Source organism: Suncus etruscus, chromosome 6, assembly GCF_024139225.1.
Source record: "Suncus etruscus isolate mSunEtr1 chromosome 6, mSunEtr1.pri.cur, whole genome shotgun sequence".
Classification (NCBI taxonomy): Eukaryota; Metazoa; Chordata; class Mammalia; order Eulipotyphla; family Soricidae; genus Suncus; species Suncus etruscus.
Genome location: NC_064853.1, coordinates 34775786 through 34847874, shown reverse-complemented (window position 1 = coordinate 34847874; position 72089 = coordinate 34775786). Strand labels below are relative to the sequence as shown.

Genomic DNA, 72089 nt, shown 5'->3' with positions numbered 1-72089 from the left:
AAAAGAAAAGAAAAAATATATAAACTGTGGTACATATACACAATAGAATACTATGCAGTTCTCAGATAAAATGAAGTCATGAAATTTTCTTATACATGGATGAATATGGAAACTTATGCTGAGTGAAATGAGTCAGAGAGAGAGATAGAGACAGAATAGTATCACTCACCTGTGGGGTTTAAGAAAAATTAAAGACAGTTTGGTAATAACACCAATAGACAATAGAAATGAAGTTTGAAAGAACTAGTCCAAGATATGAAGCTTGCCACAAGATTGATGAGTGCAGTTAGAGAAATAACTACACTAACAACTATCATGATAATGGAAGTGAGGGAGATAAATATAATGCTTGTCTCAAAGATAGGCAGTAGGTGAGGGAGGAGGAAGATGGGTGGGCATTGGTGGTGGGAAGGTTGCACTGGTGAAGGGGGCTGTACTTTTTGTTTGTTTATTTTATTTTATTTTTTTTTTTTGGTTTTTGGGTCACACCCGGCAGCGCTCAGAGGCTACTCCTGGCTCTATGCTCAGAAATCGCTCCTGGCAGGCTCAGGGGACCATATGGGATGCCAGGATTTGAACGACTGACCTTCTGCATGTAAGGCAAGCACCTTACCTTCATGCTATCTCTCTGGCCCCAGGTTGTACTTTTTTAAAAGACTGAAATCCAACTACAAGCATATTTGTAACCATGGTGCTTAAATAAATATATTAATGTTATTTTTTAATTTTTAATTTTTGGGGATTTGGGCCTCACCTGGTGGTGCTCAGGGGTTACTCCTGACTTTGCATTCAAAAATCACTCCTGACAGGCTTGAGGAATCATATGGGATGCTGGGAATCAAATCACGGTTCATGGGTTGGCAGTGTGTAAGGCAAATGCCCAACCGCTGTGCTACCACTCCAGCCCAAATATATTAATTAAAAAAACAAACAAACAAGTGCCTGGTTGCTCACTAAAAGAGTACCTGAGTTAGTTTTGAGAACTGTACTTCTATAGGAAGATGTATGTTGTGAAAAAGATGAGTAGGAATCATCAAGAAAAAGGTGTAAGGTGGAGATTTGCAAATAAATGGGATTGCAGGTGCAAAAAAATGGTCATGACCAAGGAAAAGTCATACAACTAAGGAACTCAAGTCATAAAGTTTGAGGCTATGTGCAGAGGAAGAAATAGGCATATATAGTAGGAAAAAATGATTACAAAAGACCTTGTAAACTTGGATAAGAAAGTCTCAATCAGTGCTTCTCAACTTTTTCTGCATGTGGCCTCCTTCTGACCTTGTTTCCTTTTTGTTACTTCTCTTTCTCTGCTTGTAGTTCTGATCTTGTGTTGTATTACCCTACCATTCATGTGATTTTTCTCTTGTGACCCCTTGGGATATCCTGGAAAACAGGGAAAGGGGAAATATATGGTCCCTGCTGAGAAACATTGGTTCAGACCATGCAAATTGTAGGTGAGCCTTTTTTTTTTTTTTTTTTTTTGCCACACCCGGTGACGCTCAGGGGTTACTCCTAACTCTGTACTCAGAAATTGCTCCTGGCAGGCTTGGGGGACCATATGGGATGCCGGGAATCGAACTGAGATCTGTCCTGGGCCAGCTGAATGCAAGGCAAACGCTCTACTGTTGTGCTATCTCTCTGGCCTCAGAGGTGAGCTTTTGGTTGTTATTTTGGTGCCACACTAGGTCATGCTCAGATCTTACTCATGGTTTACTCATGGCTTACTCATTACTCTATGCTTAGAATCACTCCTGGTGGATGTAGGGAATCATATGGGTGCCTGGAATTGAACCCAGGTCTACCTAGTGCAAGGCAAGTACCTTGCTTGCTGTACTACCTCTTGGCCCCCAACAGATGAGATTTAAGCAGAAAAGCAATTTGTTTAGTATTAGATTAAGAAACATTATTATGGTACTTGGTAGTTGGGAGATGGGTGGGAGGAAGAAGTGGACCGAAGGACATAAAAATGGAGGTGGAAGTTCTTGGGTACTTGGTGGTGGTGAACACGCTCTAACTATTCATCAAAACCATGAATGTTCACACTCTGCCTGGACCACTGCATTCTACTTCCATTTCATTCCCTGATACACACATAGGGACCAGAAATTGGTATAAAGGGAAGAAAGAGGAGAGAGCAAATTGGTATAAAGGGAATAAAGAGGAGAGAGCAGAGGAAAGGGTGATAGAGGGACCAGAAAAAGATAAATGTGTCTTCCAAGGTTGCTGTGAAACAAGAAGCCCAGGGCCTGGCCTAAGGTACGGGCACTGGGAACTCCTGGTCTTTTTTGTTCTGTGTGAAAAAAGACCTTTGCCAGTGAGAGCACTGCTGTTGTGTCCAGCCCCAACATGTTCCCCTAACTCTTTGCTTTCCCTGAACCTTATCCCCATTTATAACTTGTCATCCCCATGCTTTCTCTCCTACCAATGACTGTATTCTCCCTGATCAAAGAAAAACCAACTGGTTCACGCTCCAGCTTGCTCCTTTCCACTCAACCAAGAGGCTGCCCAAAGGTCAAAGGGAGAGGGAAGGGCAGAATGGGTTGAGGAGAATGGAGGCGTGGAAGTTAGAGAAGATGCCCAGTCTTGGAGAGTAGGTGTGGGTGGAAAGAGAAGGCAGACAAACACCCAGACAGACAGATAGATGGGGAGAGGTGGGAGTGTCAGACAGATATACTCAGGAGGGTTCGCAGGAGCCCCACCCCTTGTATTCCCTTTCTTACCTGATTCTGGGCTCAGTGATATGTGAACCAGGAGATGGCAGGGTCCTGGTTTAATATCCTGCTCCTAATCTTTAGGGAAAAGAAACCAGGCAACTTGTTATGAAACATTTGTGCCATGGGATTCTCCAGGCCCCACAGCAGTACTCCTACCCCTCCCAAACCCTGAGTACATCTCACCACCCCAGCCTGGCACTCAAGGTCTGCACACTCGGACCCTTGAGCCTCCCAGCTCACACCACTGTGCTTTCCACGGATCTTTCCCAACTGTTCAAGAGGACAGAGCTTCAGTGTATGCTCTAATGTGGCAGAGTAAGGGAAGGAAGGAAAGAGGCTTGAGAAGAGGGGGACAGACGGGTAGCTCTCCTCTATTCTCAGAACCCTGTATTGTTGCTCTATACTCTATCATACTTGCCCGCATGGCTTCTGACATACCATGGTTCACAAGAAACAGAGACTTCGTGCAGCAAAGGGAACTTCATCAGGCAACAGTGATGCCTGTTATTTGATCCTGTTTCTAGTGAGGTTGCAGCTAAATGTGGCTGTTAAATGAAATTGTTCAGGGTCTGCAACTAAATAGGTGAAATAGAAGTACAATCAGGACTTCACAGAAAGTGAACGTGGGAAGGCTGGAGCAAATATTCTACCAATCTCACCACATTTTTGTTAAAAATGAATTAAACCTAAAGTCCAGTGTTTATTTCATCCATAATTGAATGTTTCTGAATTTAGGCATCTCCTCATCTTTCCATTTGATGAGATGCTCCATTCTTTTTCCTTGCTTTGCTTTTAGATAGACAGTTATGTTACCTGAGAATATAAATGGATTTGTTTCTTCCTTTTCTCTTTCTTTAATGCACTGGCTATGACCTGTACTAATATATTACTTTAGATTTTCCTTTTTATTGAATTTTAAACTTGGAAAAAAGTTCCCAGTTTGTTTTGGTAGGTTTCCAGTTTTTTATTTTATTTTATTGAAACCATGTGATTTACAAAGTCCTTCTCAGTTGGATTTTAGATATACAGTGAATCAGAGCCAATCTCACCACCAGTGTTGATCTCCACAATGTTTCCATGAGTGCATCATATACTGCCACCCTTTGGCCCCTAGCCTGAAAATATAACTGTCCCATTTTAAGTTTAGATTGTTATAGATTGGGTCTCTTGATTCTATTGTTGTTGACTTTAGCTTGAATATTTGGTTCTGTCCTTTCTTACTCCCACCAGTGCACCTGAGACCACTTAGCCCCCTGTCCCTTTCTTTTTTTTCTTTCTTAATTTTATAGAAAAATGCATAAATAGTAAAATAAAGTAATCCATGTCCCAATGTTTTATGAAAAAGGCGGGAGCCCTTATCCAAAAGATAAGAAAAGGTGGGTGGCAGAATATTTGCATAGGCACAGCAAAAGTTGAGGAAAAATAGAAAGGAAAAACTTTTGATCTAAAAATAGGTGTCCCCATCCATGAAGCATCCTGCCACAAGACCAACTATAGGATCTGGGCATACTAAGATGTCTAACTTGAGCATCTTTCTTCAGGATCCCAGAAAAAGTTCTCCTCAATCATGGTTGTCACAGCCAGGCTACTGTAATAAGAGATTTGGGTTTTTGCACAGATTCTCTATTGAAGTCAGGATGTCACAGAGTGCCTTATGGTTTTATCTCACCATGAGGTTGTGAAGCATGGAAACTATCCCTGAAAGCAAGTTGTTGCTGTTTCCAAGTCATCAGGGGGTCATATGAACTCATTCTGGAGCAAATTGGTGCCAAGGCAGCACTATGGCCTTTCTCAGTAGAAGTTCAATTTCTGATGCTGGTGCAGAAAATCGTGCTAGTTTTAAAGATGAGTGAGATTCAAGGCTCAGGGGTGAATGACTGATGTCTGATCAACTGAAGCCTAAGTCAAATCACTATGACAAATGTTCAGGGTGAAAGGCCCCCCTGCAATATAAAATTTATGAGTTCACATTTGGATTAGATAAGAACTTTTTTCTATATATCAATATTTACTCATATAAATGTGCCTATGCAAAAAGAAACAATGCCACATGATACTACTGGTGAAAATGGGGGTAAAAATAACAAGCTAAACAATCCCTATAACCTGGTTCTAACGTGAATTCAGATCCCAAGAGAAACTTATCTACTAGAATTTCCTACTAAACAAATCCTTAAAAGGATGGGAAAAACTACATCTACTAAAGAAATACACAACAATAATTATACCTATAAGGAAATACATCTAAGAAAATATATATATATATTCCCTTTAAGTCTTTTGAAATAGTTGGGGGGGGTTTGAATCTGAAGCCTAGCTTCAGCCTGTGACATGGTCTTGTAGAGTTTGAAAAAATGGCTCATAGTAGTCATGGATCAGGAAATGTCCTCAAGCTAAGGGTCTCTCAAAAGCTGAATCTGGTAGGGAGCAACAGTCCACATCGGAGGGAGGTAGGAGAAAAGGGACTAACAAGAGCAAATCTGCAGCAGTGGCAGTGGCAGCTTCTTCCTGGGCCAAGACAAGGTGGATGGGGAGGCTGTCTTTCACTTTGGTAGTGACTGGCAGCTGGTTGGGGTGGGGGAAATGTTCCAGTTCCTGGGGAGTTAAAAACTGAGGGTAAAGAAAAGGTTTAAATAGATCAGGGATAGAGAGAGTGAGAACATAGAAAAGAATTTGTCAAGTGATAATTGGGTGAGTGGAAGGAAAGGTTATATATGATGAGGCAAGGACTATATACAACATAGACAGACATTATGTACAATACAGACATTAAACAGACATAGAAGTGTCCACCAACTCACAAACACACACACAGACAATAAAATCAATCCTTAGTTTGCAATTGAAAAAAACTGACCCAGGTGGAACAGGTTAGAGCACTTAAAAAAGTATATAGCCAGCAAGTCAGATGGAAAGGGTTTCCAATACTTAGGCAAATCATTACTGGTGAGGGTAAACTTCGTTTAAGAAAGCTTTCTGGGTTAGATTGTGCATAGAGCATTCTTAAAACAATCATGATATTCAAGTCCTATAATACTAAGCACAATGATAATGAGCACTGTAAAATGAGTCTGCACCGTGAAGTATTGCCAAATGGGTCTTGAGCATATAGGTTCTTCTCCTGAAAGCAGACCAAAACCATGGGCATTATGATATAATAGTAGCCTAGGTTGAATTGAAAATAAATTGCAAAAACATCACAATGAGCATTGTATTTGGAGCCTAATATAATATAGCACCATGATGCAAAACTAGAGTGACCAACCTAGATCTCCAAGAACCATTGAAATGGCCATGAGAGGTAAGCGATCAGGACTAGTGCAGAAACCTGAAAGACATTTGTAGCAATATTTTAAACAGGACTGTTAAAAGTAAGAATTTTTGTTTTTATACTTACTTTTAAGGGGAAACAGTCTGACTATTGGATGTGATTTTTACATGGATATTTTCTGTGTTGTTTGGCTGGGTAGGGGGATGTCAGAGAAAGAAAATTTTCTTTTATTTTCAATTTGCTGAGATTTTCAAAAATCATAATTGTGAGAAATATCATATGCATTTAAGACTTATGCAAATAGATTTGAAATAACATGTTAGTAGTTCTTTTGAACATAGGAATTCCAAGTCACCAAAAGGATTGTACTTAGATCTCTACCTCCTGCTCCTGACACCAGAGTCGAGTGCTTGGATGTTAGAGTAGAGTTCAGGGGATAGAAAATACTTTTATATGGACCGAAAACAGGAAACTTCCTAAAGGAGAGTGTATGGCAGTTGAACTTGGACGTGCCCAAGATACCCCACTGTAATGACTGTTGAACCTGGACACACACCCTAAATATACGCCTTGGAGATGTTCCCCTGTCATGCCAGGTATAAAAGGACTTTTGTGTGTGTGTGTGTGTGTGTGTGTGTATGGACTAGAATAGTGACCAGAACAGGCCTGCTGGTCTGCAGGAGAGCCAGAGATAAAGCATGGGAGAGATGCTGCCTATTTTGTATCAATTCCCTTTTCTTTCTTCCTTGAACTCAGGCCTCCCCTGGCCACCTTTTACTGGTGAATCTAACTCTCTCTCCCTCTCTCTGAAACCCCCAGGTGGCTGAAGCAGACCTGAGATGCCAGGAGGAATAAAAGTATACAGCAGGGGCCGGAGAGATAGCATGGAGGTAAGGCATTTGCCTTTCATGCAGAAGAACAGTGGTTCGAATCTCAGAATCCCATATGGTCCCCTGTGCTGCCAGGGGCAATTTCTGAGCATAGAGTCAGGAGTAACCCCTAAACGCTGCTGGGTGTGACCCAAAATCCAAAAAAAAAAAAAAAAGTATACAGCAGTAGGTCGTTTGCCTTGCACGCGGCCAATCCAGGACGGAACTGGGTTTGATTTGTAGTCCCGTATGGTCCCCTAGTCAGGAGAGATTTCTGAGCGCATAGCCAGGAGTAACTCCTGAGCATTACCGGTGTGGCCCCAAAACAAAACAAAATAAAAAGTCTACTTAGTTTCTTCTCCCTCTCTCAGTCCCAGGTGGGCAATAGCTACTTGTTGCCCATCTCTGAGTGGGCATGAGGCCCCACCTAGAAGTGGGCCCCATGGGCCCCTGCAAGCCTTGAAGCATCGGGCCCTGGCAGACTTGGGCCTGCAGACTTGTAGCCCTGGTGACCTTGGGCTGCTGCAGGAGAGTCGCCTGTCTGAGATCTTTATAGATGAAAAAGAGAGGGCAAGTGAGTGGCTGAAGTGAACACTATAGGTGGAGGGGCCTTGTGTAAGACCTGGCTAGGGAAGAATGGAGTCAGAAGTGGAAACATTTGGTGGAGTGAGTTTCCATGTTCTGAGGAGAGCACCTAGAAGGAAGTACATTACTCCCAAAGATGAATCTCACAGGTTCTTTCTTAGGATACCAGAGCAATTTTCTTAACAACCCCCCAAGAAACACAACTCATGGATATTGCTGATTTTTTTTTTCCAATCAAGATGCATCTCTTTCCCCAGAGCTTCCCTCCTCTGAGGCTCTGGCACTTGAACTTTTTTTAATCACAGTTGTACCCTATACTCAGGGGAAGTGGAAAAAACTCTATGGTAGGCTACTCCACTCCATTACTATTTTGTTTATTTTTTGGTTTTGGGGTTATGTCTGTCTGTGCATAGGGAATACTGCTAGCTCTATGCTCAGTGATCATTCCTGGTGGGCTCAGGGGATTATATGGGATGCCAATGATTGAACCCAGGTCAGCCGTGTACAAAGCAAGCACCCTACCTGTTGTACTATCACTCTGGCCCCACCTTTTGCCTTTTTAAAGAAATGTTGATTTATGAAGGAAACCTTTTTTCGAAATCACTCTGAACAATTATAACACTAGTAAATTGTATCATATTAGACATAGAAAGTATTTGACTTGAAAGCTTTGTCTTATGTCATATACAATTACAAAGCAATTAAAATTTGAACTCAGAATTATAAAAAATTTTTGTTTTAATAATGCTAGAAATAGATACTAGTTTAGGTATTGGTTAATGTGGGAACTGATATTGTTATTGTATTTCACGAATTAGGTGTGTGTTTTTAATAGAAGGACTCTGCCTGAGTCATACCTTTAACATTCATAGTTGAAGAATTCAAGTTTCCATTAATCACTTAATATTTTTAAAAAGTATCTAATTTTAAATTTAATAAACATAATGATAATTTATAAAAGTAATTTAAGTTTTAGGGACTAGAGTGATAGTGCAGCAGGTAGGGCACTAGCTTGGCTTGTGGTTGATAAAGTTTCAATTCCTCACACCACATTTAGCTCCCCAAGCCTGTCAGGAATGATCCATGAGAACAGCCAGAAAAAGTCTCTAAGTCAGAAGTTAAGCTTGAAGCCTGTTTTCATCTGAACTTTAAGATGACTTTACAGAATTTCCAGGGTCAGATAGGATCATTTTAACTACTTTTACAGATGGGATTGGGAGAGCTGAATTCCAAAGAGATAGGAAGTTTTTTTAAGATCTCAACAAATTAAGACTAAAGTTCAGGACCTCTCTCACTGTCCCTTGACCCCTCTAGAAGAAAAGAAGATTAAAAGAATAACTCAGTAAGACCTCAGATGTTTTTCTTGTTTAAAAGAAAAAAAAAGTCTGGATTGCTGGAAGCCACAGCTGCAATTGTAAATAGGAAAGAGACCGTGAAAGAAAAGAATATCTGGAAGAAATGTTGGGTGGGAGTGGGGGGGGCTGAGTAAAATTACCAAACCATCTTTTTTGAGAAGTTAATATCCAACCACAAAGCTATTTACTAGGTAATGGAATGCTGGGAAGACCAAACTAAATTAACCAATACAGGCCTAATTTTTATGCATCTGATGCTATAGTTATGACTTAGACTAATGATTCTAGTGTTCAAAACTTTCCTCAATAGTCTCCATTCATTATTTCAGTGGATCTTCAAGAATCTTTCAGAGATTCTTACAGGTTCGTACATAATGCACAACAGTAAAATTAAAATGAATTGAAAACCCTGATATCAGATCTAAATCCATAAATAGCATTGGAATAAACATAGGTAGTACACTTCAAGACACTGAAGATAGGGGTATCTACAGTGATTCAAAACCATTTGCCAAGCAAACTGGAGCAAATATAAAGAAATGAGACTCCATCAAATGAAAAATTTCTACACCACAAAGGAAATGATGGTCAGAATAAAGACTCTTCACAAATGAGTAGAGGGTATTTGCTCACTGCTCATCGGATAAAGAATTTATATCAAGATATATAAAACACTTAGTTGAACTTTACAAAAACCAAAACAAACCACATCAAAAAATGGGGGAAGAGATGAATAGAAATCTTCCCAAAGAAGACCTACAGATGACCAAAAGGTATACCAAAAATGTCTGTTTCACTAATCATCAGGGATATGCAAATAAAAACAGCAATGAGATTTTACTTCACACCAATGAGACTGGTACACATCACAAATAAGTATTGGTATGGTTGTGGGGAGAAAAGGACCCTCGTTCACTGCTGAAGGGAATGTTGACTGGTCCAACATTTGAGAAAACAATATGGGCACTTCTCAAAGAATTAGGAATTGAGCTTCCATATAATCCAGCAAGTCCACTTCTTATAGAGCTACCCCAAAGGTTTCAAAATATAAGTTCAGAAAGACACCTGTGTTTCTTCCATTTTTTGTTGTTTTGTTTTGTTTTTAGGGTCACACCTGGCAGCGCTCAGAGGTTACTCCTGGCTCTATGCTCAGAAATCGCTCCTGGCAGGCTCAGGGGACCACATGGGATGTCGGGATTCAAACCACCATCCTTCTGCATATAAGGCAAGCGCCTTACCTCCATGCTATCTCTCCAGCCCCTGACACCTGCATTTCTGTTAATAAATAGCCAAAATCTGAAAACAACTCAAGTGTCCAAGATCAGATCCTAGATAAAGAAAATGTAAACATGCAGTGGAATACTATTAGGCTGCAAGAAGAAATAAAATTTTCTGCCACATGAAAGGAATGGAGAGCATCATGCTAAGTGAAGTCAGTCAGAAGGAGAACAGAAACATTCATCCTCATATGCAGGACATAAAGGAATATAGTAGGGGAATGTAACAAATGCCCAAAGGCAAAAGAAACTGGAAACTGGGAATTTGTCTCCAAAAAGGAAGTTTACTACAAGGGTTGGGTTTTCTGGGACAATGCTGGAGAATAGTGGACATGTGAGTGGAAGGTGTGGTGCTGGAATAGTTCATGTACAAAATCATACTAATACTAGTTTGTAAAACACAGTGCCCAACATATAATAAAATAAAATAACTACTGAGATTATTATTAAAAAAGAACTTCTATTTCTGTACCCCTGAGATGTGGAATAATGCAATAGATAAATAAGAGCTTGGAAATGACTTTCAATATTACCCATGTTTCTTTCTAATTGAGTGGCATCAATTAGCAGCTTAAACTTCTGTTTCTGAGCTTTAAAATCTATATAATGAGGATAAGAATATCAAACTCAAATTATTTAAAATAATTAAATAGTAAGTATTTAGACAGTGACTGATATTTAGAAAGTGATCATAAAGTTTTATCATTTTAGATTTTTCTATTTTGGGTTTTTTTTTGGGGGGGCACACCCGGCAGCGCTCAGGGGTTACTCCTGGCATTGTTCTCAGAAATCGCTCCTGGCAGGCACGGGGACCATATGGAATGCAGGGATTCTAACCACCATTGACCCTGGGTCAGCGCTTGCAAGGCAAATGCCCTACCGTTGTGCTATCTCTCTGACTCCACTATTTTAGAATTTTTTTTTAGGGGGAATAGGGGTGCTAGGGGGAGCGGCTGATGGCAGGAATGGGGATGAAAAGGGGCACTAATTTAATTTTTTTGTGTGTGTGGTTTTTGGGTCACACCCGGCAGTGCTCAGGGGTTACTCCTGGCTCCATGCTCAGAAATTGCTCCTGGCAGGCACGGGGGACCATATGGGACACCTGGATTCGAACTGATGACCTTCTGCATGAAAGGCAAATGCCTTACCTCCATGCTATCTCTCCGGCCCCAAGATTTTTATAATTTTTTTCTATATTCCACTTTTTTCCAAGCCAGATAATGGAATAAAAATAATATATAAATATATAATACATAACTAATCTTTTTTGGGGGGGGTTAGGCCACACCCAGGTTACTCTTAGCTCTGCACTCAGAAATCTTCCCTGGCAAGCTTGAGGGACCATATGGGATGCTGGGAACTGAACCCAGGTCTGTCCCCAATCAGCTGCATGCAAGGCAAATGTCCTACTGCTGTTCCAGCCCTGTTACAACTAATCTTGAAAAGAACATGATGCTGCTAATGAATCATCCCATGTAGATTGGTTCAGAGAACTCTGTGGCCTTCCCAGAATGGGGGTAGGCAGATTCCACTTTCTGTCTTGAAGGCACAGCAACCTGCAGCCATACCAGACACCCTCTGAATAGAAATGACTCAGCTCCCACAACTGAACCCCATCAAGCTGCCAAGCCACAAATAATTTCAACTCTATATCTCCTGAAGCACTCATGGCCTCACATGCCTCTAAATTTCCTGATACTGACATCCCAGTACTGCAAATTTCATGGGAAAGTTGCATAGAAGACCACCAACCGCAGTGAGTGAAAATAATAACAAAAGGCCCAATCAGCACCAGCCATTTCAGTAAATCCTCAGACAATGATTTTAGTAACTACAATGAGAGATAATTTCACAGATTGACTTTTATTGATCTGTCTTTTTATAATTCATTTGCCTTTTTGTTGTAATAAGAAGTATGAAGTAGATTTATTTGTGTCTGATAATGGAGCAGGTTTAGGAAGGTGACATTGTGGTGGGAAAGTTACACTGGTGATGGGAGAAGGAACATTGAATGCCTGAAAAAACAGTTGTGAACAATAGCTAAAGTGTGAAAAAGTTTCACCGGAACCACGGAGAATGACTCGGGTTTGATGGACTGGCATGCCTGAAACCCAGAGTTGGTCTTATGCCAATAAACTTCTGGGGTGAGGCCTTTGTGTAATCAAGCCAAGGATTTTTTTTTCATTTTCTCCGTTTTTCTGGACCTATGCAAACAACGGTGATTGCCGCTATCACACCATTACTATATTTTTTTACTCTTATCCTTTAAGGAAAAAAAATACAATTTACTGAACTTAAAAACAAGTAACTGTAGTAGAATGCCTGTCTCGAATACAGGCAGGGGATGGGAAGGGGGGAAGGGGTAATGTTACACTGGTGAAGGGGGGTGTTCTGGTTATGACTGTAACCCAACTATGATCATGTTACTTAAATAAAAAATATATTTAAAAAAGAAACAGTTGTGAAAAAATTTAAATCATGGTATTACAATAAAAATATATAGATTAGTTTACATGGATTACTATATGTGATCCTCAACAAAATGGTATCATAATATGAGTTGCTACTCACGGGGGTAATAAATTCTACTTAATAACCACATTTTTATTTTTCCTAGATAAGAGCCAATAGTACAGTATGTAAAGGCATGATATGGAAAACATGTTAGCATACAAAGGACAGAATGATCCAAATTATAAGATGGAAAACTCCTTGAAGAAATAGATTAGGACTGGTCAAGGATTTTTTTTTTTTTTTTTGGATCACACCCGGCAGTGCTTGGGGGTTATTCCTGGCTCTACGCTCAGAAATTGCTCCTGGAAGGCTCAGGGGACCATATGGGATGCCCCGATTCGAACCATCATCCTTCTGCATGAAAGGCAAATGTCTTACCTCCATGTTATTTTTCTGGCCCCTGGTCAAGGATTTTGATTTATTTTTATCACCACACATCCAACTATTCTCAGGGCTTTTTTCCTGGCTCTACACTAAGGGGTCACTTCTAGTGGACTCGGGGGGGGGTGCATATGGAATTCTGGAGACTGAACCTGTGTTTATTGCATACACAACAAGCACCCTAATCTCTGTATTTGCTCTCTGACCCCAGTATTTATATTTTAATTTTTTTCTGTGTGGTTTTAAAAATTCTTGGCTACCCAGAAAAGAAAAAATTTAGAAAATATCAACACACACAAAAGAAAACATTAACACACAAACACTGAAAATTGAGTTTACTGAGTTTGTCCAGTAGAACATGAAGTTAGTGACAAGTGTAAAGGAAAATATACTAAATTTTCAAAATTTAGTAAGAAGAAATTTGACATGTTGTGTTCTTCTTTTTTTTTTTTTGCTTTAACATTTCATTATTTTATTTTTTACATTTGGCCCTAAATTCTTATTTTTTAATTCCAATGATAGCTTTATTTAAGCATCATGATTACAAACATGTTTGTAGTTGGGTTTCAGTTATAAAAACATATGCTGTGTTCTTCCACAAGATATTGTATGTCTCAACAATAACAAATCAACTATAGGACCAATTGAAGGGATTGCTCAGCTCTGGAAAAGGTGATGGCAGAAATTATTTTCACTACAGAATACCCTCCTGCTTTTCCATGCAATCAACATTGCTAGTCTCCCATGAAACACACTCTTGTGGGAAAAAAATTGTCAGAAGCTTTCACCGGGAGCAGAAGATAGAATATAGATCACGTTCTAACTAGCTAATTATAAGTTCATTTAACATCTTTAGACTGGACCTATACAATCTAACCTTGTTTTATTAAAGACCTCTGCAACCAGAAAAATACTTTGGCTCTTATCACTAATTGATCTCAGTTGAACTCAGTTCGACTGTGACACTTCTCAGAGTTGCGGTGGGTGCCAGACATTTGAGATGTCATTAAAATAGTAAATTTGATGGCCTCTGGATGCATAGTTGGTGATATTCAGGTATAAAATCTCAGCAGGAACACCAGAGTGCCAATGATCAGAATATCACCACTGACCCTGACCTCCCACTTCTTCCAATATAACCAACATGTCGGAGTTCATGACAAAGATATAATTAAAAAAGCAGTAGTGGACCAAGTTCAATGGCATTCTCAAGTCGATGGTCAATATAACTACCTTTTGGGTTGAGAGTCTTGAGTATTTTGCTTTACTATTGTGGAATTCTGTAACCTGGTTGGTCCAAGATGGTATCACAGTTGCTGACACAGCTAACATGGAGTGCACCCACAGGCCCTCTACATGCTGGAAGCTTGCTCTCTGTCAACATCAGTGATGCTCAAGTTTTCATGATCTGTATCACCTACCTTGTTATTAGCCAATACTCCCATGCCTAAACAGCTCAGCATGGATTTAAAGTCAGTTATTATTTAGGCACAATGAACTCATAAAAACATTTCACATACATGAAAATTCAACTTCAAAGAATTTAGGTGACTCTTCCAAAGTCATAGATCTGTGATGGGCACAGTTCTCTTTGCATTCTTTCCTAATACAGAGGCCAAATGAATGCAATTTTCCCCCAAGCTCTTACTTTCATATTAGCATTCTAAGTAAGCCCAAAAACTTCAGTGAAAGTTAGAATGGTTTATACAGAGACAAGAGTCATTGCAGACAATCTTAGTATTGGCTATTGAGTATCTTCACTTTTTCCAATCAATTTGAGAAAAGCCCTCTTCACATCCTTGTTACGGAGACTATAGATTATAGGGTTGAGAAAAGCAGAAATTACATTGTAAAACAGGGCCAACTTCTTGTCATCCTCAGGTGAGGCTTCAGAGCCAGGCCTCATGTACATAATCATGCATGGAATACAGAACATGGTGACCACTGTGATATGGGAAGCACAGGTAGAGAAAGCCTTAATTCGCCCTTGTGTAGAGCGAATCTTTAGAATAGCCATGAAGATGCGAACATATGAAGCTAGAATGAGTGATAATGGGATTAGGAGCAAGATGAAACCCAAGATAAAGTCCACTTGGTCATTGAGGGATGTATCTGCACAGGCCAACTTCAAGACAGCAGGAATTTCACAAAAGAAGTGGTTGATTTCATTGGGGCCGCAGTAGGGCAGTTTCATGGCAAAGACAGTGTAGACAAGAGCACAAATGAGACCACAAAGAGCAGAGCTGATTGCTAAGAGTATACACAGTGTTTGACCCATTTTCACCCCATAGTGGAGTGGATAGCAGATGGCAACATATCTGTCATATGCCATGGCTGCAAAAATCCAGGTCTCAGTAATACCCAAAGTCAGAAAAATATACATCTGGACCACACAGCCAACAAAGGAGATGGTCTTGTTTTTGCTTATGAGAATAACCAACATCTGGGGCACAGTGGTGGTGGCATAGCTGAGGTCCAGCAGAGATAGGATGCTGAGGAAGAAGTACATGGGTGTGTGGAGGCGTACATCTATTCTGATCAGGGTTACAATGAGTCCATTGCCCAAGACAGTAAACAAATAGACAAAGAGGAAGAGAAAAAATAGGATCCAATTGGTTCTGGGGTTTCTGGAGAATCCCAGGAGGATAAATTCAGTTACAGAGCTCTGATTTTTCCATCCTCGAATAAGCATGTCCTTCCTTCTGATATGAACTATGTATTCCTGAATCCTTTACAGTACCTGTGAGAGAATATCATGTGAGATCAATAGATGTATAAACCAATGGCATCTTAGAATAAAATAATAAAGCTAAGAGATTCATTTTCACAATCCACTATTGAATTATCTAGTTATTGCTGATTAAATTCCAAGGGCCCCATTGAAGAAGTAATGATGTTTTGAACAGCAAAAATGATGTTTTGAAGAATATACACACACATAAACACTCACACATGACTCAAACACCAAATTGAGGAGGGTAGGGAAGTAAAATACTGCTTGTATTAACTAAAAAAGATGCAAAGTTATCACCAGTTTGTAAAATCAAATTTTTCTAGGAGCTGGAGAGATAGTACAGTGGGTAGGGTTTAATCCTTGAGAGCCCCATATAGTCCCCTAAGTCCCACCAGGGTGATCCCTGACACAATGCCAAGATTAAGCCCTGAGCACAGCTGCACATTATCTCCAAAAAAATCCCCCAAAATATCATTCTAATCTCAAGATGAACAGGTATTGCAAATTATTGTGTAAATATAAAAAAATGAAAATCCTACATGTTTCTCTTTTATTTCTCTTCTTTATTCCATACCTTTGATAAGCCACACACCATACATTTTCAGGAGAAAGGAGAACATTAAGTGAATATTTTCCTTAAAAATCACAATTCCTTATCCCTCCTATTTGACTCGTGTTTGCAATGTTTACAACTGTAAAGAATTAGTTATTAACATGTCAGAGACTCAAGAACTGAAGTCCAGGGGAACCAGCTATATCTCTGAAATTTTCAAAGAAAAGGCAGCATTTTTTTTACCTGAAAATTAGATGTCTGTGTGGCAGGGAGCCTTTTATAAAAAAAAACTACTAGGGAGTCCTCCCATTAGTTACTCCGAGTTTTGGTTGTTGTTGGGAACATCTTCTGTGTGACTGAGACTCCGTTCTTGATTCAGTCTTGGCAGGCCTGAGAGAAGAACATGCAACTATCAAGTGTGGATCCCCTCAGCAAGCTTTTCAACACTGTTGCTGCCCAAGACCTGCCCAGAAAGGGTGGAGCCAGAGGAGCATGGCCACTCCATTTTGTTCCACGGGTGCTAGTCAACGTCTAGCACAACACGCAAAAAACATCATACTACAAGCTCGACAATGGGGGAAACAACGCAGGCTAAAACGATGCATAGAGAATGAAGCAGGCAGCTCTGAAGTGCCAACTACCTATTTAAGATCTCAGATAAGGATTTTAGAGAAGAAATATAAAGGATGTTAAAATAATTCAAAGAAAGCATGGATTGAGCTGAACAAACCACAAATAAGAATCAAGAGGATATGAAAATAGAAATGAGAAAACTCCAAACTGAAATAACAGGACTGAAAAACTTGGCAGGTAAAATGAAAGCTTCACTGGAAAGCTTCTCTAACAGAGTAACAGCAGCTGAGGACAGAATCAGTGAGCTGGAAGATTTTTTTTATATCTTTATTTAAACACCTTGATTACAAACATGATTGTAGTTGGGTTTCAGTCATATAAAGAACGCATTGGAGATGGGAATGTTGAAAGGGTGAAGGTGGGTGTTCTTTATATGAGCTGGAAAATTAGATGCCTAATAGCTCCATACAACAGAAGAGATTGGAAAAGAACCTTAAAGCAAATGATCAGGTAACTGACAAATCCTTTTGCCCCTATATTTTTTTAGTGAGGTTCTGTGATTTACAATAGTATTGATGTTAGTTTTAAGAACACATCTTTCTAACATCACACCCACCAACAGAGTGCCTGGTTGTCTCCACCAATGTACCAAAGGCTCCTCCCATCCCTTTACCCCCATCCATGTTATACACACAATTCTGTGGACCATCAGTTCACTTTCTCTTGCCTTGTTGCTCTCTCTTGTGGAGTTTTATTTTTCACATATGAGGGTGATCATTCTGTTCCTTTCCTTCTAACTGACTTCACCCAGCATGATACTCTAGTTATATCCATGTAGCAAATTGCATACTTTATTTATTACCACTCATAGTATTCTGTTCATATATATAACAACATTTTTGTATTTTTTTAAAATAATTTTATTTAATTAAAGAACCACGATTTACATAGTTATTAGTAGTTCAGTTTAATAATATTTCAATACCAATTCACCTCCAGTGTCAACTTTTATCAGTTTTCTCTTACTCTATTATCTTCCTCCCAGCTCCTTCCCCTGCCTGAAACTTTTGCAGGCACATTACAAAGTTCAGGAGTGCAGTTTGCATGCCATGCTTTCAACACTTAGGCACATTATGAAGGTCAGGAGTCTCAGTTTTTATGTCATGCTTTCAATGTTGTTGAGTCTATAATTTGGACAGAGCTAACACTCTACCACATGAAGCCTCAACCTCATTGCCCCATAACTTCCTTTTCTCATCTTTCTTCCCCCCTTCATTTCCCTCCTTCTCTGTCCTCCTTCCTAAGTAATGTGGTCAAGGTGATCGATGCTTTCCATTCCATTCCATTCATTACATTTTTTTTTTTTTTTTTTGGTTTTTGGGCCACACCCATTTGACGCTCAGGGGTTACTCCTGGCTATGCGCTCAGAAGTCGCTCCTGGCTTGGGGGACCATATGGGACACCGGGGGATCGAACCGCGGTCCGTCCTAGGCTAGTGCTGGCAAGGCAGACACCTTACCTTTAGCGCCACCACCCGGCCCCCATTCATTACATTAACTCATCTAGTTATTCTATATATTACAAGCAAGTGAGTTCATCCTATGTTTGTTTTTTCTTTTATGGATTACTTCATGGATTACTTAGGTTTTCATATTTTGGCTATTGTACTAAGAAGTGCAATAAACAAGTATGTATATGTCCTTTTGAATTAATGTTTTAATATTTTTAGCTGACTATTTTAACTTTAATCCATTATCTGGTCCCTAAATAACTGGAACAGTCTACTGACATCTTTTCCAGAACTCAAAGCAGGAAGTAGTCATTAAAATGCTATTCTGTAAAATTTCTTAATAAATGTATTCTCATTACATTATCACCATGACCCACTGAGATCAGTGAGGTCATTATGCTCATTTCATAAAAACAACCATTCAAGGTGAGAGACACAAAAGATGGTAACAGAATCAGGATTCATCTCCAAGTCACATGTTCTTACCACCAACTGCCAATTGTTAGTGTTTTTCCCCATAGAAAGCTCAAAAATACTGTACTAAAATATCAGTATTGAAGCCATTTGTGCCAGCAGTTAAAATGATTGCTATTAATTTGTCAAAATAGCACTATTTTAACACATAATGTAAAAATAATATTCCATAAAGGCAATTAGAAAGACATTGCACTGGTAGTTTAGAGGCTAGTAGCTATCAATTTGGATAAGACATAGATAGAACTTAATTTAAGGGAATTGAGAAAAATATTAATGCTGATGTTACTCTTCCTTGAGGACTAATTTTTAGATTATCCACTCCCAGCACAACCAAACTTTTCTTCTTTGCAAATTGTTAGTTGAACTGGGTGAAGTTAAGTAAAAAAAAAAAGTCAAATGGGAAATAAAAGCAAGAACACATACACTGCTCTTGTAATATCTTCCTCAAATGTGCTTTTCTCCCATGGTCTCATTCTGTTATGCTTGAAATGCTTTCAGGTGGGGGATAGATTCATTATAAACTCTGAGCTCTTACTGAGATCCAATTTACTTTACATCCAAAGTAAATAGGTAGATTGGACAGTGGCTAAAAGAATGGGAAATAAAACCCGACCTCCATGGCTAGTTGACAGAGTAACCTTGAGAAAGTGACATATACTTAAGATGTCTGACTTATTCTAGAAGCCAGTTATAAAGAACATTCTCAAAAGATTGAGCAGATTATTAATTGAAATCATAAATGTAAAGATGCTTAATATTATGCCTAAATTTTTATGTGCTTAAAAAAAGAGTAGTTGTTGTTTCTGTTACTGTATCCACCACAATCTTCCTCCCAAATGTCTAGATTATTAGAGAAGAAATTAGGACTCAAAGAAGAAGAAATTAGTTAGTTATCCTAAGAGATGATAGCACACCTAATGTTGTCTATTAATACAGAACACAATTCAGATCTATCATCTCCAATGATTCTCTTCATTGGGCTCTGCTGCTCTGCACCGTCTACAGGCAATACTTACCAGATTATTAAATGGCAGTGATCAGGTGGAAATCACTTTTCTAGACTCCTGTTTTTGTTATCCATGCCTCTTGCCTAATCTCCCACCTGGATCCAAGACCTAGTACTCACCCCCTTCTCCACACCCATGCTGTACACCTGCCTTGGGCAGCCTTAGGATCCACATACTGGTCAGTAAGAAGGTCTTATTTTAACTCCTCTCCATTAGATGCTGCAACCCAACAATTCCCCTGGAGAGGTCTGATTGGTGCATTAATGAGGCTCATAGGTATCAGGGCTATAGGAGTCCCAAAGGGTACAGCCAAATAGATCCCAGCATCACTTCAGGAGCTTTCCAGTCCTGAGGGATCCCATTACTCAGGAGAAGGTTAACAATGAGAAGTAATTAGCATAGATAGAAGGTCAGTGTGTAACCCCATGAAGAAGTTCAAGATTTGGTGAAAGTATAACCATAGAAAGTATGTAGAAATGGATCCTTTAATTCATATTTTCATTTAGGGATCCATCAATGAGTACAATGAAGTTACCAAGACCAAGGCCCAATTTTTAACTGCTTTGCTTGTCTAATATGAACTTAGGTCCTCCAAAGGAAATGTATGTCAGAACTGGGAAGATCATAGTCATTGCCTTTCCAAATTGACATTTTAGAAATGAATAGAGACCAGCATCTATAAATAACTGTGAAAAGTCATGAAGACAGAGCAAGGGTTAGGATTAGGTCTTCTCTTATCATGAAATCTCTAATTTCTACCTTTATTTTTATTAAAAAATTGATTCTTTGATTGAATCACAATGTCTAATTTCTATCCTACTGAAGGTAAACTAATTATATATCTTCCCTGGTCACTTCCCTTTTCTATATATTCCCACTCATTTTTAGATCTCCATTCTAGGATCCAAGGAATCTCTTCCTGTCATTGAACCCAGGGACCAAAGCACAAAATGAGTTGTTGGGTAGGTGTTAGCAAATGGAGAGAAAGGAAGCTAGAAAAACATTCAGAACCAATTCATATGTTCTTGTTTTGTTTTGTTTTGGGGTCACACCCAGCAGCGCTCAGGGGTTACTCCTGACTCTACGCTCAGAAATAGCTCCAGGAAGGTTTGAGGGACCTTATGGGATGCTGGGATTCAAACCACCGTCCTTCTCTGCATGCAAGGCAAACACCCTACGTCCATGCTATTGCTCCGGCCCCATTTATTTTAAAATAAATTCTTTTGAATCTCATGTTATATGCAATTACAAAGTTGTTTAAGATTTAGTTTCAGGGGCCAAAGCGTTGGCATGAGCCGTAAGGCGTCTGCCTTGCGTGTGCGGCCTAGGACTGACAGCAGTTAGATCCCCCGGCGTCCCATATGGTCCCCCAAGCTAGGAGCGATTTCTGAGCCCATAGCCAAGAGTAACACCTGAGCATCATCGGTGTGGCCCCCCCAAATAAAAACAAAACAAAACAAAACAAAAAAGATTGAGTTTCAGTCATAAAATGTCGAACACCTTCCACCAGTGCACATTTCCCACCATCAATGACCCCAGTTTCCCTCCTGCCCTCCCTCCAATCCTCCCCACTGCCTGCCTCTGTGGCAGACATTTTTCTTCTCTCAAATGAATGATCTTGTAGGTCAGTCTTCAGTATTCATGTTGTATCTTAAGGGCACCAGAAATCCACTGAAACTTTTATCTGCCTGTCTTCTGTTGGGCACTTGGATTATTGTAAGAATTTTTCCTTTTTAGGCTACATCTGATAATACTCAGAAACTACTAGTTCTGTGCTCAGGGGCTATTCCAGGCAGTGCTTGGAGGACCATATATGATGGTGGAGATTGAACTTGAAAAGGGATGGTATTTTAGCAATGTTAATTCTTCTGATCCATGAAAAAAAAGGAGCATGTTTCCAGCTCCTGTTTCTTCATTTCTTTTGACTGTAACTTATAGCTTCCCTTGTATGACTCCTTCACAGGCTTTGTTAAGTTGATTCTAAGATATCTGATTTTTGGGAGGCACAGATGTGAACTGGCTTATTTTCTTACTTGCTCTTCATTCTAAATTCTTGCATTTAGAAACACACTGGATTTATATATTTGATAATATATCCTGTCACATTACTAAAGGGCAATATTTCCCCTGATAAAAACGTCAAGGTCAGGACAGTTCTTTGGGTAAAACAACTTTAGCTTAGTCTTAACAATAAAGACTGTGCCAAATCAGGAATAAAATAGATAACCAAGATTTCAATGCTATACATTAAAGGTACCTGTTAATTATTTATCACCCTTTGGCCTCTGTTATATAAATATATCTGTCATTGTATTTTACTTATATGTTAAAGTATAGTCCTCCTGATGGGAGCCAGGGGAAGGTGATACTAAAACTAAATTTAAAAAAAATCCAAAAATACCACCCTTACAGTGGGCTATTGAGACTAACTTGCTGGTCATTCACCATGTCTTTTTCATTCTCTGTGAACAACCCTGCAAGACGAAGTGGAAGAAGTAAGTAAGTGATTTGGTGGTGACTTTTTTGAGTAGTCTTTTTTTTTTTTTTTTTTTGAGTAGTCTTTAGGGTTTTCTTTCCTTTTATGTTTTTTTTTTTTTGTTTGTTTTGTTTTGTTTTGGAGCCACACTCAGTGGTGCTCAGGGCTTACTCCTGAACCTGAATTCAGGGATTACTCCTGGAAGTTCTCAGGGGACTACTTGGAATCCTGGGAATTGAATTGACTCCACCATATGCAAAGCACTACTAGTCTGCACTATAGCACCAGCGCCATTTTTTGTTTTGTTTTGAGGTCACACTTATCAGTGCTCAGGGCTTATGTGCAAGTCAAGCAACCTATCCACTATCATTCTTCCTCTCTTTTGGGGTTTCTATGTATAATGTGCCATTCGAAAATAGCATCTAAAAACAGTGATAATTTGAATCACTTTCTTTCTCGCATAATTTATGTGGCTTCCAATATTAAGTTTATAATAGTGGTGAGAGTTAAAATTTTTTGAGGAAAGTCCTTCCATGTTTAGCCCATTGCATTTTGCTTAGCTATAGATTTGTGGTATGTGGCCTTTATTATATTGAACAAAGTTCCTTCTACCCTTTTTAGTTGACACTTTAAAAAATCACAAATGTGATTGGAACTTATCAAATGCTTTCTTTGCATCTATTAATATGATTATATGATTTTAATATTTATTACTATCAATGTGGTATATTACATGAATTGACTGCCATATATTGAGCCACTATTATTTATCTTGGATAAATTCTACTTGATCATGGTGTATGATCCTTTTAATGTATTGTTCAACAAATTCAACAAATTTGCTGAGATTTTGTTGAGGATATTTACACCTATGTTCATGTGGAACATTGGTCTTTAATTTACTTTTTTAATTATATCACTACTTTATTACGATGTTAATATTGGTTCCTAGAAACTGGGACAATTCCTGTTCTTCAATTTTCTGCAAGATCCTGAGAAGGATAAGAAGCAGGTTATCTTTGAAGATTGGATGAACTCACCAGTGAACCCAGATAGGCTTTTGGGTTTTTTTGTTTTGTTTTGTTTTTGGGTCACACCCAGCAGTGCTCAGGGGTTACTCCTGGCTCTATCATCAGAAATCACTCCTGGCAGGCTCGGGGGACCTTATGGGATGCTGGGATTCGAATCACCATCCTTCTGCATGCAATGCAAACACCCTACCTCCATGCTATCTCTTCGGCCCCGGCTTTTGGGTTTTTTTTTTTTTTTTTTTTTAGAGGGCTAGGCTTTTGTTTTCTGGGTATACTTAAAGTCTTAACTTTCATGTTAATAATTTTTTTCAGGTGTTGGCTTCCTTGGAAGATAGTCTTGGAAGGTTATATAAATCCAGAAAGTTTTACATTTCTTTTAGTGTCCCCAATTTTCTGGCATAAAGTTGTTTATTGAATTCTCACATAATCTTTTGAATTTCTGTGGTATCTGATCTAGCTTCTCCTATTTAATTTCTGAAACAATTCATTAGAGTTTTTTTTTTCTCCTTTTGTGACAGAGGGTAAGAATTTTTCAGTCTTGTTTATTCTTGCAATAAAACCCAGATCTTAGTTTTATTAATCTTTTTGTATTTTATTTGTTTCTATATCATTAACTTCTGCTCTAAGATTTATTATTTTTCTATTACATACATTGGACTTCCTTTATTATTCTTTTCTCTAATATCTTAAGATATAGTTATCTGCTGTTTGCGCTGAAACAAGGCAGATATCTTGGATCTTCTCTCTGCTGTCTTGCGGTGTGGGATTTTGATCCTCTCCAACATTGTTCCCTGAGGGCTCGTCTTCTTCAGAGGTGAGCAGTTCTGCCGACAAAGGGTGGAGCCAGAGGAGCGTGGCTGCTCTGCTTTGTTTTATGGCCGCCCACAGTACAAGCATAACATTGGGAAAACAACGCAGGCCAACACCAGGCATAGAGAATGAAGATGGCAGCTCTGATGACTCGAAAACTGCCAACCACCTAGTTAATCTCTCAGATATGGAGTTTAGAGAAGAAATAAGGAGGATGTTAATAGAACTCAAAGAAAGCATTGATTGAGTTGAACAGAACACAAATAAGAATCAAGAGGATATAAAGATAGAAATCAGAAAACTTTAAACTGAAATAATAGGTCTGAAAAACTCAATAGATGAAATGAAAACCTATGGAAAGCTTCTCCAACAGGGTAACAGCAGCTGAGGATAGAATCAGTGATCTGGAAGATGAGATGCATAACAACTCTATACAGCCAAAGAGATTGGAAAAAAGCCTTAAAGCTTTTTTTTTTCAGATAATGGAAAAATTACTCAAAAAATGTGAACAGATGAAAATACAAGTCTTTGATAAGCTCAACAAAAACAACATAAGAATCATTGGAGTATCAGAGACCCAGGAAGAAAATCCCCAGGAAGAATCAGCAGTCAAGGATATTATAGCAGAGACACTCCCAGAACTAACGACTGCAATTAACCAAATCCTGCATGTCAGAAGAGTACTAGCTAAAAGAAACCCAAAGAAAGGCACCCAAAAAAACATCCTAGCCACAAAGATGAATTTCACAGATAGGGATAGAATACTGAAAGCACCAAGATCAAAAAGGGAAATTACATTCAAAGGAGCATCCTTAAGATTTACAGCAAACCTGTCACAAGAGACCCTCATGGCCAGAAGGCAGTGGTGAGACATAGTGACAAAACTCAATGAAATGAATACTTCGCCTAGAACACTGCACCCAGAAAGACTCACTTTCAGATTTGAAGGAAGTATACATAGCTTCATGGATAAATAACAACTCAGAAACTTTGCAGACTCAAAACCAGCCTTAAAAGAAAAATTGAAAGGTCTACTTTAAAACAAGACTGACCAACAGATACACCAAACTTCTACACAAAAATGGCACTAAATTCCATGACAATTATCTCTCTCTCTCTTTTTTGGGGGGCCACACCCATTTGATGCTCAGGGGTTACTCCTGGCTACACGCTCAGAAATTGCCCCTGACTTGGGGGGACCATATGGGACGCCGGGGGATCGAACCGTGGTCCTTTCCTTGGCTAGTGCTTGCAAGGCAGACACCTTACCTTTAGTGCCACCTCGCCAGCCCCGAATTATCTCTCTCAATGTCAATGGACTAAATGCATCAGTTAAGAGATACAGTGGCTGGGGCCGGGCGGTGGCGCTAAAGGTAAGATGCCTGCCTTGCCTGCGCTAACCTTGGACGGACCGCGGTTCGATCCCCCGGTGTCCCATATGGTCCCCCAAGCCAGGAGCAACTTCTGAGCACATAGCCAGGAGTAACCCCTGAGCGTTACTGGTTGTGGCCCCAAAATAAAACAAAACAAAACAAAAAAAAAAGAGATACAGTGGCTAAATGGATCAAAAAACCGAATCCAACCTTCTGCTGCCTACAAGAAACACACATGAACAGTCAGAACAAAAATAGACTCAACATCAAAGGCTGTTGGAAAATCATCCATGCAAACAGCACCATTAAAAAGCGTAGTGGCCATATTAATATCAGATGACACAAACTTTAGACTCAGAAAAGTTGTAAGGGACAAAGATGGACATTTCATACTAATCAAGGGATATGTACAACTGGAAGAAATCACACTCCTAAACATATATGCAACCAATAAGGGACCAGAAAATATTTAATACAATTGTTGACAAATCTGAAAGAAGATGTCAGTAGCAACAAAATAATTGTGGAAGATTTCAACGCTGCCCTGTTACTCCTTAATAGGTTAAGAGACAGAAACCCAACAAAAATATACTAGCTCTGAAAGAAAATGGAAGAAAGTGAACTAGTAGATATATTTAGAGCACTCCAATCCCAGAAACCTGAATACACTTTTTATTCAAATGCACATGGGTCATTATCCAGGATAGACTCTTGATTTTATGGAGGTGTGTTTTATGGGCATTCTGGCCCATAAAACACACCTCCATAAAATCAAGAGGATAGAAATCATGCAGGCTACCTTTGCTGATCACAAGGCACTGAAATTAGACATGAATTCCAAAAGGGCAGAAGAAAATATTTTTTTATTTTTTTTAATTTTTAATTATGAGAACAAAGATGCAAAGAAAGAGGACAAGGTAAAGTTACAGTGGAAGGACAATCACCCATAACATAATTCTCAGAAGAAGTCCCCTTGCTGATATCTTAACTTTGAACTTTCAGCCAAAGAACATTAAGATAAATAAAACAAAATCCATGTACAATTACTTTGTCCCTCAAGTCCCCAGATTGTAACACATTATAATATTTCTTAACAGCACACAAGGCAATCTAAAGCCATAAAACTTATGTAACTCCTTAAACATTAGAGGCATAGTATTTTTTACATTTCCATGTACATGCATATTAACTTAAGTTAACTTCGAATTTTTAAGTGTTTTTTTTTAACGATTGGAGTCAAAGGAGCACAATAAAAACGGTATTAGAGTGGCAATTGTTGTTTGCATAGGCCCACTAAAATATGAGGGGAATGGAAAGGAATAACCTTGGCTTAAATACAAAGAGATCCGACCCCTGAAGTTTCCTGGCATAAGACCAACTCTAGGCTCCAGGCAAACTAGTGTGTCCAATACAAGACATTGTCTGTAGTGCCAACACACTTTTATTTTTCACACAGTCTCTGTTGTTGGTATCATGTTTCTGCATTAAATATCCTGGAATCTGCATATCCTACATTGAAGTCAGGATGTGGCACGTCCTCTTGTTTCACCTCACAATTAAAGGGCAATGCAGAGAGCCCTGTCCTGTAAGCAGGTCGTTGTTGTTGTTAAGTCTTCTCAGCATTAAGGGAAGTCTCTTTTGAGCAGGTCGATGTCTGAGCAGTGGTAGGTTTTCCATATGTGGACTAGTCAGAAATTGCCAGTGACAAACTTAGCGCAACCGAGCAAATCTCAGCACACCCCAAGTTAAGACCCACCATTTCTGGCCTCCTGGGCTGCCACCCCAGAAGGCCTGGAGGCCGGGGGCAGAAGAGGGGAAGGCTGGGGGCCTATCAAGGCTCCCAGTGCACCCAAGTTAGGGAGAAGGCCTTCCACATGGGGTCTCCCCAAACCCCATGCAGCTAGAGCTAGCCTCCAGCTCAAGAGAGGATGGATAGAGAGCCGGAAGCTAGGATCTGCCCACCCTACACCCTGTGCCCTTCCCACCCTAAGCTGGGGGAAGGGCGGGGAAAGCTTGGGACCCCATCCAGGAGGGACTCCCCAACACCCACCTTGTCTGGCCGCCTGGGCTGCCACCCCAGAAGGCCTGGGGGCCGGGGGCAGAAGAGGGGAAGGCTGGGGGCCTATCAAGGCTCCCAGTGCACCCAAGTTAGGGAGAAGGACTTCCACATGGGGTCTCCCCAAACCCCATGCGGCTAGAGCTAGCCTCCAGCTCAAGAGAGGCAGAAGAAAATCTTTAACGCCTGGAAATTAAGCCGCTTACTACTGAACAACAAGTAAGAGATAAAATCAAAGAGGAAATCAAAACATTTCTGCAAACAAGTGACAATGAAGACACAAATTATCAAAATTTATGGGACATAGCCAAAGTGGTACTGTGAGGAAAATTTATAGCTTTGCAAGCACACATCAGGAAGAAAGAAGGGGCCGACATGAATAGCTTAATGACACAGCTCATAAAAATAGAAAATGATCAACTAAAGGAACCACAAATAGGTAGGCAGAAAGAAATAACAAAGCTTAGAGCAGAAATCAATGAAGTGGAAATCCAAAAAACCAATCCAAAAAAATCAAGAAAAGCAAAAGTTGGTTCTTTGTAAAAATAAAGAGGATTGATAAACCATTGGCAAAACTCACAAAAAAAGGGAGAAAGAGAAACTTGGTAAACTGGAGTAGAAATGAAAAGTGGGAGATTACTACAGATATTGCAGAGATTCAAAGGGTAATCAGAGACTACTTTGAGAAACCTCTATGACACAAAACATGAAAACCTGGGAGAAATGGATAAATTTTTGAATTCTTCCATGAATTCTTCAACCTTCCATGGTTGAACAAGGTTGATGTAGCTTATCTAAACAGCCTCATTACTACTGAGGAAATTAAAATGGTAAACAAAAAATGATAATCAAAAGTCTTCCCAAAAACAAAAGCCCAGGTCCAGATGGATTCACTAATGAATACTTTTAAACCTTTCAAGAGGAACTTCTACCAATCCTTTTTTTTTTTTTTTTTTTTTTTTTTTTGGTTTTTGGGCCACACCTGGCAGTCTGCTAAATTGCATTCCACATGTATAAAAGAATTACAAGAAATAAGAGTAATTGTTTTAAAATAGATTACAAGGGGCCAGAGAAATAGCATGGAGCAGGATTCTCAAACTCAATTTACCTGGGGGCCGCAGGAGGCAAAGTCGGGGTGATCCTTGAGTGCAAAGTCAGTAGTAAGCCTTGAACATTGGGGGGTGTGACCCAAACAACTAAAACAAAACAAAACATTGCAGCACTATTTACCATAGCAAGACTCTGGAAACAACCAAGATGCCCTTCAACAGACGAATGGCTAAAGAAACTGTGGTACATATACACAATGGAATATTATGCAGCTGTCAGGAGAGATGAAGTCATGAAATTTTCCTATACATGGATGTACACGGAATCTATTATGCTGAGTGAAATAAGTCAGAGAGAGAGAGAGAAAAACACAGAATGGTCTCACTCATCTATGGGTTTTAAGAAAAATGAAAGACATTCTTGCAATAACAATTTTTTTGTTTGTTTGTTTGTTTTGTTTTGTTTTTTGTGTTTTTTTTTGTGTGTGTGGTTTTTGGGCCACACCCGGTGACGCTCAGGGGTTACTCCTGACTATGCGCTCAGAAGTTGCTCCTGGCTTGGGGAACCATATGGGACGCCGGGGGATCGAACCGCGGTCTGTCCTAGGCTAGCACAGGCAAGGCAGGCACCTTACCTCTAGCGCCACCGCCTGGCCCCTTGCAATAACAATTTTCAGACACAAAAGAGAAAAGAGCTAGAAGTTCCAGCTCACCTCAGGAAGCTCACCACAAAGAGTGATGAGTTTAGTTAGGGAAATAACTACATTTTGAACTGTCCTAATAATGAGAATGTATGAGGGAAATGGAGAGCCTGTTTAGAGTACAGGTGGGGGTCGGGTGGGGAGGAGGGAGACTTGGGACATTGGTGATGGGAATGTTGCACTGGTGATGGGTGGTGTTCTTTACATGACTGAAACCCAAACACAATCATGTATGTAATCAAGGTGTTTAAATAAAAAAAAATAAAAGATTCCTCTTGGGCAGGTCCACAAAATGTTGTATGGAGGGCCGCAAACCGCCCGCGGGCCATGAGTTTGAGACCCCTGCCTCATGAAGGTAGGGCATTTGCCTTGCATGCAGAAGGACAGTGGCTAGAATCCGGTATCCCATATGGTCCCCCAAGCCTGCCAGGAGCGATTTCTGAGCATAGAGTTAGGAGTAACCCCTGAGCACTGCCAGGTGTGACCCAAAAATGAAACGAACAAAAAAATAGATTACAAATATATAGTAGCAGCAAATAATTACAAATAAAAGGCAAAACATAGTTATCATAGTATTACCAGTATTACTTACTTGTAAGAGAAGTAATAGGTGTAGAGTTTAAATATCAAAGATGGTGCATAAACATAAACAAAAATAAAGAGTCATGGACTAGAAGACATAGAACATAAGTAGAGTGCTTGCTTTGTTCATGTCTAACTTTGATACTATCCCTGAGCAAAGAGTTAGAAATAAGGTCTGAGCACAGATGGTACGCTCAAAATAAAATGGGAACAAAAGAAATTTATTTAGTAATGATTTTATTTCAAGAGGCTTTTCTTCATGCACGGATATTTAGTGAATATAATCTTTAAATATTATAATATGAAATAAAATTAAAAAGGCAATAGGTTTAATTTATTAGTCCATGTAATGTCAACCTTTAAATATGTATAGTAATTCACTCACTACCATTGTCATAATAGTTGTTAGTGTAGTTGTTTCTCTAATTGAACTCACCACTCTTTGTGGTAAGTGAGTGAGAGAAATAGAATGCCTGTCTCGAATGTCGTTAGAGGTTGGGAGAGGAGAGAGTAGGGGGCATTCATGGTGGGAAGGTTGCACTGGTGAAGGGGGGGCTGTTTGTTTTTATAACTGAAACCCACCTACAAACATGTTTTTAATCATGGTGCTTAAATAAAAATATTATTAAAAAGACAATCCTATAAAATGACACTGAAGAAGCATAACTGCTAGAACCACAAAGAAAGACTTCATAAACTCCATTCCCTGAGCTGCACAGCCACCAAGATCTCTAGAAACAGAGGTTTGATTTTACCATCCAAGACAAAGCAGAAGTCTTCCACACACCACGAAAGCAGCAAGGGGAGAGTAAATGATCATGCGAGGAGTCTAGAGTTAATCCCATGACAGTATACTTCAGGGGTGGAGAAACCCTGTATCTCCTAGGTCAAGGGAACTCCCTCTACAATATCTCCAATAGTTACTGTGCCTATGCAGGAGGATAAAGAAAAGGAGGGGGGAAAAAAAGCACAAAACAATCATTTTTCCACATGTTTATTTATCGATTGATCGATTTTTTTTGATGTCTTTATTTTGGTGTGGAGACTACGGTTGATGTCTCCAATATTATTTTATTTTATTTTATTTTATTTTATTTTATTTTATTTTATTTTATTTTATTTTATTTTATTTCGTCTTGTCTTTCTCTTTCTTTTTACACTCAAGCATGATTTGATTTTAGAACCGAGACTATTGTGTGGTGCCTGTCTTTATTGCTGTAGTGCTCACTGGTTATTTAATTCGATATTTTTTTCTGTATTGTTGTGGTATCTCAATTACCTTTTCCACGTCCTCTCTCAAACTGAGGTTGGAAGCCTGAGGGACTCTGCCCATTTTCAGCGTATTTGACTTTTGACTTCTTTTTTTTTTTCTCTTATTTTGTACCCCAATCTATTGCTTTTCTTTCCTTCAAACAAAACCACATATCTTGATTTTTCTAGCTCTGCCTCTTAAATAGAGGGGGAAACAAGGGAGGGTTCCAGGACCAAACAGATATGTGATCACTAATAGTAAGCCAGACAAAGAGGGGTCCACCTACTCTAGCAGCCCGGGGGGTGAGGGTGAAGTATATGGGTTGTAGAAAGGGAACTGGAATGGGGGAGGACATAGTTGGTGATGGGTATTCCCAATTCAATATTAATATGTACCTAAAATACTACTGTGAAAGATATGTAAGCCATTATGGAAAAAATTGTGTTTTTAATCATAAACTTTCTTTGACTTACATGTATTATTATATCAATTATATTATATGTTATGCTATGTCACTATATTATGTTATGTTAGTTTACCTCATTATGTTAATCAATTTGTCTCTTGAATAAATTCTTACAATAAAAAAGAAGATGCTATCATACAAAAAAAGAATAAAAAGACAATCCTAAATAAAAAATGTGTAATTCACTAAGATTTATAGTAACCATCATATATTAAAATGTCAATTAAATTTTATATTAGACAATTTAAAAAAACTGGTGTTTCATCAAGGACCATAGTTTGTTGTAGACATATTCATTAACAAAATTTTATTGATATGCGCTCAGAAATTGCTCCTGGCTTGGGGGACCATATGGGATGCCTGGGGATCAAACCGCGGTCCGTCCTAGGCTAGCACAGGCAAGGCAGGCACCTTACCTCTAGCGCCACCGCGCTGGTCGCTACTGTACATTTTTTAAAATACTTCTCTTATTTTTTTCTTTCTATTATTTTCAATAACTTTGCTGTCACTTACCTGGAAACAAATATATTGTAATCAACTATGTCAACTATTTGATATATTTTCTTTAAATAAATTTTAAAATAAATAAAACAAAAAGAAGTGCTATTTATTTATCTAGTTTTAATTTTTATAATACTTCATTTTTTGGGGGGGGTTTTGGGCCACACCCGGTAATGCTCAGGGGTTACTCCTGGCTATGTGCTCAGAAGTTGCTCCTGGCTTGGGGGACCATATGGGACACCGGGGGATCGAACCGTGGTCCGTCCAAGGCTAGCGCAGGCAAGGCAGGCACCTTACCTTTAGCGCCACCGCCCGGCCCCTAATACTTCATTTTTAATGTAGTTTAGGTAACTTGATTGCAAATAGTGTTAGTATTTATGTACTTATATTAATGTTTTTCTTTCTTTTCTTTCTTTTTTTTTTTTGATTTTTGAGTCTCACCCGGCACTCAGGGGTTACTCCTAGCTCCGTGCTCAGAAATCACTCCTAGCAGGCACAGGGGACCATATTGGATGCCGGTATTTGAACCACCGTCCATCCTGGATTGGCTGCTTGCAAAGGCAAACACTAACACTGTGCTATCTCTCTGGCCCCTATGTTAATATTTTTCTTTACAAACTTACTGTACTCTAACCACCACTAAAATACCTCAAACCATTGTCCTTTTGGTCTTCAGAGGCAAAATTTTTATTTGAAGAGATAATATATAAGAACTTCCACAATTTGAAGAAAAATTAGACTTTCATATCCAAGAAGCAGAAAGAATTCCAAACACAATTAATCCAAAGAGATACACAGTGACTCACATTATAATGAACATGGCCAGAATCAAAGGTAAAGAGAAAATTCTAAAAGCAGAAAGAGAAAAGCAAAACTTCATATATATATATGGTATTTTCCATTAAAATTATATAATTATGTATATTTTATATATACAGTATTAAATGAAAAAGCTCTCCAAACAAGAATACTCTTCCCATCTATGTTATCATTCAGACTTAATGGAGGAACAAAGGTTTTCAAACTAACAGTAATTAAAGTAATAAATAATAATGATGACTAGTTTAGATATTGTACTTTTCAGTTATAAAATGTAATAGGTTCTTTAAAATATATCTGATTTCTCTTTTGGAGTAAAAGCAGAGACTAGAGACTGAGATTTATATTGTCATACATCTTTAAAATCACTTTACTTTTTCCTTTCACCTTTTCTGAGTTAATTAGCACAAATACTCTCAATTACTTCAACCCCTGACACACTAATAAAAGTGGCAGGGGGAAAGCAGCAGAGAAGCTTGGCTGACTCAGTAAGATCGAGATGTTGCTCAACACCCCTGTCTGAAAATGTCATTTTGACTCTGATTTCTTGTGCAAACCTACAAGATGAGACACTCACAGAATTGCCCTCACAGAATAGTGCCTTGAACTATTATCATAAGTTTTTTGAACACAAAAACTTAAAAACAGTGAGTGGAGTAACAAATTTCTCAGGATACTGAATAAGGAAACTGGTATAGCCATGTTGCCCCCCCCCCCCCCACACACACACCTTTTGCTGCACTGAATGTGCTATACCCTCTACTGGAGTATTAGCCTACATGAACCTCTCTTTGAGTTGCCTCACACTGCTCTGGGGTATTTACCAACATCTTTCAAGAAGAACTGAACATGGCATGTCTTAAAAATTTCCCATGCGGGCCCCGAGAAATAGCACAGCGGCGTTTGCCTTGCAAGCAGCCGATCCAGGACCGAAGGTGGTTGGTTCGAATCCTGGTGTCCCATATGGTCCCCCGTGCCTGCCAGGAGCTATTTCTGAGCAGACAGCCAGGAGTAACCCCTGAGCACCGCCGGGTGTGGCCCCAAAACAAAACAAAACAAAACAAAATTCTCCCATGCTTATGATCCAAGAAGGCAAGAGTGCTTTTACAGTATATAGTAAAGAGTCCTTACTCAAGACTTTCCTAAGGCCGGTACTGAACCTGGCTGGATAGGTGAAATTGCGTTAAAGATGTCTGAAAGGGGTGTGCAGGATGATACAACAGTAAAGAATACTCAATACAGGACCCAGCGGCGCGATAAGTGATGCGGAGGCGGATAAGCAGGTCTTGGTAATCCAAGTCTTAGGTACTGTTAAATGGTTCAATGTTCGAAAACGCCATGGATTTACTACCAGAAATGACACCAACCAGGATATCTTTGTTCACTGGACAGCTATTAAGAGAAACAACCCCAGGAAGTCTTTGCGCAGCATTAGAGATGGGGGAGATTGTGGAGTTTGATATTGTAAAAGGACAGAAAGGTCCAGACGTGATGAACATAACTGGGTCAGGGTGAAATACCAGTGCAAGGCAGCTGCTCTCCTCCCAATCGATATAGGTTCCACGAGTTCAACCTTTGGCCTCACCCAGCTGAGGCCCCCTCAGGCAGACAGAACCAAGCAGTGAAGGTGAGCGAGCTGAAGATTCAGAATGGCATTCCAGATGCTGGTGCCCACTGCCCTTTTGCAAAAGGCAAAAGTGAGAGGCCCAAGGCCCCTCAAACAGCTGCAGCCAATTGAGGGAATTGATCAACTATGTATGTCTGTCCGTGCTGTAAGCAAAACCTTTCTCTATCCTTCTACCTTCATTTTTTTGGCCTCGGAGTGTCCCCTTCTGTATCTTTTCAGATTCATACTATGGGAGAGTCACAGCTTTTTTTTTTTTTTTTTTACTTTGGTTTTTGGGTCACACCCGGCGGTGCTCAGGGGTTACTCCTGGCTGTCTGCTCAGAAATAGCTCCTGGCAGGCACGGGGGACCATATGGGACACCGGGATTCGAACCAACCACCTTTGGTCCTGGATCAGCTGCTTGCAAGGCAAACGCTGCTGTGCTATCTCTCCGGGCCCAGAGTCACAGCTTTTAACTGAGTTGACCACATGAAAATGCTTCTTCGAGTGGATCTTTGGCTGGTGATTCAGATCAGCATCTGCAAAAGATCATCACCCTGACTGCTCTTTACTGACAGATTGCTTCATCAGTAGATCACTGTCTGATATTTCCCTCATCCATGGGTTTTGTTTAACAAATAGAATAGGGGTAATTGTTGCCATACACTTTTAAAATCACTTTACTTTTTCCTTTCACCTTTTCTGAGTTAATTAGTACAAGTACCCTTAATTATAATCAACCCTGACACTTAGGTGATTTATGTTAAACTCTGATCAATAAAAGTGACGGGAAAACAGCAGAAAAGAAGCTTGGCTGACTCAGTAAGATCCAAGACACCACTGCTCGACAGCCCTGGCCGAAATGCAATTTTGACTCTGTCGTGTTTCTTGTGCAAAACTGCAGGCTGAGACACCCACAGAATTACCCCCCTAATTTGTTGTTCAAAGGAGCAAAGGGCAAAATTTAGGCATATATGGACAGAGAGATAGAGATTGCTCAAAGGCTGTAGAACATGCTTTTCATACAGAGGTACATGTTTGATCCTCATCAATGTGTTCCCCCAAGCACTGCTGGGAACAACCTCAAACTACTCCTGAGCAATGATGCATACTGTAGCAACTTTCAAAGTAATTCTTTAGAAATACCAATTTCTTAGGTTAATGAATGTCCCAGAAAGAAAGAATTTCATAATACATAATTATTGCAAATATTGCATTATATGGAGTTAATATAGGTGTTTTAGTTATTAATGCTTCACTTATAAAATATATAGGCATATATATTGCTAATTTTTTCCTCAATCTTCTCGAAGTCTATATACCAATCTTCCTGAAGTCTATATACCACTATATGCTATGAAGCATAGATAGGTGAACAGATCAGTGTTTCTTGGTTTGTTTGGATAAAGATACTTTTTTTTTTTTTTTTTTTTTTTTGGTTTTTGGGCCACACCCGGTGACGCTCAGGGGTTACTCCTGGCTATGCGCTCAGAAGTCGCTCCTGGCTTGGGGGACCATATGGGACGCCGGGGAATCGAACCGCGGTCCGTCTCCTAGGCTAGCGCAGGTAAGGCAGGCACCTTACCTCCAGCGCCACCGCCCGGTCCCGGATAAAGATACTTTTTTACGGGTAGAGTTAGAGTTCTAGTTAATAATCCTTGAGAAATACCTAAAAGAGGAAAATTCTCGAGTTCTTTAATGGTATGCCAGACCGCACATTTCACATGAAGCTTGGAGAGGTGAAGAGACCAGTATTTCTGAGCCTGTTTGGGTAAAAATATTTCCTTTACAAGACTTCATAGAATTAGAGTTCCAGTTAACAATCCTTGAAAAATACCCAAAAGAGGAAAATTCCTGAGTTCTTTAATGATATGCCAGACTCCACATTTCACATCTGCCCTCCTTGCTTGGATCTCTTTCCAAAACATCCTGTCCACTCTATAAACCCTCCTACCTAAGTTTCCAGCATCCTGTCTTTGTTTTCTTGGAATATGCTCAATCTTGCTCTTGGCCCTTTTCTCCATCCAGGCTATCTACTCATGTTTTTGGTTTTTTTTTTTTTTTTTTTTTTTTTTTTTTTTTTTTTTTTTTTTTTTTTTGGTCACACCCGGCAGTGCTCAGGGTTACTCCTGGCTGTCTGCTCAGAAATAGCTCCTGGTAGGGAGAACCATATGGGACACCAGGATTCGAACCAACCACCTTTGGTCCTGGATCGGCTGCTTGCAAGGCAAATGCCGCTGTGCTATCTCTCCGGGTCCTTTTTTTTTTTAATATCTTTAAGAACCATAATTACAAACATGTTTGTAGTTGCGTTTCAGTTATATAATTATATAAATAACACCACCCCCCCCTGCTTCACCAGTAACATTCGAACCACCAATGTTCTTCAACTCTCTCCTCCTGACCCCTTGCCTGCATTCAGGATAAGCATCTGATTTCTCTCATTACCATTGCCATGGTAGTTGTCAGTGTAGTCATTTCTCCAACTGAACTCACCACTCTTTGTGGCAAGCTTTGTATAGTGGGCTGGATCTTCCAGCCCTCATGTCTATTGTCTCTAGGTATTATTACAATAATGTTTACTTTTCTTAAAACCCATAGAAGAGAGACTATTCTGTGTTTATCTCTCTCCTTCTGACTTATTTCACTCAGCATAATAGATTCCGTATCCTTTTGTGTATAGAAAAATTTCATGACCCATCTCTTCTGATGGCTATATTCTATTCTATTATGTATATGTACCATAATTTCTTTTGCCACTCAACTGTTGTCAGGCATCTGGGTTGTTTCCCGATCCTGGCTATTATAAATAGCACTGCATTGAATATAGGTGTGCAGAAGGCATTTTTGTGTTGTGTTTTTGTGTTCTTAGGGTATATCCCTAGTAGTTCTACCCATGCTTCTAACATTCAGCAGAATCATAGCATAATCTGTAAAGCCCAATCTCTCACAACCTCCCAAGTTTTAAACATGACCTTAGCTATATTTTGTGGCATCTTGCACTATATTTTGCCTCTCCTCCCACTAGATTGGAACTTAGGTCATTTATCACATATATCACATAGGGATCCAGCTGTAGACCTACCATAGAATAGGCATTGATGAAGATTTGGTGAAAGGAATGAATCATGCTATCATTATAGCCAATATATTTTCCCTGTCATAACAAATAGTCCTCAAAATATTTTTATTTTCGGGGCTGGAATGATAGCACAGTGAGTTGGATGTTTGCCTTGCATGCAGTCAAACTGGGTTCAATCCTCAGTATCCCCCATCTGGTTTCCTGAGCCTGTCAGGAATAATTTCTGAGTTTAGAACCAGGAGTAACCCCTGAGCAATGCTGGATGTGGCCTCCAAACCCAAGAAAAGTAATCTTTCTGTTTGATAATATATAATGACCACAGAAATTTAGAAAGTAAAGTATGAGCAAATGTAAAAATCACTTACCTTACTACTCAGAGATATCCATGACTAATATATTAATATATATCGATTTATATACTTAGAAGTCTTGGGCACACACTTTACAAAATTTGAATTATGCTTTTTAAAAAAGTACTTTTAAATGTATTATTCTATTTATTTTATTCTTTCCTTACCTTTGTGTTGTCATTGTTGCACTGTCCAGGGACCTAGATTTGCTTCAATGCCAGGGTCACATTCATGTCTCCTGAGTGCCAGAGGTGACATGTGTGGTGCCAGGGATCACATCAAGAAGTGTGTAGCAATATGAGGGATTGAAGGGGTTGCCTCACACATGCAAGGCAGGCACTATATTACTGAGTCACAACCCTAGATTAGTTTTTATATCCAATTTTATTTGCTTTTCTCTCATATATCATGTCATAATTTGGGGGGGGGTTTGGGTCACACCCGGCAACACTCAGGGGTCACTCCTGGCTCTACGCTCAGAAATCACTTGTGACAGGCTTGGGGGACATATGGGATGCCAGGATTCGAACCACCATCTTTCTACATGCAAGGCAAATGCCTTACCTTCATGCTATCTCTCCAGCCCCAATAATTTGATTTTTTTAAGCCACTCAAATTGATCAGTGGGGGGGGGGGTTATATACCAACTTTTGTGATACTAACATTAATAAATTTTGATAAACTACTGCCATTGGACCTGCCTGGCCCCAATAACTTTTAAAGTAAATAAATCATACTTCAAAACATTGTATTGATTGCATAGTATTTTTATAAAGTTGACACATTATATAGCTACTTTTCTTAGGATATAGCCTTTCAAGTATAAGTTCTAGACCCAGGTATATACTTTTCTTTTTTAAAAAAACTATTTATTTATTTATTGATTGATTGATTGATTGACTAGTTTTTGGGCCACATCCAACGGCGCTCAGAATGGCTCTGCACTGAGAAACCACTCCTGGCAGGGGGAATGTTCTGTTTGTGACTGTAACCCAACTATAATTATGTTTGTAATCATGGTGTTTAAATTAAAAAAATTAATTAAAAAAAGAAATCACTCCTGCAGGCTAGGGGATCAAATGGGATGCCAGGAATCAAACCGGGTTCCACCTGGGTTGGCTGCATGCAAGGCAAATGCCCCACTACTGTGCTATCTCTTCACACCCCCCCCAGATATATAAAGGTTGTAAAGACTCATGACATATATTGTTGTATGCTTTGGAATTGTTGATGCTTTCATTTTATTTTGTATGCTTTTGGGTCTCACCCAAAAATGCTCAGGGGCTACTATTGGCTCTGTGCTCAGGAATCACTCCTGGCAAGGCTTGGGGTACCATATGGGGCTCAAGTAAGGAATCAAGTAAGGAATCAGGAATCAAGTAAGCTGCATACAAGGCAAGTGCCCTACTTGCTATACTATTTCTCTGGCCCTGATACTTTCACTAAATTAGTATGTGTAAAATTCCTAAAATTGTATTGCCACTTATGTTCAATAAATAAAGCCAGAATTCTGAGTATTATTACTGCTTACTTCACACATTGCTACAAAGTAGAAATCACTGATCTAAAAGGTAGAGCCAATGAAATTCTTCATGTATTTCTTTCTTTTTCTTTACTTTTTCACTTTTTTCTTTTCATTTTCTTGAATTTTAGTCTGTTTTCTTTCTTTTTTTTCCTTTTGAATTTGGGCTACACCTGACAATGCTCAAAAGTTACTCCAACTTAGTTCTTGGGGGAATCATTTAATGATTGGGGTCAAATCCATAGCTCCCACATGCTGCCTACAAAGCCTGTGCTCTAAACCTTTGAGCTATCTTGCTGGTCCCTAAATTATATTCTTTTTTACTAGTAAATGTGAGTATCAGTGTCACCCCATCCTTCTAAATTTGATTATTGCCATTGAGAAAATATCACTGTTTGACAAGTAAAACAATGATTTTTCACTGCTTCAGTTCATGCTAATTAATAAAAAAAAGAGAGCATGAATAGCAATATTTTATCTTTTATCTATTCCATATCACTTTCCCCTATATTTTACTAGATCTAATTTATTGAGTCTCCCACTTATTGGCCTCACCTTTCCTCTTTGACTTATATCATCCAGTAGTCATTTTTTAATAAGCAAAATATTTGTTGAGTGTAAGTAAATGGCAAGAGATTAAATCCATAGTAGATTGCTGAAGTGACCAGTTAGATAGTGCAACAGATAAGATGCTTGCCTTGCATATGAATGATATGTTCCATTCCTGGCACTCAATATGATCCAACCTTCTAGGACTGAGTCCTGAGTGCAGAGCAAGGAGTAAGCCATTAGCACTGTTGGATGTACCCCCAGCCCCCCCCAATCAAAATCTAGTTAACTGGACAGTAATGGCTTCTGCCTCATTGAATTTGCATTCTTGCAGAAAATTCAGTTGTTGAACCACATGCATTTTTAAACTAGAGAGGTAGTAAGGAAGGCAAACTTACCCTGGGTGTTCAAGAAAAAATTTCTTTAAATAGTGGTAGCTTAAGTTTTAGTTATCTTTAGATAACCAAGAAATGACATCAAAACTGGGAATGGAGGGAGCTGGTGAGAGACTGGGGTGGGGGTAAAGATTGGAGAAAAAGCACTGGTAAGATGGGAGAGAGTATGGCACATCAAAGCACAGAATGAAAACCAGTTTACTTGGAGGGAGATGAAAGAGTGACCTAAGTCTGGGAGAAACTGGTCTGGTCAGAAAGGCCAGATCATATCTGACTTTGGTTCACTCTAGCTTGTCTCCAACCTGCATAAAAGCTTGAAATAGCAAATGGTGCCTTGCAAGTCACATGATGGCACTAATGTGCTCCCCTTGGGTCACGATCCTTCAGTTTGTGCTCCTACAGTTCCCTCCAGCTAATACCATATCAGACACTTCCAAGGAGTATAAAAACTTTCTCAACTGCTAAGACACTGGGCCTTTCTCTTTGTCTAGGTTGAAGATGCTATTGACACTGACACCTCCTCCTTTTTTTTTTTTTTTTTTTGTGGGAGAATTTTGGATCACACCCAGCGGCACTAATGGGTTACTTCTGACTCTGTTCAGGAATTACTCCTGGCTGACCCAAGGGACCATTTAAGGGCCAGGTATTGAACCTGGGTCTACTGCATGCAAGACAAAATCCTTATCATTTGTGATATTGCTCCAGCCCCTGACACCCCATTTTGGTACCACTAATACTCTAGAGCACATATTCCCAGGCTATGCAAACTACTGCCCTCTTTTCAGGAAAAAGATTACTCAAAGTACCCCCAGGAAATATGACTTCTGTAATCAAACTAACAGAAAATTTACCAACTACACATGAGGCTACTTTTGATCACCCAGGACTGTTCCAGTACCCCGATCACTGCCAAGGAGGAGTGTGATTATTCACTTTGAGAAAAGTTGATCTCAGAAAGAACTAAAAGCCATGTGCCTAAAAGAACAGTGATGGGTCTATTAGTCAAATTATTGGCTGTCCTCAGTGGCCTATGTAGAAATTAAACTCAAAGCTGAGTGGGAGTTTGTTCTAGTGCCATAGGTCATGTGAGTGAGCGCTTAGGATGGAGTGGTGCATGATGAATCTTGTTTTTCAGTTCCCAAATGTCCTTCTGGTGTCTCATTCTGTGGTTTTGCCACAGCCTGTTACCTTGAGAAAAGCCCTCTTGACATCCTTATTCCGGAGACTGTAGATAATGGGATTGAGAAAAGCAGATATGACATTGTAGAACAGGGCCAACTTTTTGTCTTCTTCTGGGGAAGACTGAGAACCGGGCTTCATGTACATGACCATGGCTGGCACACAAAACATGGTCACCACAGTGATGTGGGAGGCACAGGTAGAGAAGGCCTTGATTCGCCCCTGGGCTGAACGAATCCTCAAGATGGCAATGAAGATGTTGACATAAACAACAAGGATGAGGGACAGTGGGACTAGGATGACACAAAATCCAAGAATAAAGTCTACCCGGTCATTGATTGAGGTATCTGCACAGGCCAACTTTAAGACTGCAGGAATTTCACAGAAGAAGTGATTGATCTTGTTGGGGCCACAGTAGGGCAGGCGCATGGCAAAGAAAGTATAGACCAAAGCAGAGAAGACACCCCAAAGACCACAGAAAATAACCATTGATACACAGAGCCACGGGTTCATGATGACCTTGTACCTCAGTGGGTGGCAGATAGCTACATACCTGTCAATGGACATGATGGCAAAAAGCCAGGACTCAGTGATGCCTAGAACTAAAAAAATGTACATTTGGGTCACACAGTTGGCAAAAGAAATGGTCTTCTTACTGCTTACCATATGTGCCAACATCTGAGGAACAGTTGTAGTTGTGTAGCCCAGATCTAACATGGAAAGGATACCAATAAAAAAGTACATGGGTGTGTGGAGGCGAGAATCCAGGCAGATGAGGATAGAGATCAAACTGTTCCCCAGAAGTATTAATAGGTAGATTAGCAGGAAGGCTGAGAAAAGCAGAGGAGTGTTCCTGAGATTGAAGGAGAAGCCCAAGAGGATGAATTCAGTCACAGATGAATGGTTAGGCATTGTGGTCTACCTTTAATGAAAAAAAAAAAGACAAATTCATACAGAGAACTAGCAAACCTATGACCAAAGTAAGGATTATTGCTGGGATTAGGACAGTGTTCAATATCTAGTGAAGATGAAAAATGATTCCCTACCCAATGTGACCTCCAGTTTTAGTTATTCTTGCCCACTGCCATAACTCCTAAGAAACTAAAAAAAGAGAAATCAGTTCCCACATTCATTTCATGCTCTTTTTCTGACAGTATTATCTATCTAATTCTCAGTTTCTAAGGCTGTGGAATAAAAATGTAAGCAAGCTACTTTATACTTCCCCTTAGCATCTCCTTAATAGTAAGACAACCAAATATCTATATATAATTTGCTCTATGTAATTTGTTTAATTAGTAAGAGAACCTACCTAGTCTTGTTGAAGACATAAAGTTAGTTTCCACTCTAATTTTACCTAGACTAGAGAGCAGTTTTCTGAGTACCACTCACTCCAACTCAGGCCATAGTGTGTTAGAAGCCAAGTTAAATTTCCTCCTGACTTCATTACATATTGAATGAATGACCTTGAATGAACCCTGTATCCCTCTCACTATCCTTTTCAGACTACCTCTTTCAGTACAAATGAGGATATTTCTTCTTCACACTATGGTTTTGCTTTAAATTTTTTGAAAGTACTTAATACTATTTTTGTATGTAAGACATTACCAAAAAGCCTAAGCTTAAAAAAAATTCTTCAAACCAGACTTTGATGCAGATCTGAGCTATTCAATCAAACTTTCTGAGCAATAGTCCACCATACTGGATGCCTACATTAATTTTTACTATCTCAAATACTGTTGCTTCTTCCAACAACAGTAAATAACACATTCACTTTTAAGATTATACCAATTCATAGATATTTTTAACAAGATTTTTCTGAACTTTAGTTTCTTAGCAAAGAAGAGGTAAGGACACCTACACCAAAGGACACAGATGCCCTGTCAGTACGTAGAAAATAGGAGAAATCTAGTGCTGTCAGTTCTATTGCTTCGGTATCAATTTAGCAGACACAAACATCTTGTTCTTTAATCTTTCTTTAATATTCTCCTCTGAAACACCATGAATGCATCTTTACAACAACCTATGTTGTTTAATACATCAGATGATTTCTTGACTACAAAGAATGTTTCACAGTTGGAACCGCTAGGCACTTTTCTATTTCCAAAACCATTTTTCATTATCCAAGACCTTTTAGGGGCCTAGCAGGTACCTTTTGTTTTATCCAGATGGAAAGAAATTGTATCTAGAAACAGTGAGAGTTTTTTTGTTGTTGTTGTTTTGGTTTTGGTTTTTGGGCGACACCCGGCGTTACTCCTGGCTGTCTGCTCAGAAATAGCTCCTGGCAGGCACGGGGGACCATATGGGACACCGGGATTCGAACCAACCACCTTTGGTCCTGGATCGGCTGCTTGTAAGGCAAACACTGCTGTGCTATCTCTCCAGGCCCCGAAACAGTGAGTTTTGAAGAATCTTAGCCCTAGTCTTCCTTGCTATGTGACATTGAGTTGGTAGCTTATTTCTTAAAACTAGGTTTCCTCTTCTATAAAATAGAAATGAAAATATATTTTGAATAAACAAAGTTTTATGAATAAAAGGACCCCAGGATATAAAAATTAAAAAAATCTATATTAGGGACAGTATGAAAAAATGTGCTTCTATTTCTAACATTTTTATACAAGGAGAGTGATTAAAAAAAACTTGTGCTAAAAAGTATTCAATCCGGGGCCGGGAAGGTGGCACTAGAGGTAAGGTGTCTGCCTTGCAAGCGCTAGTGTAGGATGGACCGCAGTTCGATCCCCCGGCGTCCCATATGGTCCCCCCAAGCCAGGGGCGATTTCTGAGCCCATAGCCAGGAGTAATCCCTGAGCATCAAACGGGTGTGGCCCCAAAACCCAAAAAAAGAAAAAGAAAAAGAAAAAAAAAGTATTCAATCCTAGCTTACCACAAATAGTGGTGAGTGCAGTTAGAGAAATAACTATATTAACAATTATCATGACAATGGTAATGAGTGAGAAGTAGAATACCTGTCACAAAGATAGGCAGGAGGTGGAGGAGGAGGGAAATGGGGGCATTGGTGGTGGGAATGTTGCACTGGTGAAGGGGGGTATTCTTTTTTATACCTGAAACTCAACTACAAACATGTTTGTAACCATGGTGCTTAAATAAAGATATTATTATAAAAAAGAATATTCAATCTTTTTAACCTTGAGGAGAGGCTGAGGTCACTTGGAAGATGATGTTTATAAATAATTATGCTTAAGGATACTATTCCATAACCAGATCAGAAACTCAGGATCCCTAAATCCCTTTCTCCCCATCAACCTTCCATTGATGTTCCTAAGGGTAAATTTATTTCTTGGGGGAAAAATTGCCTGATATCAAGAATAAGAACCAGAAAACCTCAGTTTCTCTAGGATTTTTCTGAAAAAGAACAACAGGAGATAGACACCATAACTGCCAAGATAAATATGAGCTCTCAGAAAATGTAAAATTAAGCCACGGGGATATCTTACAGAACATCTTGAACATGCTCACTATGAGAGCTTTCATGATGAAAGTATAAATTGGGATTATTATCTCCATCTCACAGATGGAGGAGATTAAGTCTTGAAGAGGGAGTACTTGGGAAAAACTGAGTCTATCTTCAGCAACAAAAATAATTCCCATGTTGCAGCAAAAATCAAAGATTTTAACAAGAATGAACTGATCAGCATACTCAATTTATTAACATGCTTATTGTCCTTGGTTCTCTTGGGGGAAAGACAAATCATGAGGGCAAAGAATCTTGTGCTGGGATTAATTTAAATGATGTGGATCCATAAATGGTGGTGTTCATGCACACACAGAGAGGACCTTGCTAAGATCAAGGCAGGCAGACTAGTCAGAAATTTGGAAAAATATCATACCTCTTCATCCAATCTGTCACCAAGTTTCACTGCTGCCACTTCAAGATCCCTCTTGTCCACACTGTTCCTCTCTAATCTTCTTACTGTTGTCCAGTTCAAACACTTAGTATCTTCTTTCTTCTGGGTTTCATCTCAGACCTCCAGCTGGACCCATGTCAACCCTCTCTCTAATGTCATCCAGAGCAATCTTTCTAGAGCAAAAATATGGCTATATCACTGCAACCTTCAATAACTTCCTTGCCTGTAGGGAACATAATAACATCATTAGATCAATATCTTGGCCTTTCTTTTAGGGTCACACTAGTTTTGGCCATCCTCCTCCAGGGTAAGTGAGATCATAAAGAGTTTTAGGCATTGCAAAGGACTGAAAGAAAATGTATCATTGTGGCCCAATATGTCACATAAAGAGAGAAGACATGTGACATGTCACAGTGGGAGTTGGATGTATTATAGAAAGTGGGATCCAAAACTCCTGGTGACCTGCTACTCAGTTCCTTGGACTATTTCCCAGTTCAAGGCAAGGCCAAACTATGTTAGAAATTCTGCAGGTTGGGCATATTCCCACCAAGCAGTGGAGCCTGAAAATTTTGTAATTTCACAATAAGAATCAGAATGTGATTTGTAGGTTGAGAGATCTAGGGAAGCCTGACCAAGGGAGAAGGAACGTTTCTAGACCTTCTCTCTCTTCCTATGTTTTCCCTCCTATTCTTCAGAGACCTGGAGGAAATTACCTGTGTGTGTGGAGGTCATGATCCCCTAGGAGAAATCAAGCACTCAACAAATGGTTTGCAAGAGAAAAATGAGTTGGCACTCATTTCTACAACTCCTATCCAGTTTAAGCTAATAAATAATAATAAAACAACAATAATGATAGCTCCTTAGGATACTATTAATAATCTTCCTATTTCTTACTTAGTGCCACAAAGTTACATGCATTTTTCATTCTTTTATTTTATCCCAATAAAGGGATGAGAGTTAGAAATTTAACCTTTGGGTTAAATTTGAGTGCCCTCCAATCAGAATAGCCACTTGTAAAAGAAACAGACTTAGTGCCCACAAGCTTAGTATGAGCTCCACACTGCTAGCCTTTGAGAAGTGTGCTACTCAGCCTACTTTTTGGACAAAGAAAAGAGATGACAAGCTGTCCAGGGACACTACTGTCACCCCTTTGTGACAATATGGTGGCATTGAGCTGCCACAGCACAGATCCTCTCTTCTCCCTGACACCCTTCTCACCCACTCTTCTCTCTCTCTCTCTCTCTCTCTCTCTCTCTCTCTCTCTCTCTCTCTCTCTCTCTCTCTCTCTCTCTCTCTCTCACACACACACACACACACACACCTGAAAAAAAGGTGGGACAAGGGGGCTGTAGGACCGGGAACAGAGTGGAGAAGTACGATGTGGAGCACATTAGGCAGAGCAGCTGTAGGCAGGCAACAATGCTGTGGGGATCTTCTCCATGCACACAGCAGCCAGCCAGATGCTGCTCTTCCCTGAGACTCCCAGTCCCTGTCTGCCCTTCACTCAGAGGAAAGGGCATCCTAAGGAAAGGGCAGAACTCAGGCAGATGGTGCTGAAGTGGGCAATTTGGTACATGTTCTCCTTGTACCACACCCAGCAGCCCCCAGATCTTTTTGTGGGGCCAGGGAAATTAGGAAAGGGCTAGCAGGGCTAGCTGGAAGCCATAGGCAATAAGGCTTAGACTTTCCTGAGAGCCTGGGCAGAGGATCACTACCTCAGAAAGTAAGGACTCTGAGTTGGGTGAGGAACATCAGACTTTAGGACTGTATTGCAGGTTTGTGCCCTGTATTATCCAACCTGCACAGCACTTTTTCCTCACATGCTCCCAGTATCCATGAATTCTGCTCTAGCCCCCAATAGCCCAGCCCTGGACTCCCTGTCCCAGCCAACAGGTTGAGTCTCAACCCTTTTCAGATACTGCATATTGTCCGGGCTGCACTCTGTGGTGGGCAGACAGGAATTAACCAGTTCTGGATCTTTCTCTCCTATGCTCTGGGTCACAGGTCCATCTCTAAACTCAGCAGATCTGTTCTGGGAATCTGCAGAAGGTCACCAAACCTTGGCTCATGCGAGTGATCTTGGAGAATACAGTAGCCCCAGAAGTTGAGTATCTGTCTCTGAAACCTCACTGAGAAAAAATGTGCCATCTCCTGTCGCTTCCTTCCCAAGAAGGGGGCTCATATCTCTCAGTACCACTCCAACACTTAGAGGCTTTGTTTTAGAAAAGCCTATTGTACTGAGCAGAAAGCAAGTGCTATCCCATCCATCACACTCTTAGAGCACCTCTGTCCATCTCTACTACCCACTCACCTCCCACTGCACTCTTCTTCCCTCTGCTTCAGCTTCCAAGACCCCGCTCTCCTTCTGTAGCTCTTATCTGCCCTGCATTTTCTTTGAGGGCTGCAGGATATCTGGTTGCTTTTTTCCTTCTAGATAAGCCCTCACCCCAGACCCTACCATCTCCCAGGTGCATCCTGCCCCACCCCATCCAAGAATCATAGCCAGTCCCTGAAGACACTTGGCACTGATAGCACAGGAATGGTTCCGCCCTGCTGTGGAGTGGTGGAGGCTCTGAAGAACAACCAACAACCCCTGGCATTTATCATCAAGATCAGCAGTATCAATGGTGTGAGCCCCAGGGTCTGAAAGGTGTTGTAATTTCTCTAACTTCACCAGATCTTCAATAGCACTTTTGCAAAGCTCAATAAGGCTTCAATTAAAATGCTGAGGACTGTGGGACTATGGTTTATGGGGAAAAATTACACTCAAAATCAGCAAATAAATTGATCTATAAACATGGTTATGCAAAAATCTATAAAAAGTGAATTTCTCTAAAATATAAGGCATTTATCATTTGATATCTCAGGAAACATGGCATCATTGGCATGGAGAATCTGATGAATGAAATCTGTACTTTTAAAAAATGTTTTATAGAGGCAAATTATTTCCTCTGACCCTTCAAAGGATTTTCTCCTTAAAGTGAAATGAAGAAAAAGACCTTTCCTTTTGTAGAAGGTGGTGATGTTGGCAATAGGGAAGACCAGATCAACAGGTTGATTAAAATAATGAACTGTGGTACCTACCATATTTTTGTAATCTGGCCAGCTAATGAGTTTTTAAACCTAAAAGAATAGAAGTGAAAAAACTAAAATATAACATATCTGCAAAACCCCTATACAGTCAAACCCAAATGGGTTAAAGACCTGGATATCAGCCCCGAAACCATAAGGTATATTGAACAACACACAGGTAAAACACTCTATGACATTGAGACTAAAAGCATCTTTCAGGAGGAAACAGCCCTCTAAATACAAGTGGAAACAGAGATAGACAGTTGGGATTATATTAAGCTGAGAAGCTTCTGCACTTCAAAGGAAATAATACCTAGGATACAAAAGCCACCCACAGACTGGGAGAAATTATTCACCCAATACCCATCAGACAGGGGCTAATATCTAAGATATACAAGTTATTGACAGAACTTAACAAGATAAAAACATCTAACCTTATCAAAAAAATGGGGAGAAGAAATGAACAATTTATTAAAGAAGAAATACAAATGGCCAAAAGACACATGAAAAAATGTTTCATGTCACTAATTATCAGGGAGATGCAAATCAAAACAATAAGGTACCATCTCACGCCACAGACACTGGCACATATCACAAAGAACAAAAACAATCTATGTTGGCGGAGATGTGGGGAGAAAGAAACTTTTATTCACTGCTGATGGAAATGTCATCTAGACCAGCCCTTATGGAAAACTGTAGCATGAAATAATTAACGATGAGGCTGGATGGTGGAGGATACCATCCAGCCCACATGGCTCTGCAACCTCCATGCAGCCGGCGAGTTCCAGGCCCAGGTGAAATCACTCACTCACAGTCAGGCGTCAGGAAGCAACAACTTTATTCAAGCCCTAGCCACCACAGGTGTGTGGCCTATGTCAACCTTTTAAGCATTCGCCCTGCATCTTATCTCCTGTTAGCCATCTTCCCTTTGGGCTCCATGCGGCCCAAAGATCCAAAAGCCAGGAAGCCAAGCCGGGCCAAGAGAGAAACGGCAAAAGGGCAAAGAGCCAAAAAGGGCCGAATTCCCTTGGTCCCAACCTTATCTACCTTTTTCCAAACCCCTCCCAGGAATGGGAGGGGCTTGCAGGTAAAGTTACACCTACTATCCGGTTCAGACCCCTCCCAGAAATGGGTGGGTCTTAGGGTACACCACATTTCCCCCTTTTTTAAATATTTTCATGCGCCAACGTAATAAAGTGAAAATTAATATACCAGCCCTTTTCAAAAACATATTATTTGCAAAATATACTTTACACCTGTAACCTAAAATTCTATTAATGCTTTTTTACCAAGCACTATTTTGGAACTTTCATGTTCCTATATTTTTAAACTATATTGGGGGAACTTCACTGTTCCTATATTTTTTCTATACACAAGTACTTTAGCATACATGCATAACATACATTTTAAAAACAGGCTAAGTACATTAAAATACACAGTAAAACATTTTGCAATTGAAAATATTAACTTTGAAAGACAACAAAACACATTTAAATTATAAAGAAAATGACTTAAGACAAAGATGCAGGTGGTTAGAAATTAGATGTTTAAATGAGCTAAACTGAATGACTTCCCTTTTATTTTTATTTTTTAACTACTAAGTAAAACTTATCCCATTACCAACTATGAGTAAAATATTACTACCCACTAATTTTCTACACCTAAAACCATAGTTTAGATGATTAATTTGTCCCACGTTGATCTCACCACGTGGCTTCTTTAAACTTTTAAAGTTCAGATGTTTTGTCCCACGCTGATCTTACCACGTGGCTTTCTTCCGTAGTTCCAGGCTTCGCTGCCGGTTTGTGATCTGGAGCGAGGATTTCAGGTTTTTCGCTTTTTCGGGCAAAGCTGAGCCCAGCCAAGCCGATTCCAGCCGAGATCCCAGCCGAGCCGAGCTGCTTGGAGCTTGCCGCTTGGAGCTTTTTGCCGCAGGGGCTTCACCGCTGCCTTTTTTCCCCTCTGGGAGCACTTTGGATGTTCAGAGTTCCAAGTGATTTAAACTAAAAGTTCAGTTCGAAATTTCCAAAGTCGAAATCCAAATTCAAGCCAAAGGTCATTTTCAGAAAATTAGTCCACTTTAAATACAGTCTTTTTTCTCCTCCGTTTCCAATTTAGACTTTTAATAAGTCTTTGAAGAGGCCCAGGTTTTTGTTTCTTGTAACAAAGTTTCAGTTTTGGGCCTGGGCCTGGGCTGGAGGTGATGAAAGCTTCCACCTCTCTTGTTTTATTTGCCCTTCTTTTCCTAGAAGGGGTTACGGCCATATTTGAACATGGCTCCACGTGGCCCAGTGTTTTGGGCTCAGTGCACCCGAAAAGAGCCAAAATGAAACAGAAGAGCAGAAATCTCACCATTTTCGCTGTTTTGTTGGGTTCAGGATTCAGGTCAAAGTTCGGAGCGCCAGATGTTGCATTAAATAATTAACGATGGGGCTGGATGGTGGATGATGCCATCCAGCCCACATGGCTCTGCAACCTCCATGCAGCCGGCGAGTTCCAGGCCCAGGTGAAATCACTCACACGCAGGCTTCAGGAAGAATCATCTTTATTTATGCCCTAGCCACCACAGGTGTGTGGCCTATGTTAACCTTTTAAGCATTCAGCAATATTTTGCTAGCCCTGCATCTTATCTCCTGTTAGCCATCTTTCCTTTGGGCTCCATGCGGCCCAAAGATTCAAAAGCCAGGAAGCCAAGCCGGGCCAAGAGAGAAACGGCAAAAGGGGCGAAAAAAGGGCCCAAATTCCTTTCGTCCCACGCTTATCTAACTTTTTCCCGACCCCTCCCAGGAATGGGAGGTCTTGCAGGTAGGGTCACACCTATTATCCGGTTAAGACCCCTCCCAGAAATGGGTGGGTCTTAGGGTACACCACAGAAAACAATATGGAGATTCCTCAAAAAACTGGAAATTGAACTCCCATATAATCCGGCTATACCATTCCTAGAGATATACCCTAGGAACACAAAAAAGCAATACAAAAATCCCTTTCTTCCACCTAAATTCATCACAGCACTATTTACAATAGCCAGACTCTGGAAACAACCAAGATGCCCTCAACAGATGAATGGCTAAAGAAACTGTGGTACATATACACAATGGAATATTATGCAGCCATCAGGAGAGATGATGTCATGAAATTTTCCTATATATGGATGGACATGGAAACTATTATGCTGAGTGAAATAAGTCAGAAGGAGAGAGACACACACAGAATAGAATTTTAAGAAAAATAAAAGGCATTATTTTAATAATGCCCAGAGATGAGGGCCAGAAGGACCAGCTCACAATATGAAGCTCACCTCAAAGAGTGGTGAGTGCAGTTAGAAAAATAATATACTAACTACCATGACAATCTTTTTTAAATATATATATATTATTTAAACAACTTGATTACATACATGATTGTGTTTAAGTTTCAGCCATGTAAAGAACACCACCCATCACCAGTGCAACATTCCCATCTCCAATGTCCCAAATCTCTCTCCTCCCCACCCTACCCCCACATGCACTCTAGACAGGCTTTCTATTTCCCTCATACATTCTCATTGTTAGGATAGTTCACAATGTAGTTATTTCTCTAACTGGACTCATCACTCTTTGTGGTGAGCTTCATGAGGTGGGCTGTAACTTCCAGCCCTCCTCTCTTTTGTGTCTGAAAATTATTATTGCAAGAATGTATGGGACCGAAGAGATAGCACAGTGGCGTTTGCCTTGCAAGCAACCGATCCAGAACCTAAGGTGGTTGGTTCGAATCCCGGCGTCCCATATGGTCCCCCGTGCCTGCCAGGAGCTATTTCTGAGCAGATAGCCAGGAGTAACCCCTGAGCACCGCCGGGTGTGGCCCAAAACCAAACACACACACACAAACACACACACACAAGAATGTATTTTATTTTTCTTAAAACCCATAGATGAGTGAGACCATTCTGTGTCTTTCTCTCCTCTCTGACTTATTTCACTCAACATAATAGATTCCATGTACATTCATGTATAGGAAAATTTCATGACTTCATCTCTCCTGACGGCTGCATAATATTCCATTGTGTATATGTAACACAGTTTCTTTAGCCATTCATCTGTTAAAGGGTATCTTGGCTGTTTCCAGACTCTTGCTATGGTAAATAGTGCTGCAATGAATATAGGTGTAAGGAAGGGATTTTTATATTGTATTTTTGTGTTCCTAGGGTATATTCCTAGGAGTGGTATAGCTAGATCGTATGGGAGCTCGATTTCCAGTTTTTGGAGGAATCTCCATATTGCTTTTCATAAAGGTTGAACTAGATGGCATTCCCACCAGCAGTGGATAAGAGTTCCTTTCTCTCCACATCCCCGACAACACTGCTTGTTCTCATTCTCTGTGATGTGTGCCAATCTCTGGGGTGTGAGGTGGTACCTCATAGTTGTTTTGATTTGCATCTCCCTGGTGATTAGTGATGTGGAGCATTTTTTTCATGTGTATTTTGGCCATTTGTATTTCTTCTTTGTACCATGACAATCTTAATGTGTGAGAGAAGTAGAATGCCTGTCCTGAATACAGGCAAGGGGTATGGGAGGAGGGAGATGGGGGCATTTGTGGGGGAATGTTGTACTGGAAAAAGGAGGGGTGTTCTTTTTGTGATTGAAACCCAACTACAGTCATGTTTGTAATAATGGTGTTTAAATAACGGTATTATTAAAACCCCCACACTGAAAAATTAAAAAGCACACCTCTAAAAAATTAAAATTCTATAAGTCAAAGTTAAAAATTAAAAAAGCACTGGCACCAAGTGAGAGGAAAACACAATAGATTAAAATTTGTGGGTTCTAGCAAAAGAATCACTTAGTGAGAAATATACATTGTAAAAAACCTCTATTAGAAGAAAAAAAAGATTCTTGCTTCCACCATGACAGCTGAAGAAAACAATTTGTGGCTGTATTTTTTTTTGTTTGTTTGTTTTTGAGAAAATGCATAATACTGATAGTGATCTAGCCAGAATAGCCAGAGGGGGAAATCATATTCTAAAGTCATGAATGAAAAAAGTAACATCCTAAAAATTCAATCCATTCTAAGAGAGATATTGGAATATAGTTTTAATAAATTATATAATTTAGATATACTAGACAATGGTTTCAATGCTATAACTACATGAGTTCCTTTGAAAATAAATAGGTATCCTGAATAGCTATATACCTGTTTACACAATTAAATATGGAATTAAAATCTTTTCATGAAGAAAATTCCCCAAGTTTTGAAAAATCCAAAACTGTATGCTGTATGTACTCACTTGTGAATTCTATCAACCTTATTTTTTTTTAATTTGTGTCTTATTCTGTGGATTTCAAGGAGCAACTCCTGGCTATCTGCTTGAAGGGCTCCTGAGGATATCAAGGGATCATGCATTGCTAAGAATTAGATTTTGTGTTTTGTATATAAAGCATGTGATCACATTGTTTATTGAGTTATCTCTGTTGACCCCAATAAACTTTACACTTTATACAGTGACAGAAATTGAACTCAGGGCCTCAGAAAGGCAAGACAAGTGCTCTACTGCTGAACTATATGCCCACTCTGAATTCTACCAATAAAAAATATTTTTTGTATTGCTTTAAGAGCATTTTGAGACAAAGCCAATGTATACATCATATACATCTCACTTTTCTCCAACTTTCAAAGATCACCTTGTAAAGATGCTCACTTTAATGAGATCTGCAACCAGATTTATCCCTAATAAAACTTATACTTATATATATATATATCTACATATGAGACTCTTTTCATGAATTCCTTTCAAAGTTATGCAGATTTTCATCAACTATTTAGTCAATTATATTTAATATCAATGTATTTAATTTGATATTTCTTTTATAATCACAGCTTTTATCCCTCTGGAAAAACACCATTTTTGTTAAACTGCTTAATAACAAACTTCTCTGTATTGGGGATGAGGGAATTTTGCTGGCACACATACCCTGCAGCACACAAGTATTACTCCTGATACAGCACTTAGGAGTCACTCCTAGCAGACTTGAGGTATCATATAGGGTGCCATGATTTGAACTCAGTTTGGTTATGTACAAAGCAAGCAGCCTATCCACTGTATTATTACTCTGGCCCTATATTTTTATTATTACCAGATATTTTGGCTAATTAATTAACTAACTGTTTTAGCATCTTTATACACTAATATGTTTATTAAAAGTTAGTATTATTACTGGTATGACTGAGGATAGTAAAGACATACAAAGGCTACAGTATGAAACTAAACACATCTTATTAGTATTGTCATGACTCACATAGAGACATGGCAGCCCAGCCATAGGACTTTGTCCCCCTTAAGGCTTAGTGGGAGGAAGTTTCAGTCCCCAAATGAAAATTACAGAAGGATACACAGCTCACCAGCTCTAGTGACAAAGGCTGTAATGTCTTGGGAGATGAAGCTTCCTGGCTAATCCAGCCTGGGGGCTCTGTGTTGTGCTACTACAGTGGACAGGAAAGGTTCAGCTGGTCAGGGATTTGCAATCCACCCCCCTACCTCACTCTGATGTGAAGAAGACTCCTGGGGCTGACAGCTGAAAGTCCTTCCCCTCCTGACTTCTTTGCAGCCAAAAACACCCATATGAGAGGTACAGGTATATTCTGCACAGCCTTTCTGCTAAGAAGGAGTGACCTGCTTTTTATTGCAATGCAGTAGACCAGAGAAACCAGATTGAAGGCTTGGCAGAAGGAAGGAGCTACCTAGACAAAAGAGCAGTTGCTGGGTATCTGCAGGTTTGATGGAGGGATATTGGTGGGGTCTTCCTTCCCTGTCATCTTCAACTATTATTTTCTGACTTACACAAAGGGACACTTGCCCTTAGTATGAATGGGATCTCCAAAACCTTTTTTTAACTTTTTCTTTTTCTTTCTTTCTTTCTTCTTTCTTCTTTCTTTCTTTCTTTCTTTCTTTCTTTCTTTCTTTCTTTCTTTCTTTCTTTCTTTCTTTCTTTCTTTCTTTCTTTCTTTCTTTCTTTCTTTCTTTCTTTCTTTCTTTCTTTCTTTCTTTCTTTCTTTCTTTCTTTCTTTCTTTCTTTCTTTCTTTCTTCTTTCTTTCTTCTTTTTCTTTTTTTTGCCACACACAGCAGCACTCAAAAATCGCTCCTGGCAGGCACAGGGGGCCTTATGGGATGCCAGGGATTGAACCTCAGTTCGTCCCAGGTCAGCTGTGTGCAAGGCAAAGGCCCTACCACTTGGCTATTGCTCCAACACCTTTCCAGACCCTACCATGGCACCTTTCCATACTTGACCAGATCTCTTTCAGGAGCATCCTCCTGTTCCTTTCCTAGAATACCCTGGATTTCCCTGACCACACATGTTTTCCCTCTTCTCCATCAGAAAACCAGAGATTAGGATACAACAAAATATTTGGCAAATGGAGAGTGAATAGAGAGTTTTTCTAGTGAGAGAAGTAATGATCTTTCACCACTATCACCTTTCAGAGACAGCAGAACAAGTGGTTATGAGTTTGTTAGTCTATACTGCCAGGGTCCCAAGATTTAGGCTTGATCCTTCAAGAAACCAGTTTGAGGGAAGAACAGAGCCAGCCTTAAAGCAAAGAAAACTGGCACTGAAACAGAGAGCGCCAACGGCCATCTGTGTCTCCACAAGATGCACTGAAGAGATCTAACAGCCTGATAGAAAGATTAAGACATAAAATACACAAGCCTATACAGGAAGGAGATTGAAACCCAAAGGTGGACACAGCAGAAGCAGGTGGGAGTCTGAATGACATACAGGCAGGTGCTGAGAATATCTGGCAGCTCAGCACTATGACTCAGAGAAAAGAGCATCCCACATGCATTATCCAAAAGGATAATATCTTTTAGTAGTTGTGCAATTAGCATCATCATGGCTGGGAAGTCTAAATATATGGGTGAAGATTGGGCAGACCCTAGTGAGAAAAGCTTTACATTCTATAGTTTACTAATGAGATGTAAAAATCATGTCTGTGAGACAGAATATTTTAGTAGGTGGTCCAGGAAGAGGGATAAGGAGAGGTCACTGGAAAGTTGTTGGGAAAGAGGAGGGAAGAATTTCCTCTTTAAAATTTTCATCTTACTGGCCTTGGGGCTGGAGAGAATGCACAGTGGTAAGGCGTTTGCCTTACGCGCAGAAGGATGGTGGCTCAAATCCCGGAGTCCCATATGGTCCCCTGAGCCTGCCAGGAGCGATTTCTGAGCGTAGAACCAGGAATAATTTCTGAGCACTGCCGGGTGTGACCAAAAAAAATTTTTTTTTATCTTACTGGCCTCAGAATTTGCCATTCACACTATTGACCAATTACTATCCTTAAAACTTTCACTCCCACTGTCTGTGCTTGAGCTTCTCTGGCTCTCTTCTTCCCTTCCTATACATTTTTCTATGAGATATTTTCTTCATCCAATTATTTGTGTTCTCTATGACAATACAAAGTTATCACAACTGTTCTTTAACAATCAAGACTCAGATAATTTAGTCTTTAGATTTCCACCATCATCCTGTAGCAGTCAGTCCTCATAATCATGTCTTCAGCCCTGTACTTCAGAACCTTGTATGCACGAAAATACCACTTAGCTTTCTGAACCTGAAAGGCTATCAGTGAATAGGCACTTTCTAGAGAATAGGTATATTTCACTCAATCTCCACTATGAAAGAGCCATTGCTCCCATTTTATAGGTGGAAACTAAGAGATTTCAGTTCTGGGTTGAAAGTATCTTACAGCCAACTGCCACAGATTTCCAGTGCAATCTTTGTAAATTCTCAACAAGTGACCTTCCCTCCAGATTTGGACAAGTACACTCCCTCAGTAGAACTCATCAGTGAACAGAAATTTAATAAGTCCCCTACTAAAAGCATTTCTATCTTGCCTTATGTGTATGAGGGTTGTTTCTGTAGAAAAGCCTGTGGGAAGTCAGTATCCTATATTCTTCTGCAGGTCTGACTTTAGATCTTCTCTCTCTCAGAACTACCCTACTTTACTCATTCATTTTTCTTCTTTCTGTCCTTCTTTCTGTCCCACAATATGGGAGTACTTAAGGTTTACTTCTGTTTCTGTATTCAGGGATCATTTCTGGTGAACTGAAAGGACTAAACAGAGTGCCAGGAATCAAACCCAGATCAGCTGTGTGTCCTTCCCATTGTACTGTCCCCTTTCTTTTGCATCCCACTCAGCAAAGGTTTAACCAAATCCCTACAAGGTGGTGAGTTTGTGTGTGTGTGTATGTGTGTGTGGTGTGTGTGTGTGTGTGTGTGTGTGAGAGAGAGAGAGAGAGAGTAAGAGAGAGAGAGAGAAAGTGAGAGAGAGAGCCAGTTTCTATCAGTTCTGTTCTTCTTTCCCAAGGCCAAGACTAGAACAAGAAAGTCCTTAAGTCCTTGTCTGTCTTTTTTAGGCAGATCACCATGCAGAGCCTTGACAAGAAAAACCATACTGCAGTGTCTGAGTTCATCCTCCTGGGTTTTTCTAGTGAATCACAGGTCAGAATGGTCTTGTTCACCTTCTTCCTCCTCCTCTACCTCATCACCCTTCTGGGAAATGGACTCATCGTCTCCTTGATCTATCTGGATTCACACCTTCATACACCCATGTATTTCTTTCTTAGCATCCTATCCCTGGTAGACATGAGCTATGTCACCACCACTGTTCCCCAGATGTTGGTTAATATGATATATCCAAGAAAGACCATCAGCTGGGGTGCATGCTTAGCCCAAATGTTCATCTTCTTGGTCCTAGGCATTGCTGAGTGTGTCCTCTATGCCATCATGGCCTATGACAGGTATGTGGCTATTTGCTTCCCCCTTCACTATTCCATCCTTATGAACCGTTCTGTTTGTATCAAGATGGTCATACTCTGTTGGTCTATTAGTATAGCTGGGGCTCTGATCTATACTATCTTCACCATGCGTCTGCCCTATTGTGGCCCCTACAAAATAAACCACTTCTTTTGTGAAGTCCCTGCTGTCTTGAAGTTGGCCTGTGCAGACACATCTTTCAATGACAAATTGGACTTCATCTTGGGTTTCATTCTACTTTTGGTACCACTCTCCCTCATCCTGGCCTCTTATGTCCGTATCTTTGCTTCCATCTTAAGAATCCGCTCAACTCAAGGTAGACTTAAGTCCTTCTCTACATGTGCTTCACATGTCACTGTGGTCACCATGTTCTATGGGCCAGCCATGATTATGTACATGAGACCTGGCTCCTGGTATGACCCAGAGAGGGACAAAAAACTAGCACTGTTTTACAATGTAGTCTCTGCTTTCCTCAATCCCATCATTTACAGCCTCAGGAACAAAGATGTAAAGGGAGCCTTTCTGAAAGTGCTTGGTAACAAAAAGACAGCTCGGTGATCCAGGATATTTCCCTGAATTGTTCAGAGAATGGGAAAATTCAATGGGACTCATGTGGTGTCATAAAAGTGTATCATATCTGACCATCTTCAACCTTCCTGATGCTGTAAAGCTGTGAATATCCCTAAACTGTAGTCTCTCTGTTAGTTGCAAGAATTTTAAGAAAAATGAAGTCATGAAATTTTCCTGTACATGGAAACTATTATGCTGAGTGAAATAAGTCTGAGGGAGAGAGTTAGACACAGAATAGTCTCACTCATCTGTGGGATTTAAGAAAAATAAAAGACAGCATTGTAATTATACCCAGAAATGAAGACTGGATAGAGATAAAGGCTGGAAGGACCAGGCCATGATATAAAGCTTACCACAAAGAGTGGTGAGTGCAGTTAGAATAATAACTATACTAACAACTATCATGACAATGGTAGTGAGTGAGATAAATAAAATGCCTTTCTCAAAGACAGACGGGGCAGTGGTGTAGGAGGGAGATAGGGGACATTGATGGTGGGAAGGTTGCATGGTGAAAAGGGTGTACTTTTTATGACTGAAACCCAACTACATACCCCAACTACACATGTTTGTAATTATGGAGCTTAAATAAAGATATTATTAAAAAATATATATTTTAAATACCAAAAACAATTTCAAGAGCCACCAGCCAGCATCTCTATGGAATATTAAAAGCAAAAAGTTCCTTCTACAAAGACTAAGTTGCTTGCTTTACCTGGGTTCTCTCATCATAATTGGAAGTGAATGTCAGCTAAACATAACCACAGTCAAATATTTAACATGTACATCGTCTTTTCTAGTAAGCAAAGGATTTGGGAGGGATAAAAAATGACATCAGAGTAGTATACTGTAGTAAGCTAGTATACTAGTAGTATTGTAGTATACTATGTGGGAAAAATTTGATTTAACTCCCTGACATGAATTTAAGGTAATGTTTAGCCTTGCTTTTTGCACTGGAATTTACAAAATCCAAGCCTGAATTATTTTATAGATACCTGTGTAATTAAATGGCTAGTAATTAGTCTGGTTAGAACTAATCCTATGAAACTGTTGCATAACTTTATATTGTCTTTTTTGAGAAATAGTTTTATGAAAGAAAAATATGTATATATATTTTTTTATATAGAAGAAAGATCCAAAGGCAGAAACACAAAGGGAGTATAAAATGTAATATAACCAAGAATTCATTTATCATAACCTGAATAAATATTGATATTTTTTAAATAGTCTGAGTCTTCTTTCTGTTTTTAGTTTAAAAAGTGGTGTTGAGTGAGTTGGAGATCCTGGTATTGCATGCCTACCCCCAGTATTCCTAGTTATGACTCTAATAAACCTCCAGGCACCATCACTGTAGCATTACTGATCCACACTGGGCTATATTCTGCTGAACTCTACTGGATATGATCCCAATTTGTTTTTTTGGGGGTCACACCTGGCAGCGCTCAAGAGTTACTCCTGGCTCTATGCTCAGAAATCACTTCTGGCAGGCTCGAGGGATCATATGGGATGCTGGAATTTGAACCACCATCCTTCTGTGTGCAAGACAAATGCCCTACTGCCATGCTAGTTCTCTGCCCCCCTTTTTTTGATGATCCCAATTTTAAAAAAAATTAAATGATTACAGATAAAGAGAAGATATCTTTTAATATTCCTATTTCCCCTGAATCAACCACTACATTGAAGTCTACTCAGTGTGTTTCTAACTTTTGTATAATCAAATCATTGAGTAATAGATACGACTTCTTATTGTATTCATTAATTAATTTTTTGTTTGTTTTTGGGACCGTACCTGGCAATGATCAGGAGTTACTCCTGCCTCTGTATTCAGAGATCATTCCTGTTGGGCACAGGGCGCCAAATGGGATTAAACCCAGGTTATCCAAGTGCAAGGCAGGCATTCTACCCATTGTGCTATAGCTCCAGCCCCTTATATGGATTTTTTTTAATGATTAATGGTAGAATGATATAAGTATTATGTTGAGAAAAGCTAACTCAACATCAAGTTTCTGGTATATACCAATTCACTTAACTTGTCTTATTTATTTATTAACTTTTTTTTTGGAGGGTTACCTCCCAAGCAGTGTTCAAGGGGTCTTAGGACCACTCCTGGTGATATCCAGCAAAATGGCTGTTCAATATTAGGATTTGAAGGCATGGTGCTACTTGAGCCCTACAGTGTTAAAGAATACCAGGGCGACCCTGGTGGTGCTCAGGGCCCTCCCAGGACTATACACAATGATGCTTGGGAGGCAATGTGGTACCAGGGATTAAACTCAGGTATCCCTTGCACTATTCCAATGGTCTTCAATTTATCTTAATTAATTAATTAATTTTGGGGCCACACCTAGTAACGTTCAGGGGTTACTCCTGACTATGCTCTCAGAAATCACACCTGGCTTGGGAAACCATATGGGATGCTGGGGGATCAAACCGCAGTCTGTCCTAGGCTAGTGAGCAAGGCAGACATCTTACCACTCTGCATCACCGCTCCAGCCCCTCAATTTACCTTTAGCAAGCATTTGAGTATGCCACAATTCATTGATCTAAATATATATTGTTAACATTAAATTTTTGGCTTATTTAAATAATTCTACAACAAATGTCTTTATACAGTTCACACATATAAGAATATAAAATATTTTCTAAGATTCATTTATAGAAGTAGACTTTTCAGATTATAGGAATAAGTAATCTCAAATATACTAGATACTTGTAAATTCTTTCAAGTAGTTATACCAATCTCTACCTCTTATGATCATCAACTTTGATATTATCTATTTTCAAGCATTCTAATGTTTTCTATCTCAAAGATGGAAAGCAGTAGCAATGTTTTTGCTTTAGCAGTACTCCCCTGATTGCAAGTCAATCAACATTTTTTTATAATATTGTTCAGAGTACTGCCTTGGGAGGAGGCTCTGCAGTCCCTTGTTTCTTATTTCTTTTTTTTTTTTTTTTTTTTTTTCGTTTTTTCAGTCACACCCGGCAGCACTCAGTCCTGGCTCTATGCTCAGAAATTGCTCCTGGCAGGCTCGGAGACCACATGGGATGCTGGGATTTGAACCACCATCCTTCTGCATGCAAGGCAAATACCTTACCTCCAAACTATTTCTCGGGCCCCTCTGTGTGTTTCTTGTTTTTTGTTTTTGAGCCACACATGGCAATGCTCAGAGGTTACTCTTGGCTCTCTTGGCAGCTCAAAAAACCATATGGGGTACCAGGGATTGAATCTGGGTCAGCTGCATGCAAAGCAAATGCTCTACCTACTGTGCTGTATCTCTGGCCCCAGGATTTCCGTGTTTTTTTTTTTGTTTGTTTGTCTGTTTGCAGATCACACTCAATGAGGCTCAGGGGTTACTCCTGACTATGCACTCAGAAATCGTGCCTGGCTTGGGGGATCACATGGATCGCCGAGAGATTGAACCGTGGTCTGTCATAGGTTAGCAAGTGCAAATCAGACACCCTACCATTTGTGCCACCGCTCAGGCCCCAAGATTTTCGTTTTTTAAATGCTAGCTTATCTCTTACAAACTTCCGGAATCTCAGATGAAGTTTCCTCAGTATCTTTTAATGGAAAGAAAATACGTCAGAAAGCTGTTGTAAGAGTTAACTTAAATAATACAAGCACAACAATACAAAACATTTTTCATAATAAAAACAAATAGTATATGTTCAATAAATGTAACATTGTATTTGCCTTTTTGAAATACATATTGAATACATATTAATTCCTTATTTGATATATATGTTAAAGATTTTCTCCTAGGGTGCTACTTTTTTCTTTATAGTCAAAGTACTTCATATTTATTTATCTTTTGGGCCACACCAGGCAATACTTAGAGGTTACTCCTAGCTCTGTACTCAGGGGTCATTTCTGGCAGTGTATAGGGGATAATATGGGATGCCAGGGATGGAACTTGGAACAGCCACATGCAAAGCAAATGCCCTATTCACTGTACTATCATCACTCTGGCCTCACTACATACTTATTTTCTTAAAATTTAAATGATAGAAGTAAGCAAAAAAAAAGAAAACAAAAATTGTCCATTTTTTAATTTTTGTTTTGTTTGTTTTGGGGCCACACTTGAAGATTCTAGGGTTACTCTTGGCACTGCACTCAGAAGTAACTCTTGGCAAACTGGGGGGACTATATGGGATGCTGGGATCAAATCCCAGGCAGCCACATGCAAGACAAATGCCCTCCCTGTGTGCTATTGCACTGGTCCTATTTACTTAACTTTTGGAATTCTAACTACCGTTAACATTTTATTGTCTTTATTTATGGGTTTAAAATTTTTCATGTCCTGTATTAATATTTTTGAAGAGGTGTGTGACAGTACAATTCTTTTTTGTTTTGTTTTGTTTTTTTTGTTTTTTGTTTTTTTGGGCCACACCCGGCGATGCTCAGGGGTTACTCCTGGCTGTCTGCTCAGAAATAGCTCCTGGCAGGCACGGGGGACCATATGGGACACCGGGATTCGAACCAACCACTTTTGGTCCTGGATCGGCTGCTTGCAAGGCAAACGCCGCTGTGCTATCTCTCCAGGCCCGACATTACAATTCTTAAGTGATTTATTATTCGTTCCCATGATTAAAAATTGAATTATACAGTGTATTCCTCTGTAACTTAATCACTAAATAACAGATTTTGGCAATTATCCATGCTGTTTTATTTTCTCTGGAAGTGTTGACAGTGTTCTTTTTGTCTTCTTTGATGAGTAGAATAAAATAACTTGGGAAGGAGGGGTGGAACAACCCAGTTGTGCTCAGGGACCACACTTGATGGAGCTCTCAGCACCATATGCAGTGCTGGGGTTCAAACCCAGGTCAGCCACATGCAAGATAAGCACCTTACCTGCTGTACAATCCCTCTGGCCCACATATGTTTCAAGTAGTAGCCGCAATGAACCAAACCAATAAACTTCATTCTACATAATTTAATGCTTATTTTGTCAAGTCTCAAGCTCTCAGTGTTAGCCTCACAGAATTGGTTCTCTTAAATTTTTGTCAGAATTCAACTCAACAAAGACTCACTTCCTTGACTGTGAGTCAGTTGCCACTCTCAATTCCTTACCATATGGAATTTCTCCACAGGACAGATTGAAATCCTGACTTTATCAGGAAAAAAAAAAAAAAAACAGTGAAAAGAGTCAGGCAGAGAGTTCAAACAAAATGGAAGTCATGGTAATTTATAATCAAACCTCAGAAGTGTTCTCTCATTACACCTGCCCTATGGTAACCATTAGCCAGTAAAACCATGTCCAGTCTACACTTGGGGTAGGGATCACACGTCAGGAGGTAGAGATTAGTGGGGGTCACCACAGGAAGTGCTTGGGATCATACAGGAAATGCCAAGTTAGGCCGCACTGGCATGTCTGGATGGATATGGGTGAAGCTGTAATGTGAAGCAAGACTTCCCAAAGGATGTCATTGACCTCTGTGTTCTTTTTTCTCACTTTCACAACCAACCTGTCTGGCAGGTGCAGTTACTATTATTTTATCAATGCAGCAGACACAGAGCTAACACTGACTTAATAAACTGAGACCCAGACTTAATAGTCTGGTTTCTGAGCTTACTCCTCAGGACTACAAGCTTCCACAAAGTCTTGTTGCCATTCTAGAATCCTGTGGTTCTCCTCTTCCCAAGTTTGCAATAAGTCAGAATAACTAGCAAGATATATGGTTAATTTTTTAGTTTTCTCCCTTGTAAGTTAGGGTGAGCAATTGTGCACGTTGAGCATGTTTTATGAGAAAACATGGTAAGGGTACATTGTGGTTCCTTTTTGTTTTAGTTTCCTATGTGGTTAGAGAGAAACCATTTCTCCTTGTTTTTTCAGGGCACATAGAAATGGGTGATTTTTTTTTTTTTTGTAATATGTATAGGACTTTCAGTTCATGCACAGTTGGGTGAATGTGATGTGAATACATATGGAAGACATGCTTTGGTTTTACTGCTCTTGTTGCATTCTGCCTTTTTACATCATGTAGTTGAGGCAGCCATTTTCCATATAAACAAATTTGCTGATGATGGAAATTTTTAAAAGCATCCACTTCCTAGTCCTTTATCCAGGTTTTTGGCTAGAATATTAAGTTTGCCACCTTTAAGGGATTTGGAAGGGTATATCCTTGGGGAGTAAGTTGCAAGGCTGAGGACTAAGGTCTGGGAATGGGCCATGGAAGTGAGCCAGCACAGCAGTTAGGGCTCCCCAAGAGTGCCACCACATGGCACCAGGAGGCTTGAGAGACTTGAGAACTAACTGGAAGTCCCCAAGCAGCCAAACCAAGAATCTCAAATCTGTTCTCTCTCCTATCCTTACTTCCCTCACCCTGTAACTTCATCCAGGACATCTTGTCCTATGGCTAACTTCCCTGAAGCTCCCTTCACACTCTATTGATGCTTTCTTTGTATCAAAAGCCTTGAACGAGACACTAGAAATACAGACACAAGTGACACTTGCAATGTGGCCCAGGGCTAGCCATCTTCTGTCCTCTTCTGTGTCTTTGTGCACTGATTGCCAGACAGGGAAAGTCCTTTTCTGCCTCTTCAGACTCTTGTTCATCTTTCAAGCCCCAACTACTACCTCTTTCCCACATGCCTCAGAGGAAAAAAGGAATCTGTGGGCCCCTGCTCTTGTCTGCATGTGACGTTGTATGTGCCTAGTCCTTCCTGCACTGACATTTTCACCATGAGTGGGCAGGGGTAAGATCACACTTGTTCTTCGTTTTGTCACCAGTGACTGGTAAGTTCTGACACATTAAAGGTTCCTTTAAATACTTTCAAAATCAGTTCATTGGCTGGTGAAACCAAGGCACAGAGGAACAGAACGAGCCATTGCAGGAGGTTCTCTGAGGCACTAACAGGAGCTGAGAGTGTTTCAGGGAGGAGCTTTGGCTTAAGAGTTGTGACTCCAGGGCCCGGAGAGATAGCACAACAGCGTTTGACTTGCAAGCAGCCGATCCAGAACCAAAGGTGGTTGGTTCAAATCCTGGTGTCCCATATGGTCCCCCATGCCTGCCAGGAGCTATTTCTGAGCAGACAGCCAGGAGTAACCCCTGAGCATCGCCGGGTGTGGCCCAAAAACAAAAACAAAAACAAAAAAAAAGAGTTGTGACACCTCTGGAGTTTAGGGCAAGAGTCAGTTAAAGAACTGCCTGAGGGGGATGAGAGAGGTGGCCAGGGCTGGAGACTGAAAGTGGATTCCATAGGTGGGAATTGCTCAGGTTTCTAGAGCCAAGGAGGAACAAGGAGAAGCTACAGATTAAAAGGCTGCTTCGTAAATGCTTCATGGAAAGCTAGATGGCAGTACTCCGGCCCTGCTCCTGAGAAGACGAGGAGGACCACAAAGTGCTGGGATGGGCAGCCTGGGCAGCCTGAAAAGAAAATAAAACAGCCCCTGGAAGGGCAAGGAGGCTGCTGGCAGCATGGATTCTCAGCAATAGGCAGAGGCTTGCAGCCCTCAGGGCTAGGCAGTCAGGGTTCAGCTGCTTGTCCATATCCACCCCCATCTTCCTCCTCCACCTCCGGGCCTGTGCTCCCCTCAGCAAGACAAGGAGGCTGCTGTCAGCAATTTGTTGAAAACAACTTGGCTTGAAGGAAAGTGAAATGCCACAAAAGCTGAGACCTGGATACCACTGGGCCCTTGAAGCTCTCCATGGACACATGCTCTGCCAGTCACACACTGATGCCTATTGTTCCACATGAAACATAGCCTGTGCCAACGATTCTGGAACTATGCATGGCATAGTGAGCCACTGTTGAATAGTGAATAAAGATTCTACTTCACAGCCACCAAAACATTTGCTTCCCAATTTCTATGTGCGGGCTCCCTATTTTTGAGCCTTTGGGGTCTCCAATGTGTCTGGACCACAGACACTTCCCCTGCAGGGCTGAGTGGGCAGTGGAAGCCCTGGCAAAGGGAGACTACTTCATGGCCTCCCTCACCTGGACCTCCCAGGTGCCTCATTGTTTGTTTCTGGAAAAGGAGTCACAGCTGAGCAGAGCGCTGCACTCTGGGCCCTGTGGGGCTCCAGGGCACCCCTGCCATCTCCGCCCTGCTGCCCCCAGCTGTGTTTCAACCCTAGCTCGACCTGGGCCTCCAGAAGGCCTAAGTATCCTGGGGGAGTGAGGTGCCATGGGGAACCCAGCACTGCTTCCGCTTTGAGCTGAGAGCTGCTTCCAAATCTGTCCTGACTAGGATCTGGGGACCACACGTCACTCAGGAGTGGCCCCCGAGTCTAATGGAGCCTGTGCACCAGCTCCTTTCCTGCAGAGTTATAAGCTCAGGACACTTGTACCCTTTCCCATTCTGGGGAACAAAAAAACTGCGGCTCTGCCCCCACACCCAGCCTTGGGGGAGCAGGGGGAGGACCCTGGCTGGCCAGCGTCCTGCTCACAGCAGTTGCCCCTCTACACCACTGCCCTTTTCCTGGCTTGTGAGGTGAATGCAGCTGCCTGTCTCTGCCTCTCCCTCCCAACCCATTATTTTTCTCCTAGCCTCCCCTCTGTCCTTTTCTTTCTGCCTATTTCTCTGAGTATTCTGTTCCTCTCCTCGGCTTCCTTCCTGTCTGTGTCTTCTGCTATCTGCCAGCATTCCCCTCCTTGATGCATTGCTCACCTACTCAGACTTCTGATTCCTATGGTGCTGGGTGCTCGTCTCAGTCTATCCCTTCTGACTAAGGGCCTCTTACAGTCCTGGTCTCTCAACTTTCAGTGCTTTATCCAGCTTCCCTGAGGGAGATACTGCCTCACCTTGTTTGCTCTTAGCCTCTCCTCCAGCATTTTATTCTGTTCCTTGTAGTGTCCAGGAAATTGGGACAGTATCCCTCAACTTACTCCAGGGCCTTGTTGAATTGCCGCTCTCTTTTTCAGTGAAGTCTGCCCAGCTCTTGGAGCTCTAATCTCCCCCTCCCAGCCCCTCCTCACTGGATAAAGACCATCCTGTGTTCAACCTGCAAGCACAATAGGTGGCGAATAAACTCCAAAACCAAAGAAAGCTGGTGCCTGTCATCAGAAGGTGGGAGCATAGGATAGACACTCCCCTGCGTCTGGAACCGCACCATAGCCCAGAAGGTTGGCACAGTATGAGAAGGAAACTGCCCATCCAGCATCTCAGACTGTCTTCTGTCTCCTTCTCCCTGCCTCCTTTTCCTCTTGCAGGTTAATCTCCCTGTCCCATGGGGTCTCCAAATCTTTGGGGCTCTTTTCTTTAGCCTCTGTTCCTTTTCTTAAGCAAAAGGTAAAATAAGCCTTTCTCTACCTTCTTCCTCTTCTGAGTCCCACCTGTCCACATCTATTGTGCTCTCAGAAAAGTTTGTCTCTTTTCTCCTCTGTGCCGGGGGTCTCCCATTTTCTCTCTCAATGCTCTTTGTCACTTGAGTTCACGTTTCTCCCTCTTAGGCTTTTCTCTCTACTTTTGTTCTTTCTAGTTTTACCTGTTTCTCTGGGTCTCTCTTGGCCCCTGCAAGTCTGTGCTAATAAAGGGGGAGGGTTTGAATGTATGTGGAATGTGTGTGTGGTTTGTGCATGGTATATTTGTGTGTGATATATGTGATGATGTGTATGGAATGTGTGTGGTGTTTGCACGGTATATGTTTGTGGAGGATTGTGCTTGTGTGGCATCTATGTGCACGAGTGTCTTTATGTGGTTGTGTGGTGTGTGTAGGGGAAAGGAATGAAAGAAAGAAGGAAGGAAAAACCATGAATCTTCAGAGCCTGACAGAATCAGTTCTTTCTGCAATCACCCTCCCTTTTATAGAGGCAAGATGTTACCTGTTCTCTATTGGCAATGAATGGCAAAAGGTGAAAAATCTGGACCTGCCTGAAATCTTTTATTACCTTTCTTTGCAGTAGGGTAGATACTAAAAGGAGGAGATAGATATAGGAGTTCACTGTGAAAGAACAAATTATTTTTCTTTTGTGTTCCATTACATCCTAACAAAAACTTAGGACTGCTCAGAGATTACTCCTGGCTCTGTGCTTAGAAATCGCTCCTGGAAGGCTTGGGGGACCATATGGATGCCGGAAATTGAACCTGGGTCCATCCCGGGTCGGGCTGTGTGCAAGGAAAATGCCCTACCTCTCTATCTACACTCCGGGCCCCAAGGTTTACACTTTGTGAGCCAATAACCCCTAAATGCCAGTCAGCTTGGAGACTTGCAATAGCACAATCAATCCATTTCTGTCTTCCTGTTTGTAAAAGGTCTTCATCAAATGTGACTGTGACAGAGCCTGCACTCAGAGGTCAAGCAACTGGTTCTAACATACACAGCAAGCCATCCAAGAAAAGTGATATAGTACAAAGTGTCCAGGACTTTGTGCTGTCCAAAGACACGAACTCAACAAAAGGGAATAAGGAGTGCTAGAAGACAAAGGTCTGTCACCCACATCTTTGATTTCTCTGCCTTCATCTGTAGGCACAAGTTGTAAGGTAAGGCACTGTCTCTTCAGTGTGGCCCTTGTTTAAGGTTCTTCCTATCTCAGAAGCTGAAAAGTGAAGGGTTTACAGCTCTGGCTCCCATGTTCCCGAGTACCATGTCCACATCGGGTGGTAGTACTTGGCAATGCAACAACTTGAACTGGGGGTGAATTCATTGAAGTTACTCACTACCCTATTGCTGTGAAGCCTTCAATTTCTCTAGACTTTGGTAAAATGGAAAAACTTGCTTCTCTTTTTTTAACATAATTTTTATTTTAATTGTAGTGGCTTACATATTGTTCACAGTAATATTCCAGGTACATATTTACATTGAATCAGGGGAATTTCCACCACAGAATTGTCCTCCCACAACCGCTCCCATCCTGCCTCCCATATCCTCCACTCTTCCCCCCAGGGGCTGATAGAATGTGTGGTCCCCTCTGTGTCTAGTTAATTACTTAGTGGGCTTATAACTGTTTGGTCTTGGTGCCTCCATTATTGCCCCCTCTAGTTGGGAGGCGAGACTAGAAAGATCAAGTTATGTGGATTTGTTTGAGGAAGAGAAAGGTAATATAATGGGGTAAAAATCGACTACGCCGACTATGAGCAGAGTCATTCTAGTAGACACTAGACTGAGGCTCTCATCCTTGGTTTGAGGGACGATGGGGAAAAGAAGAAGGTGAAACACCACAGCAGTTCAAAAAGAGGAATCAAATAAGATATTCAGTGAACACTGCAGCCATAAAAATATGCACCACATAGTTGCCATGGTCTTGAGATAGGAAATATGACAAGGCAAGACTTGCTTCTCTTTATCAAATTGAGTTTTAAGAAGATTTTAGTAAAGGAAGCCTCAAGAGCTATCTATGCCTATGTTTGTGTGAGGGGCATATATGAAACACCTGCAGACACTTGCCTCTGACAAAAACACTTACAGGTTTTTAGAGCCCAGAATAATGTAAGTAAAACTATACAATTTCAGTCTTAATTTGTCATGTCCAGCTAACTCAGCTCCATGTCCAATTCTGTTCTAAGGAGCCAGGCCCTCAAGGGTGGCTCTTACCAGGGATGTGTCCCCTTTCCCTTTCTTGGAAGCCAGGGAATCATAGGCTAATCTGGATACCCCGAGACTGTCAAGAAGATAGAGGAGGCAGGTTTGTGCTGCCTCAGAGGCTCCAGTTGCCTCTTAATCTAAGCACAAACAGAAAAGAGCTAAAAGTCTGCCTAGAAGAGCCATCTAGAATCTCTAACTCCCCTTGTCCAGATGAGATCATAAGGGTTAAGGAGAGGTGACTTCCTGCAAAGTATGTAGCCACTGCTGCTCCTATAATCATAACAATCCAGCTTGCACAGGTCAGTGGCCAAGAAGGTGGCCCCTGGGGAAGGTCTTGCAGGCATCTGAGTCTGGTGATGAACCATCTAGCTAGCTGGTAGGTTATGTGGGGAGAAAAGGTGGGATCTAAGTCAGAGGTACTGGGAGCCTCTTTTTGGTCTTCACCCCAGCAGGAAGAGCCCCAGTGGGCAGGTCCCTTCTCTGCTGCTGTCCAAGCCCCCAGACCTTATTCCCAGGACTTTGTTCTCAGCTTCCTTTTCCTAGTGCCCGCCTTCTGGGCTATAGTACAGTTCCAGACTCAGGGGAGTGTCTGTCCTGTGCTCCCACCTTCTGATGACAGACACCAGCTCTCTTTGGTTTTGGAGTTTACTCATCACCTTATGTGTTTGCAGGTTGAACACAGGATGGTCTTTATCCAGATACTCTACAGAGTTCTCTGTTATGACAAGGCTCCTAAGGTTGCAAGTTAGGGTTTTGGGGTACAGAATAATTTTCACAGTTTCTCCGGCAAAAAGAGCAAAGTGGTTCCTGAAGTCTGAGGATGTTCACTCCATATTCTATTCTACTTTTGCTACAAAACCTCCTGCTCTAGCCCTGTTACTCCTTGGATTGCCCATCCCAAACTTCTCCAGTCTCAGGATTGGAAGCTCTAAATTCATTTTGTTGTAGTTGTTGTTGTTTGTTTTATTTTGTTTTGGTGGGGGCACAGAGTCACTGCTTTGTGGTTATTCCTGGCTCTGCCAGTATTATTCCTGGGGTTCAGGGAATCATATGTGATGCTGGGGAACAAACAGACCATTTGTTTGTGCATCATTTGTGCAACACAAGCGCCTTAACTCATATACTGTCTTTCTGGTCCATGATTATCTTCTTGATGTCTGCTCCTGTCAAAGACTGAGTCATTTTAACATAGATCTTATTCTTTCTCCTGACACAACTTTCCAATATATGTTTCATTTTTCACATGGTCCAAATTATGCATTATTTTTATTGTTTTGTTTTGCTTTCTTGGCCAGAACTCAATAGTGTTTAGGGATTATTCCTGACTCTGTGCTCAAGCATCACTTCTGGCAGTGCTCAGGAGAGCATATGAGATCTCAATATGAGATCAAGTCGGCTTCATGCAAGACAAGTGCTCTGCACTTTCTTACAATTTTTATCCCTTGCTTTCATGAATATTGAAAAGGACAAAAATATTAGCATTTAGTAAGGTGCCTATGAGCAGTTTAGGAGAAATATATTTTTAAAGTAGCAGACTTTTTTATCACAAGTTAACAAATCAGTAGTTCTCAAAGTGGGTATGATCCCTGACCTACCAGCAGGCAGGTCCCTCTTAGAAACACAGACCTCCAGAGTAGGACACTTTGGCAATGAGAAAGAGCAATGTGTGTTTTAACAAGTTTTCCCAAGGAGTCTAACTAAGGGACAGTTTGAAAGCACTG

General features: G+C 40.4%; 3 protein-coding genes and 1 pseudogene across 3 annotated transcripts; 2 read left to right on the top strand and 2 right to left on the bottom strand.

Annotated features, from left to right (window-relative positions):
• Positions 1–14707: 14707 nt before the first annotated feature.
• LOC126011212 (olfactory receptor 2A5-like) lies at positions 14708–15655 on the bottom strand. Its single transcript, XM_049774949.1, has one exon. The coding sequence runs from the start codon at positions 15653–15655 to the stop codon at positions 14708–14710; it is 948 nt and encodes a 315-aa protein (XP_049630906.1).
• A 25941-nt stretch (positions 15656–41596) lies between these two features.
• On the bottom strand, positions 41597–42529 carry LOC126011700 (olfactory receptor 6N1-like). The gene has a single exon (XM_049775508.1). It carries the CDS (start codon positions 42527–42529, stop codon positions 41597–41599), a length of 933 nt encoding a protein of 310 aa, XP_049631465.1.
• A 4390-nt stretch (positions 42530–46919) lies between these two features.
• Positions 46920–48615, top strand: LOC126011699 (60S ribosomal protein L7-like; annotated as a pseudogene).
• A 9330-nt stretch (positions 48616–57945) lies between these two features.
• LOC126011215 (olfactory receptor 2A12-like) lies at positions 57946–58893 on the top strand. The gene has a single exon (XM_049774951.1). It carries the CDS (start codon positions 57946–57948, stop codon positions 58891–58893), a length of 948 nt encoding a protein of 315 aa, XP_049630908.1.
• Positions 58894–72089: the final 13196 nt, after the last annotated feature.

Coding starts and splice junctions, on each gene's coding strand:
- LOC126011212 (XM_049774949.1), bottom strand. CDS start 15,655: ATGCTTATTCGAGGATGGAAAAATCAGAGCTCTGTAACTGAATTTATC.
- LOC126011700 (XM_049775508.1), bottom strand. CDS start 42,529: ATGCCTAACCATTCATCTGTGACTGAATTCATCCTCTTGGGCTTCTCC.
- LOC126011215 (XM_049774951.1), top strand. CDS start 57,946: ATGCAGAGCCTTGACAAGAAAAACCATACTGCAGTGTCTGAGTTCATC.